The sequence below is a fragment of the Ornithorhynchus anatinus genome, chromosome 11, assembly GCF_004115215.2.
Source record: "Ornithorhynchus anatinus isolate Pmale09 chromosome 11, mOrnAna1.pri.v4, whole genome shotgun sequence".
NCBI lineage: Eukaryota > Metazoa > Chordata > Mammalia > Monotremata > Ornithorhynchidae > Ornithorhynchus > Ornithorhynchus anatinus.
In genome coordinates this window covers 47,182,836-47,254,694 of record NC_041738.1, presented here as the reverse complement: position 1 = coordinate 47,254,694, position 71,859 = coordinate 47,182,836, and the positions used below count along the sequence as shown (strand labels likewise).

The 71,859-nt window shown below is 44.1% G+C and overlaps 1 protein-coding gene across 1 annotated transcript; it reads left to right on the top strand.

Annotated features, from left to right (window-relative positions):
- The first annotated feature begins 22,287 nt into the window (after positions 1-22,287).
- On the top strand, positions 22,288-70,852 carry CRISPLD2 (cysteine rich secretory protein LCCL domain containing 2). Its single transcript, XM_001509865.5, has 15 exons — positions 22,288-22,460; positions 29,586-29,910; positions 34,702-34,820; positions 36,349-36,481; positions 36,823-36,938; positions 39,619-39,719; positions 43,697-43,840; positions 45,873-45,933; positions 46,502-46,568; positions 47,100-47,230; positions 48,251-48,294; positions 50,179-50,251; positions 51,008-51,083; positions 59,038-59,171; positions 67,119-70,852. Exons 2-15 carry the CDS (start codon positions 29,671-29,673, stop codon positions 67,171-67,173), a joined length of 1,494 nt encoding a protein of 497 aa, XP_001509915.1. The 5' UTR covers positions 22,288-22,460; positions 29,586-29,670; the 3' UTR covers positions 67,174-70,852.
- Positions 70,853-71,859: the final 1,007 nt, after the last annotated feature.

Below are 71,859 nucleotides of genomic sequence, written 5' to 3'. Positions count from 1 at the left end.
GAACGTTTAGTAGATATTTTAAGTCTTTCTGCAGGACAGGCCTTACAGATGTCTAATATGCCTTATATAAATGACTACAAGCTTGGTGAATAAATATGATACAATTCAAGCGTCCTGATGTTAATCAGTGAGGAAACTATGATGATATCAAGTGGTTTAAGTGCATTTCCTTAGTTTACAAGAAGTTCTGGATTGTTTCCACACTTGGCTGAAATTGCATTTATTGCAGAGCACAAACTGGAAATTCATACTTCAAGAAGTTGACTTACTGGATCTTGGCAGCAACTTGGGTGAATTTTTGATTTATTTGTGATAAATTTGACTATGAAATTGTGGAAAATTGTGGGCAAACCAGATTTTTAATATTTCTGCAAAAAATGTGGCCTTCCCTGAATCATGGAACTGAGAGTAGCAAAATCAAATTTAGTGGAGTCCCGAGATGTTCTGTCTTGGAAATGCTTGCTTGCTTACAGTTCTGGTAGTGGTTTGGAAAATTATATTTGTATTTATTGGAATGGTACACCCAGGGAAGTGCATATGCTTTATAATTAATTTGAAATACACAGAAACCCCCAACCCCTTATTTCACAGGATAACATTTACTAAAATGTTTTGTTCAACTTAAATGAGAGAGGCAACAAGAAAGGTGATGTAATCAAAGCCCTGAACGATAGTCTGGCTTTGAAAGAAATGTTGTTCTTGAATTCCGACTATTACAGTGTCAAGATGCCAGTGGTTGGACTTAACATGGACAGTATAAGATTTTAACTTCATTGTGAGGGGATGCTTCTCTCTTTCTATTAGCTAAGAAAAACTGCTATTATTTGCTCTAGTAATAGTAATTATTATTACGGTATTTGTTAAGCACTTAATATGTTCCAGGTACTGTTCCAAGCGCTGGGGTAGATACAAGATAATTGGGTTGGACACAGTCCCTGTCCTACTTGGGGCTCACAGTTTTAATTCCCGTTTTACAGATGAGGGAATAATAATAATAATAATAATAATGGCATATGTTAAGCACTTATTATGTGTCAAGCAGTAAATGCTCGGAGGGGATACAGTGTAATCAGGTTGTCCCATGTAGGGCTCCCAGTTTTAATCCCCATTTTACAGATGAGGTAACTGAGGCCCAGAGAAGTTAGGTGACTTGCCCAAAGTCACACAGAGGACAAGTGGCAGTGCGGGGATTAGAACCCACGACCTCTGACTCCCAAGTCCACGCTGCTCTAGCCACTAGTCCATGCTGCTTCTCTAAATAGTAAGTCAACTCATCTGTGCTGAGCAGCAGCGTCATGGAAAAGAGTCCAAGGTGGGTGATCAAGTGATCGAAACGTTGATCAAAGACGGTAGCAGAGACTCACTTTTATACTGTGGAAGAAGGCAGTGGTAAACCACTTTAGTAACCTTACCAAGAAAAACCTAAGGATATGAATACCAGAACGACCTTATGACAGAAAGTTCTGAGTGGGTGTGTCCATAGAATCGCCGTGGGTCAGAAACAACTCGACAGCATTTGAGGAAGAAGAAATAGTAAGTTAGAGAAATCCAGTATATTCAAAGGTAAACTTTGAATAAAGTTATGCAGGCACAATTGCTGATGTTACTTTGGTAATAGGGGATAGGAAATATTTAAGAGTTTATAGTAATTGAAATATAGGGGGAATTTTTTCTTTGAAAAAGTCTCTTTGCAGCTAGTGTTCTGATGCCTTCGATTTCATTACAGAAGGGAAGAATGATAGTCATAACTGAAAATTTCCTTTGGTTTTTGCTCTAACTGAAAGGTCATAGCTCCATCACAATAAAGAATGTTAGTTTCTAATTGTGAAATAGTAATGGACAGGATTTTCCCCTACTTACTGTTCTGTGGTTTAATGCATTGTTCCGTGTGTCCTGAATCAGTTTCCATTTGCCACTCCCCTTTTCATTTTTAGATTGTGAGATTCCTGAGGGACAAGGACTGTGTCTAATCCCCACCTGTGCATTCCCTTCCAGTGCTTAGAAGAGGGCTCTGCACATACTAAGGGCTTAATAATACTACTACTATTCTGAAGTTTGGGTAAATTCACACAGGTGGAGGATGTGTGGGGCCAAAGTAGTATAAAGGAGGATGAATTGAGAGAGTAAGGGTGATGCAGTGATTAATTGAGGGTGCTTAATGACACCATTTCCTTGGACAATCCCACAGAGCTGAATTTACACGTTTTTTCCCCAAAAGGGAAGAGTCAAATTTATTACCCATCATGACAGCGATACATTGCAGTTCTAAGTTAATGGCAGCATCACAGTGACCAAGAACAGGATGGAAAACAGATGCTGTAAGTTGGTCCTGGAACAAAGCTATGTTAACAGGGCAATGAAACAGTTCACAGGCCAGTTTGTTTCCCATTTAATAAGCTTTTAAAATAAAAGTTGATTTGTCCTTTGATGAGAAGACGATGCTACGGATGGCAAGACTGAATCCATGACTGTTGTACACTTGGAGGCTTTGTGCATGAAAATACAGTAGTGCTCCTTTTCTGGTCTCATCATTCAGGATGAAAGTTGCTGAGCAGCATTAATAATAATAGTAATAATAATACTGTATGTATTAATTATACGTAGCGGATAAAGCACATGCCTCGGAGTCAGAAGGATCTGGGTTCTAATCCCAGCTCTGCCACTTGTCTGCTTTGTGATCTTGGGCAAGTCACTTCTCTGGGCCTCAGTTCCCTTATCTGGAAAATGAGGATTAAGACTTTGAGCCCCTTGTGGGACAGGAACTGTGTCCAACCCAATTTGCTTGTATCCACCCCAGCACTTAGTACAGTGCCTGGCACATAGTAAGCACTTCATAAATACTAATCTTCTTCTTATTATGCACCATGCTATACACTGGGGTAAAGACAATAGTAAGCCTGAGATACAATATATAAATCAGTGTAATTAGATTGAACCCAGTCTCTGCCTCTCAGGAGACTCACGATCCAAAAGAAAGGTGTTTTATCCCCATTTTCCAGATGTAGAAACTGAGGCACAGAGAGGTTAAGTGACTAGCCCAAGATCATACACTAGGCAAATGGCCCATCTGGGACTAGAACCCCAGCTCTTGGTTCCCAGTTTCCTGACTCCCATCCCCTGCTCTCTCCATTAGGCAATAATGCCTCCCATCGATTAAGAGGATAACGTGTACCCACACAAGAATGTCAATCAGGGCTACTTATCAAGTGCCTACCCTGTGTAGAACAATTTATAAGGTACTTTGAAAAGTGCAGTGAAGATAAAAGACATAATCCCTGACTTCAAGGATCTTCTATAAGGGAGATGCAAACTTTATGTAGAGTCATGACAAAAAAAATGGAAATATGAGCAACAATAAATAAATGCTTAAGTAATAGCGTGTAAAACAATATTAATTCCTTCAATAGTATTTATTGAGCGCTTACTATGTGTAGAGCACTATACTAAACGTTTGGAATGTACAATTCAGCAACAGATAGAGATAATCCCTGCACAGTGACGGGCTCACAGTCTAAACGGGGGAGACAGACAGCAAAGCAAAACAGAACAAAACAAGAACAAGACAAGATCATCAAGATAAATAGAATCAAGGGGATGTACACCTAATTAACAAAATAAGCAGGGTAATAAATAATATATGGAAATGAGCACAGTGCTGAGGGGAAGAGAAGGGGGAGGAACAGAGGATGGGGGGAGGGGAGGGGGAGCAGAGGGAAAGGGGGGCTCAGTCTGGGAAGGCCTCTTGGAGGAGGTGAGCTCTCAGTAGGGTTATTAATAAACAATATGTTCATTAAAGATTCAGGTGACTGTGAATGCAAACTGGCTGGGAGAAGACTATTACTCTGCCTCAGTTTCCTCATCTGTAAAGTGGAGATGAAGACCCTGAGTCCCACGTGGGACATAGACTGTGGTCCAAACCTGATTAACTTGTATCTACCCCGGTGCTTAGTACAGTGCCTGGCACATGTTGAGTGCTTATAAATACCAAGAAAAAAAAGCAGTAGTCTGGTTTTAGTAGCCTGCACTTTGCCAGGATGCACTGGAAACAGAATAGTGTCTGTCAGAGGGCAGAACTGTTACTGCTCCCCTGTGGCCACCTCTCCCTGCTCCATCCTGAGAGCCAAACCACGGAGGATGGTCCAGTCTGGGCAGAGTTATAACGTCGGGGTTCAGGCCAACTGTGGCATGCCTCCCCTCCCCAGAAAACCCTCCTCCTGGGCACTGTGGCCTAATGGAAAGACCCCAGGCCTGGGAGGCAGTGGCTTCACCACTTACCTTGCTGGCGACCTTGGGCAAGTCCTTTTTTTTACAGTAATGTTAAGCACTTTCTATGTGCCACGCTCTGAACTAAGCATTGGGCAACAAGGTGATCAGGTTGGACGCAGTCCGTGCCCATATGGGGCTCACAGTCCTAATCCCCATTTTACGGTTGAGGTAACAGGCCCAGAGAAGTGAAGTGATTTGCGCTAGATCTACAGCAGACGAGTGGTGGAGCCGGGATTAGAACCCAGATTGTTTTGACGGCCAGACCCGGGTGCTTTCCACTAGCCAACACTACTTCTCCCTTAACTTCTCTTTGCCTCATTAGCAGCGTGGCTCAGTGGAAAGAGCACGGGCTTGGGAGTCAGAGGTCAAGGGTTTGAATCCCGGCTCGGCCACTTGTCAGCTGTGTGACTGTGGGCAAATCACTTAACTTCTCTGTGCCTCAGTTACCTCATCTGTAAAATGGGGATTAACTGTGACCCCCACAGGGGACAACCTGATTATCTGCATCCACCCCAGCCCTTAGAACAGTGCTCTGCACATAGTAAGCGCTTAACAAATACCAACATTATTAAAATGGGGATTAGGACTATGAGCCCCACATGGGACACTGACTGTGTCCAAAGTGATTAGGTTGTGTGTATCCTAGCATTTAGTACAGTGCCTGGCACATAGTAAGTGCTTAACAAATACCTTTTTTTAATGGAAGGATGCCCCTGATGCCCACTGCTGCTGTAGAATTAACTTTACTGCAACCGATCCAACCCACGCTGCACCTGCTTCCATCTTTGTTGAGTGCCCCAGAGCGGATATGGGGCAAGGATGAAGGTATTTGGTAGGTGCCCTGCTCTCCTGGATGTCAAGCGCTTAGCATAGTGCTTTGCACACAGTGAGCGCTCAGTAAATATGATTGAATGATGTGGGAGGAATCAGGGTTTGATTAGCAGGCTACCCAGCCCATGTTCCTGGAAACTAATTCTCGATGTAGACACCTCTTGACTCTTTTTCCGTAATGGTTCTTGCACAGCCACAAGCACATGAAACCCTATCAGTTAAATACCGATCAGAACCAGGATTGATCTCCCAACCCTGACTGAGTTTGGGGCTTGGCAAGACCAGTTCGGGTCGTTTCCCAACTGTTTTGGGGTTTTGAAACCCAAAACACATTTTCCCAGGCACATTTCTTCTGGAGTTTAAAACTCATATATATTTAAAGGAAAACTTAATCCTTATGTTTGGGATTCGTTTATGCTTAACTCATCAAGATGGAGTTTTGTAAGAGTAGTTTGATGCCTGAAGTCTCTTATGTCTTTTTTCCCCTCCTTTGAACTTGAAAATTGCATTTTGCCCACACGAAACAGCACTGCAGTTTAATTTGAATGTCATAAGTCACAGAACCGGTGGATCCAAGCTTGCCAGATCACTCTTCCAGGGAGTCATCGGTAAAATCAATATAAACCTTCACCCTCTCTCTGCAGCCAGGACAAACCCAAAAGCCTTATTATCTGGTGCTTAGGTAAAACCAGGGAAAGTGAGGAGAAGCAGCAATCTCCACGTCTTTAACCCACAGTAGCCCTGAGGCCGAGCTGAAGGAACTTGATAGTAGTAACTGGCTAAGTTATCCTCACCTTTCAAGAAGGAGTTAAGCCCAGAGGACCGAGAGCTATGCAGTCACACCAGCCCAATCTTGGGAAGATGATGGTGTGGGGAACTTATTAAGCCCTTGCTATGCTGTAATGGGTGGGGTAGATAGTCGATACAAGATAATCAAATCAGACCCAATCCCTGTTCCAGGTGGCAATAGGAGAGGAAGGGAGAACAAGGTTTAATCCGTTTGCAGGTGACAAAAGTGAGACAGAGATCATTTCAGTGACTTATTCCAAGTCACACAGCAGTCAAGTAGCAGAGCCAGGACCAGAACCCATGCCTCTTCACTCCCCAGCCTGTGGTTGTTTTTTAATGACATTTTTAAGTGCTTACTATGTGTCAGGAACTGTGCTAAGCACTGAGGTAGCTACAAGATAATCACGTTGGGTACAGTCCATGTACCACATGGGGTTTACAGCTTTAATCTCCATTTTACAGATGAGGTAACTGAATTTCTAATTTGGGGAAGCAGCATGGCTCAGTGGAAGGAGCCCGGGCTTGGGAGTCAGAGGTCATGGGTTCGATCCCTGGCTCTGCCACTTGTTAGCTGTGTGACTGTGGGCAAGTCACTTCACTTCTCTGGGCCTCAGTTACCTCATCTGTAAAATGGGGATTAACTGTGAGCCTCACGTGGGACAATCTGATTACCCTGTATCTACCCCATCGCTTAGAATAGTGCTCGGCACATAGTAAGCGCTTAACAAATACCAACATTATTATTATTAATTTCTAATCCCAGCTCTGCCATTTTCAAGGGTATGACCTTGGTCAAGTCACTTACTTCTCTGGACCTCAGTTACTTCATCTGTAAAGTGGGCTTTAAAGCTGTGAGCCCCATGTGGAACATGGTCTGTGCCCAACTTGATTGTCTTGTATCTACTCCAGCATTTAGTATAGTGCCTGGCACACGGTAAGGGATTGTCACTTTTTATTGCTGTTTTGCAGTTTCCCAAGTGCTTAGTGCAGTGGTCTGCATACTGTAAGTGCTTAATAAGTACGATGGAATGACTGGATAATTGAATGAATAGTAAGCACTTAATGCTATTAAAAAAAATTAGAGCAAACTATCAGTAGTGATCTGATCAGGAGAGGGGTCTGGGAATGTGGGATTCTGCATTTAAGAATGCTGCTTCCAGGGCTGAGACAAGCAAGCTGATCTGATTCAGCATTGATTCACTTTCAGGAAGCATGTTAGGCTGAGAATTCATTTCTGGCCCTCCAAGTCACCAGTTTGGCTCCCTTGCCTCTACCGTGTGACTTGGGAGAACTACCTGAGGATCTTGTTGGTCCACACTGCCAAGAGGAGCTGTTCATTTCCTCGTGAGAGGAGGACCTGGATGACAGGTGTGGTGAAATGCAGACATCCCCCCCAGGCAACTCAGCAGACAAAGGTTCCCTAAACACTGGGGCTCAACCAACCACCAGGCAACCCTGCCGGCTTCTCCAGACTTGGCTGGCATGAGCTTGGAGGGTCCTGACCTCCCCTCGGTTGCCCCGATAGGCTTGAGAGGACCCTGAGGAATTTAGACCGAATCAAGATCCCTTTGGAACGCTTACAGGAGAGGGATTTCCAAGGCTGCCCTAGCCTGCTGGCATTATCAGGGAACCCCTAAACCGATAAGGGGTTCACAGCTTCCCTATGGCCGACAAATGTAACTGCTTTTGGGGACTGAGGAGTTCAGCAAGTTGGTACCTACTTAAATGATCCCACCTGAGGGTGTGAAAGTCACCTAGGCTGATCTCTTTGGATTAACTCCGGCGTTATTTCAGGTCAAATACAGACCAGGGCAAGTCAGCTCACTTCTCCATACCTAGTTCTTGTGTTCTTGGCCAAGGGGACACTGTGACCTGGTGGATGAGGACAGATAAGTGTTCAGACTTGTCTGATAAAGATATTATGAGTTGACTGGGTGGGGAAAGGGGTTGAGTCTCTCCAAAGCAGAGTGAAAGAGAGATGTGTGTGAGTGTGTTTGTGTTGTGGGGCGGTGGGAGGGGAACGTGGGAAGAGAAAGAGAAAAAAAGAGAACAAAAACACCTTCATTCAATTCCCTGTCATATCCACCTTACAGTGAATCTACTTCAGCTTCTAGAACAGTGCTTGGCAGACAGTAAACACTTAACACCACATTTATTATTATACTTGTGAGACAACTTTACACCCTTTAGAGGGAAACTCCCTATGGCCAGGGAATGTGTCGCTCCTTTCTCTTGCACTTTCGCAAGTGCTTAGTACAGTAAATATCATTACTACTACCTAGGTGTAGGATCCCCATTTCATAGTTGATGGGGAAACTTTCCCAAGTTCCCAAATGGGAGTAATGCTCATTATATTCCAGTAATTGTGGTGGAAGATGTTTGACATTGTGAGATGCAGAATATTTCTCCTACTATTACTTTTTGTGGTATTTGTTAAGTGCTTACTATGTGTCAGGCACTGTACTAAGCGCTGCGATAGATACAAGCTGATCAACTTGGATTCAGTCCATGTCCCATGTGTGGCTCACAGTCTTAATCTTCATTTTACAGATGAGGTAACTGAGGCACAGGGAAGTTTAGTGACATGCCCATGGACGCACAGCAGACAAGGGGTGGAGCCAGGATTAGAATCCAGATCCTTGTGAGTCCCAGGACCATTCTCTATCCACTAGGCCACACTACTTCTCACTTGGGCTTTGGAATTGCCAGCTCCATCCAGTTTGGTGGAAACATCACGGTTCCCATGTGTGGATCTGTATCCCAGGCACGCCCTTGTCTGATTCAGGATTTAGGATCATTTCAGCAAAGGGACTCCTGGGAACTAGGTCCTCCAGAGTCCAGTCAGCCCAGGTGCTAGGCACAGGCAAAGCTTCTTCCTTCATCAGAAAGAGACATTTCCCCGGGGCTTTGCAAAGTCTGGGAATTGCCAGTGTCAAATCTGCGGATCTGGAAATTGTTACTTGATCTCTGCAATAGTATTCAAGATGAAATAACATTTCTGGTAAAAGAGCACTAATGAGGTACCTTTTTGCAGCCAGATGACTCAGTGTTTCGCCTGAGTGGTGTGTGGTCTTGAGCAGAGGGACTGTTTTTGCTCTGGCAAATGGCAGGCTGCTTGGGAACTAATCTTGCTCCAACTCTGCCTCATCGTGGTTGTCCTTCTGAGTGCTAAAAGGAAAGCCAGGGGCCCTATGTTATCTTGTAGGGTCAGCAAAAACCATCAGTCATTAGCCAGAGTAGCCAGAATGGCTTTGAAAGAGTAGGAAAAAAAAAATGGGTCTTGGTCTTGCCCTCCACGCCCTTCACTGAGTTTTCCTACGGGTGCTCGCCAATCTGGGGGTGGAGGAGGGGAGGGGAGGAGGGACGGACCAGAGGGGAAAGGCTTTATGTCATGGCTAGATAAGACGTTGCTCTCTTTGTACGACTATTCGGTGTATTTTCCTTCTTCGGGAGGGACTGAAAGTCAAACTGACGTGAAGCGGTGCTGAGTTATCCCGTAGACAAAACTGAACCGGAGCCAACGTGAGGAAGCCCTAAGGGCTATGCTCGTCTCGGGATCAGAGCCACGAGTTAGGGTTGGCTGGTTACGCAGATATGAAGACTCACATTCCCATGAGCAGAAGCGGATCCCAGGAGTGTTCCGGGATGTCCGCCCAGAGTCAACAGAGGCTATCTCCTGGGCTTGATTTGTGTGTCTGGATCAGCCCTGCCATCCCCTCAGCTCCATCTTCATTCAACCAGTTTTGTCGAGGGAAAAGGCCTAGCTGATGGGTTCCCTTGAATGGCTAAGTAGCAATAAGTCGCTTTTACAGCTGCCATGAGAATGGGGGAGGCCTGCTCCTCAGCCTGCTGATTAGAAATAAGATGTGCTGACGACTGGATCGCTCTGTCCAAGGTGATGGTTTCCCAGCCTGCCTTCTCTGATGAGGAGGAATCTGAGATTTGCCACTGTTTTGGTCACGATGTCAAAGAGATCGATCGGAATACATTTCTTTTCGAACAGCCCAGGATTGATTGGGGTCCAGCTCCTCGTAAGGAACAGTGTTCTTGTCCCAGAAAACCCAAAGGGCCGCACAGTAATTTATTGGTCTTTGGGACTTCCAGGTGAGTTAATCAGGCTGCCAGAGGAAGGTACTTTATTGAGCAGGAGACTTCAGTGAGCAAAAGACAAATTTGGGAATAAAAAGTAGAAGCCCTAAAACCTTGGAATCCCAGGACTTGAAATCCAGATTCCCCTTCCTATCAATCAATCATATTTATTGAGCCCTTACTGTATGTAGAGCACTGTACTAAGCACTTGGGAGAGTACAATTTAAGAGGGTTGGTGGACACTTTCCCTGCCCCACAGTAAGCTTACAGCCTAGCAGGGGAGACAGACATTAATATAAATAAATAAATTCCATATAGGTACATAAGTGTTGTGGGGCTGATGGAGGGGTGAATAAAGGGTGAAAATCCAAGTATAAGGGTAATGCAAAAGGGAGTGGAAGAAGAGGAAATGAGGGCCTATTGGGGAAGACCTCTTTGAGGAGATGTGCCTTCAATGAGGCTTTGAAGGTGAGGAGAGTGATGGTCGAATATGAAGAGGGAGGGCCTTCCAGGCCAGAGGCAGGACGTGGGCTAGAGCTCAGCAGCGAGGTAGATGAGATCAAAATACAGTGAGTAGGTTGCCATTAGGGGAGCCAAGTGTGTGAGCTGGGTTGTAGTAGGAAATCAAGGAGGTAAGATTGGAGGGAACAAGGTGACTGAGGGCTTTAAAGCAGATGGAAAGGCGTTTTTGTTTGATGTGGAGGTGCACGGACAACTATTGGAGGTTCTTGAAGAGTGGGGAAACCTGAACTGAACTATTTTGTGGAAAAATGATCCAGGCTGCAGAGTGAAGTAGAGACTGGAGTTGGGAGAGACAGGAGGCAGGGAGGTCAGCAAGGAGGCTGAAGCCGTAGTCCAGGTGGATAAGGTAAGGGCTCAGATTAAGAAGGTAGCAGTTTGGATGGAGAAGAAAGGGTGAATTTTAGTGATGTTGTGAAGATTGAACAAACAGGATTTGGTGACAGATTGAAAATATGGGTTGGATGAGAGAGATGAGTTGACCTCACCTAACTTCTCTCCCAAACACCGCCTCCCACAGATCTGTCCTGTTCCCCACAGAGATCTCCAATGATTTTTCCCCCATCCAATTTTCTCAAGTCTTCATTCCCCATTTAGTCTCCATTTCCAAACTACCTTCTCCTGGAGACCAAACCGACACTGACACCATAATGCTACGCCCCCAACTCTCATCCCTTTCCTGTTCCCCTTTGTCCTTATTATTATTATGGTTACTATTACGGTATATTTTAAGCACCTGACTATGTGTCAAGCACTGTTCTAAGAACTGGAGTAGATACAAGTTAATCAGGTTGGATGCAGTCCCTGTTCCACATGAGGTTCACAATCTAAGAAAGAGGGAAAACAGGTATTTAATCCCCATTTTATAAACTACGGAAACTGAGGCACAGAGAAGTTAAATGATTTGCCCTAGGTCATACAGCAAGTGATTGGCAGAACAAGGATTAGAACCCAGACCCTCTGACTCCCAGACCAATGCTCTTTCCATTTGGTCATGATGCCCCCTCCATACACACACACACACACACACACACAAACACACACACACACTCTTTTTCTCTATGCCTCCCTCTCCCCATCCCATTGATCCTATTCACATCCAGGGCATTCTGTGATGCATATAAATTTGGAAGAAATCCTGAAAAATAGCTGGGTCAAAGGAACTGCCTGACAAGTCGCAGCACGAAGGGACAATGCTGTGGTTGCTTCAGCCAAAAATGGGTCCCACATATAATAGACCTCTGAGGAAGACATTGGCGATATGCTGTCCCTCTACCTCTCTACTTTTTCCTGGCACTCTCTGTCCCAGGAGGAACTCAACCGGAGGAACTCAACCGGCAGGGGCAAGAAAGTGCAAGCGGTACCAGGGAAACAGCTGTCATGGTAAACAATTCCTGACATGTTTTAACTGTTTTCCGGCTGCAAATGTAGAGAACAAACTCTGAGGTAATGTTCACCTGATGAGTGGAGCTTTTAAATTCCTTATTATGGAATTCCCATCCTAGAGTAACCCCTTCATTTTCTGACCAATGAGGTTCTTGCCCGAAACAAGACAGGACATAAACTCTATAACTCTATAATGATTTCACTCTAGTTAGGCGAGCAGAAATAGAGAAAATGGGCATGAGTGAATCATTCTAAAACAATGCCAAGCAAGGAGCTTCAAAACCTTTTTGAAATCAATTCCCATTCTTTTTTATTTTGAAGTTTTAGGACAAATGCATTCTTTTTTACACTCTGTTTCTCTGAGGATCTCTCATGAGAAATGAAGAAAATCCAGGTAAACTAAGAAGAAAACACTGTCTGCATTTTTGAGTCTGTTTCATATTTTATGCCGAATCAGCTGCTTGAACCAAGTGACATGGAGATTTTACTATTTAATTACCATCATTGGCTAAGTCATTTCCTGCTTCCTCTTCTTCCCATAAATATGTCCTCCAGATGAAAATCTGATGTTACAACAACTTGGATGTAGCTATCGATGTCATTTTGCTGAACCGATAAACCAAGGCTGCTCTATACAGAGAGGGCCTCTGAGGCCGCTGAGAGAAGTAGACCTGCTCCACCCCTGTGGAGTAGTATACCAGAGGCCACCTCCCAGGTCTTCCTCCTCTGCGGGAAACTGTGTTGAGAAGCAACTGCCAGTTGCCAGGGTGGCACATGGAAGAGCCAGGTACCACACCTGCAGCCAGAGACATGCTAGCCCCAAGGCCATGATGAGTGCTGAGATGATTTCATTTTTAATCAGAAAAAAAGATGAGAAGAGAAAAGACCAACAGCACCCTCTTCTTATTTGCCCTTGCCTCACCCTTATTGGCTAAGTTAGGGGGTATGGTATAAAGCTTAAATTACGGTGTGTCAGAAGGAGAGGAAACTAAGATGGCAGGTGCTAGTCATAAGGGCAGAGCAGAGCAGTCCTGCGAGTGGGCTTATTTGGGGGAAAAGTTATCTCATGTATGGGCTTGGGTGAAGAATTAAAAATACATTCTTAATTTATTCTAAAACTGATGAAGCGACGGCTCATTAAAATCAACACATTCACAGAAAAAAACAGCATAAAGCAAAACCATTCTGCCCCGGACAGCGATGGTATAGTCTAACACAGCAGTTATGTACGTATCCATAAATTATTTACTTATATTAACATCTGTCTCCCCCCAGACTGTAAGCTTGTGTGGACAAGGAATGTGCTTACCAACTCTATTGTAGTGCACTCTCCCCAGCTCTTAGTATAGTGTTCTGCACACAGTAGGTGCTCAATAAATACCACGGATCGAGCAAGCAATTGGGATACCAGATTCACTCACTAATTGCCTGCCCTCCTGTATAATTTCCCCCTTCCCCGGTTTGGAGGAGGAAAGACAATATTATTTTTTTTTAAGCAATGATAGCACACATCAAGGCAGGAAGAAAAGCGGAATCAGAACGATCTAAAGCTACAGAGACAGGCTCACGGGGGTGAGCAAACTCCAGGACAGAAAGAGAAGAAGGGGTAGGAGTTGCCATAATTAATTGAGTGCCTTTGCGATAAATATCAAGTGCCCTCTTACCTTCTCCTTCTTTCTATCCTCCTTTCCTCCTTTTTTTTCTCTCGCTCCTTTTGTGGGTAGAAATAATCCCTCCCCTATTTGGCAGTTGCAAAAATTATTCCCAGAGTGGGACAATTATGTGAGTAAATGCAATATTTGATCCACTCACATTGGTCAGAGCCTCCTCATGAGCCTCCTCATGACAGTCTTGCTTTCTCAGGACCGTCAGCCGTCCGCACTGCCCTTGAGAAAGTCTTCATCCCAGGGGCTGAAATGGATCTATCCATCAGAGTTCTGTAGTGAAGATCCGAATGGTGATCACCTCAAAGGCATCATTTGGCCCAGCTGGCCAGCAGGGAGTTCTCCAGATCTAGGAGGGTGATTCCCCCCAGATTTTTCGAGGAGACCGTCTCCAGCCAACTAATTCCCGAGTCACCATTTTGGCTGCTGACTGAAAGCCCTGGGGTTGGAGAGGGACAGGGATCTGACAATACTCTCTGGGGTTTCAGAGCATGAGTCACTGCTGAGCTAAGGAAACAGACACTGGGCAAGTCACTATTTAATGCTAGTCAGGGCACCCATTTCTGCAGAACTTAGGGACCGAATTCTGAAGAAGTTGAGGGAAGGAAGAGGGAGAGCAAGTGGAGTGGGCGGAGGGTGAGGTGAGGGATTGAGGAGGTTGCAGTGTTTTCCCAGAAACTGAGGAGAGTGATAATTTAGGGACATAGGCTGGGTCATCTCTGTGAGCGTGGAACTTGGCAGATGTCGTGCACCAGCTTTCTGTTCTAGAATGATGCTCAACTGCTGGGAAAGGTGCATGATGGGTCAGATTTTTCTGGACCAAAACTCTGATAATCATCCCTGGCTCTAAGTCAAGCGGAAACTCTTCCCAATCAGCTCCTTTGCTTTCCTCCAACTCACCCTACTTTACATTATTTTTTAATTATTATTTCTTAAGAATTTATGTGTGCCAGACAGTGTTCTAAGCGCTGGGGTATTCATTCATTCAATAGTATTTATTGAGCGCTTACTATGTGCAGAGCACTGTACTAAGCGCTTGGGATGAACAAGTCGGCAACAGATAGAGACAGTCCCTGCCGTTTGACGGGCTTACGGTCTGATCGGGGGAGACGGACAGACGAGAACGATGGCAATAAACAGCGTCAAGGGGAAGAACATCTCGTAAAAACAATGGCAACTAAATAGAATCGAGGCGATGTACAATTCATTAACAAAATAAATAGGGTGACGAAAATATATACAGTTGAGCGGACGAGTACAGTGCTGTGGGGATGGGAAGGGAGAGGTGGAGGAGCAGAGGGAAAAGGGGAAAAAGAGGCTTTAGCTGCGGAGAGGTAAAGGGGGGATGGCAGAGGGAGTAGAGGGAGAAGAGAAGCTCAGTCTGGGAATGCCTCTTGGAGGAGGTGATTTTTAAGTAGGGTTTTGAAGAGGGAAAGAGAATCAGTTTGGTGGAGGTGAGGAGGGAGGGCGTTCCAGGACCGCGGGAGGACGTGACCCAGGGGTCGACGGCGGGATAGGCGAGACCGAGGGACGGTGAGGAGGTGGGCGGCGGAGGAGCGGAGCGTGCGGGGTGGGCGGTAGAAAGAGAGAAGGGAGGAGAGGTAGGAAGGGGCAAGGTGATGGAGAGCCTCGAAGCCTAGAGTGAGGAGTTTTTGTTTGGAGTGGAGGTCGATAGGCAACCACTGGAGTTGTTTAAGAAGGGGAGTGACATGCCCAGATCGTTTCTGCGGGAAGATGAGCCGGGCAGCGGAGTGAAGAATAGACCGGAGCGGGGCGAGAGAGGAGGAAGGGAGGTCAGAGAGAAGGCTGACACAGTAGTCTAGCCGGGATATAACGAGAGCCCGTAATAGTAAGGTAGCCGTTTGGGTGGAGAGGAAAGGGCGGATCTTGGCGATATTGTAGAGGTGAAACCGGCAGGTCTCGGTAACGGATAGGATGTGTGGGGTGAACGAGAGGGGCGAGTCAAGGATGACACCGAGATTGCGGGCCTGAGGGACGGGAAGGATGGTCGTGCCATCCACGGTGATAGAGAAGTCTGGGAGAGGACCGGGTTTGGGAGGGAAGATGAGGAGCTCAACCTAATCAGGTTGGACACAGTCCATGTCCCACATGTGTCTCACAGTCCTAATCCTCATTTACAGATGAGAGAACTGAAACATAGAGGAAGAACAATGACTTGCCCAAGGTCACACAGACGAGTGGAAGAGTTGGGACTAGAACTCAGCTCCTTCTGACTCCCAGGCCCTTACTCTATCCACTAGGCCACGTTTCACCGACTAGTCACACAACTCTTACCCCCTCTCTTAATTCCTCCCAAACCAGCCTTCTAACTGTATCTTGCTCTTGACTCTACCTCCTACTTGCAACTCCTTCCTTCTCTAAATCCAATAGGTAGAGTCTGTTCCAAATTCAAAACCCTCCTGAAATTCCACCTCTCCCAACAAGTCTTCTCCAGTTAATTCTCAGCATCCCTAATTAAGTAAACCTACCAGCCATCTGTAGCTCTTATGTATTTATTTGTACCCCTTCAGCTCTTATGCATATGCTTAGTCTATTGTACATTCAAATATTTATTTAGATTACTCTGTAAATATTTTTCTCTGTCTCCCTCCCAGCCCCTTAGTTTCTTGTGGACAGGAAATATGTCAGGCTAATTCAATCTTGATATTTATTAAGCATTTACTGAATGCAGAGCACTGTACTAAGCACTTGGGCATATTCAATACAATAGAGCAATAGAGTAGGTAAACATGACCTCTGCCCACAAGGAGCTTATAGACTAGAGGTGGGAGACAGATATTAAGCCAGCCTTAATGTCACAGATGGATACGTACATAAGTGCCATGGGGCTGAATATCAAAGTGCTTAAGAGGTTACTTAAACTGCAAGCACCATGTGGGACAGCGATTGGATCAAACCTGATTCATTTTAATCTATCTCAATGTCTAGAACAGTGCTTGACACACAGTAAACATTTAACAACAGTAATAAATATAATAAGAATAAGAAGACCCAAGGGCATATGCCAGAGGTTCTTCTATGGGTTACCTGTTGAAGAAGCAGAATCCATTCATTGCCTTGGTGAGTGTTATAATTTGATCTTTTTGTGAAGGATTTCAAGTTCTAGCTAACCCATTCTGGTGTATACCCCTTCTGTACCTCTGATCTGCAAAAACTCCTGCCCCTGGCCCATGTCCTACTTCTGGCCTGGAATGCCCCCCTCCTCAAATCCGCCAAACAATATCACACTTCCCCCCTTCAAAACCCTACTGAAGGCTCACTTCCTCCAAGGGGCCATCCCAGGCTAAGCCCCCTTTTTCCTCAGCTTCTGCTTCCCTCAACATCACTCTGACTCGCTCTCTTTGCTTTCCCCTCCCAGCCCCACAGCCCCTGTCTATATCTGTACATATTTATAATTCTATTTATTTACATGCATGTCTGTTTACTTGGTTTGATGTGTATATATCTATATTTATATTTATTTATATTGATGCCTGATTACTTGTTTTGATGCCCATCTCTGGCCTTCTAGACTGTAAGCCCGTTGTGGGCAGGGATTGTCTCTATTGCTGAATTGTACTTTCCAAGTGCTAAATACAGACCTCTGCACACAGTAAGCGCTTACTAAATGCAATTGAATGAATGAATGATGCAGAAGGGAGGGTGTAATTAAGGAAGTGAGGCTAAGCGAGGGAAGGCCTCTTGGAAGAGAGATGATTTCAGGAGGGCTTTGAAAAGTGGTGATCCGTAAGAGGGAAGAGAGTTTCACACCAGAGGGCGGGTGAGGACACGGGGTTGGCTGTGAGATAGACAAGATGGAGGAACCGTGAGTAGGTTGGCGTTAGAGGAGCAAAATGTATAGGCTTGAGTTGCAGTACATCACTGAGGTAAGATAGGAGGAGGAGAACTCACTGAATGCTTTAAAGCTGATGGTAAGGAGTTTCTGTTTGATGCAGAGATGGATGGGCAACCATCGGAGGTTTTTGAGGAGAGGGGAGATGTGGACTGAGCAGGTTGTTTTATTAAGTAAAATGATCCAGGTAGCAGAGTGAAGTAAGAACTTGGAATATCAGCTTTAAATTGTAGCAGAGGGCAGGTCTGTCAGCAAACAGCCTCCCCTCTACCCCCTCAGGGTTGGCTGGCTGACGGGGTGTTGGGAGATTAAGGTGGAAAATTGTAATGCGGCCTAATGTGTCTGATCAAAGAGCTGAAAGAGGAAGCCATCGATCGATCGATATTCATTCAGTTCATTCAATCGTATTTATTGAGCGCTTACTGTGTGCAAAGCACTGTACTAAGCGCTTCAGTGGTAGGTATCGAGGGCTTATTGTATGCAGAGTACTGTATTAAATGTTTGGGACATAGCGACGATTACAGAGTTAGGGGCAGGGGGAATCAGCCGGGGGCTGACTGGGCTGAGGAAGAGGCCCCTGTGTCCAGGTACCTCAGTGGGTGAAGAGCCAGCTTTGCCAGGGAGCTCAGTAAGAGTGAAAGAAAAAGAAGCAAGAGCAAAATTATTCAAGGTGCAGGATCACAGTCATCTGCTTGAACAAATCTAGGAAATGATGCTGTGAAGTCCAGTAAGGAGAAACTCTGGGCCTCAATCTTCCCGACTGTAAAACAGGGATACCCATCCCTGCTTCTGCCCTAGTGCGGTGCCAGGACAAATGTGATGCTTTTGGAAAGAGCCTGGGCTTGGGACTCAGAGGTTGTGAGTTCTAATCCTGCCTCTGCTGCTTGCCAGCTCTGTGACTTCGGGCAAGTCACTTAACTTCTCTGTGCCTCAGTTACCTCAACTGTAAAATAGGGATTAAAAACTGTGAACCCCATGTGGGACAACCTGATCACCTTGTATCCCCCCAGTGCTTAGAACAGTGCTTTGCGCATAGTAAGCGCTTAACGAATACCACCATTATTATTATTATTATGTCATTGCTCAGGGGTACAGCAGCTTTGGGGGGTCTGGGAACTCCAGTAGGAGGTTTTCTCTCGCTCATGGGCGGCCTTACAAGAAATAGGCAGAGGGTCGATCGTGCCACCTTTCCCCCCACCTCTGAGAAGCAGCGTTTCTCAGTGAAAAGAGCCCGGGCTTGGGAGTGAGAGGTCATGGGTTCGAATCCCAGCTCTGCCACTTGTCAGCTCTGTGGCTGTGGGCAAGTCACTTAACTTTTCGTTGCCTCAGTTCCCTCATCTGGAAAATGAGGATTAAAACTGTGAGCCCCACGTGGGACAACCTGATCACCTTGTACCCCCCAGCGCTTAGAACAGTGCTTTGCACATAGTGAGCGCTTAACAAATACCGCCATTTATTTATTTTTATTTTTAAGCCCACAGGCCCCAGTGTCCCGGGCCCAACCCCGAGGCGCGAAGGGCTTCGCTAACCCAGCCTAGAGGCGCGCCCCCTCGTGGCGCTCGGCGGAGACGCCGGCTAAAAGTCCCGGAGCGCAGAGCAGGCGGGGACCCCGCCACGGAGGCACTCATTCAATAGTATTGATTGGGCGCTTACTATGTGCGCAGCACTGGACTAAGCGCTTGGAATGGACAATTCGGCAACAGATAGAGACCATCCCTGCCCAATGACGGGCTTACTCTGTGCAGAGCACTGGACTAAGCGCTTGGAATGCACAATTCGGCAACAGAGACCTTCCCTGCCCAATGATGGGCTTACTCTGTGCAGAGCACTGGACTAAGCGCTTGGAATGGGCAATTCGGCAACAGCTAGGGACCATCCCTGCCCAGTAACCTAAGTCTAATTACAGTCTTACGTTACACTCTCCCAAGCGCTTAATCCAGAGCTCCTCACCTAGTCAGAGCTCAAAACAGACGACCGACTGATTGACAGATGGTCCAAACTGCCTCTCCACCGCTCCCATCCCAGGGTGCTCGGCCACCCGTTTCTGCCGCCCACCTCCTCACCGTCCCCCCTTCTCGCCTATGCCGCCGTCGACCCCCGGGCCACGTCCTCCCGCCGTCTCGGAACGCCCTCCCTCCTCACCTCCGCCAAACTCATTCTCTTCCCCTCTTCAAAGCCCTACTGAGAGCTCACCTCCTCCAAGAGGCCTTCCCAGACTGAGCTTCCCCTTTTCCCTCTGCTCCCTCTCTACCCCCTCTTTCACCTCCCCTCAGCTAAGCCCCCTTTCTCCCCCTTTCCCTCTGCCCCTCCCCCTCTCCCTTCCCCTCCCCTCTGCACTGTGCTCGTCCTCTCATTTGTATATATTTTCACTACCCTATTTATTCTGTTAATGAGATGTACCTCCCCTTGATTCTATTTATTACTATTGTTTTAATGAGATGTACCTCCCCTTGCTTCTATTTATTGTTATTGTTTTTGTCTGACCGTCTCCCCCCCCCCGTCAAAGGGCAGGTACTGTCTCTGTTGCCGATTTGTCCATTCCAAACGCTTAGTACAGTGCTCTGCACATAATAAGCGCTCAATAAATACTATTGAATGAATGAATGAATGTCGAGGTTGGTCAGGCCTCGCCCGCTCCTGTGCTTTGGGGGGAGAGGGGAAGGCCTCCCCTTTCCCCCTCTTCCCTCCCCTCTGGCATCTCCCGCAACTCGGCCGTGGGCCTCAGAGTGGCTGGAACATCTGGTCCTGCTCCCTTTCCCTTTCCCGGGTTCAGTCCCCACCCCTTCTCCCAGCTCCCACTCCCCTAAAGAGAGTCCTGCCTGGAACTAAAACAGCAACAGATTCCTCCCCAACCCTGAGAGTGGGGAATGAAGGTTGGTTTGGGGAAATAATAATAATGTTGGTATTTGTTAAGCGCTTACTATGTGCAGAGCACTGTTTTAAGCGCTGGGGGAGATACAGGGTAATCAGGTTGTCCCACGTGAGGCTCACAGTCTTCATCCCCATTTTACAGATGAGGTCACAGAGAAGTGAAGTGACTTGCCCACAGTCACACAGCTGACAAGTGGCAGAGCTGGGATTCGAACCCATGACCTTTGACTCCCAAGCCCAAGCTCTTTCCACTGAGTCACGGGAGATGCATGCCGGCTAGAAGCAAAATACACCGGCTTTCAAGTCTGACCTCATTCATCCGTTCAGTCAATCGCATTTATTGAGCGCTTACTGTGTGCAGAGCACTGTATTAAACGGTTGGGAAAGTACAGGACGGCAATAGAAACAATCCCAACTGTAGATTGTTAAACTGGATTGTAATTCGTGCCCCTCCCCTGAATTTCAACTCCAACATCATTCACCTGCAGAGCACTGTACTATGCGCTTGGGAGAGTGAAATACAGCGATAGAAGCAGCGTGGCTTTGTGGAAAGAGCATGGGCTTGGGTGTCAGAGGTCATGAGTTCGAATCCCGGCTCTGCCACTTGTCAGCTGTGTGACTGGGGGCAAGTCACTTCACTTCTCTGGGCCTCAGTTACCTCATCTGTAAAATGGGGATTAACTGTGAGCCTCACTTGGGACAATCTTATGACCCTGTATCTACCCCAGCGCTTAGAACAGTGCTCGGCACATAGTAAGCGCTTAACAAATACCAACATTATTATTAAAATGGGGATTAAAACTGGGAGCTCCACGTGCGACAAACTGATTACCTTGCATCTACCCCAGCGCTCAGACTAGTGCTCAGCACGTAGTAAGCGACTAACAATTACCATAATAATAGAGACACAATCCCCTCAGCGATGGGTTGGGAAATTGGACTGTACTTCGTACCCCTCCCCTGACTTTCAACTCCAACAGCATTCACGTGCAGAGCACTGTACTAAGCGCTTGGGAGAGTACAATAGAGCAGTAAATAAATAAATAATAAATAATAATGATATCTGTTAAGCGCTTACTACGTGCCAAGCATTGTTCTAAACCCTGCGGTAGATACAAGGTAAAGAGAGACAATCCCCTCAACTGCGGGTTGTTAAATTAGACTGCGATCGGTGCCCCTCCCCTGACTTTCAACTCCAGCATCATTCAGGGACAGAACACTGTACTAATCGTTTGGGAGGGTACAATACAGCAGTAAAGAGAGACAATCCCGTCACCGGCGGGTTGCGAATTGGACTGCGATTGGTGTCCCTTCCCTGAGTTTCAACTCCAGCATCCTTCAGGTGCAGCGCATTGTAGTAAGCGCTTGGGAGAGTACAATACAGCAGTAAAGGGAGACAATCCCATCAGCGGCGGGTTGGGAATTGGATTGCGATCGTTGCTCTTCCCCTCACTTTCAACTCCAGCATCCTTCAGGTGCAGAGCACTGTACTAAGCGTTTGGGAGGGTGCAATACAGCAGTAAAGGGAGACAATCCCATCACCGGCGGGTTGGGAATTGGACTGCGAGCGGTGCCCCTCCCTTGCGTTTCAACTCCAGCATCCTTCAGGTGCAGAGCACTGTACTAAGCGCTTGGGAGAGAACAATACAGCAGTAAAGGGAGACAATCCCATCAGCGATGGGTTGGGAATTGGACTGCGATCGGCGCCCCTCCCCTGAGTTTCAACTCCAGCATCCTCCAGGTGCAGAGCACTGTACTAAACGTTTGGGAGGGTACAATACAGCAGGAAAGGGAGACAATCCCATCAGAGGCGGGTTGGGAAATTGGATTGCGATCGGTGCCCCTCCCTCCTCGGTCCTAACCGCTGAGAGGGGAGGGTCCCCCCGGGGGTCCTCCGGGGTCCCTCCCCTCCGTCCCCCCGCCCCCGTCCAACCCACCCTGTCGTCAGAAGAAGCCGCGCCAGCCAAGGACGCTAATTAGCGCCGGGGCAGGATCAAACGGCGCTCCTCCACCGCCCGACACTATAAATGAGGCAGGACCGGCCAGCGCAAAGCCCAGTCCCGGCCAGACGCCCGCAGCGCTGCCTTGCACTTGCTCGCAGAGGAGGAGGTGGAGGAGGAAGGGGCTCAGCCTCACCCAGCGGCTTCGGCCTGGGAGGAGTTAAACCTGCGGAGGGGGTCGACCCTGGGGAGGTGAGTCTCGTCGTCGATCGGCTCCCATTTTCCGTCGGGAAAAACATAAAAAAAAATCACCTTCGCCGCACGTTTCAATCGAAGACGCGCGAACCCTTGCTCACTTCTCCTTGACCGTTTTCTCTAAGAGCTGACCGCGTCCTGGAGGTACGGACCCTCGAGAGCGTAAACTTCCCACGAAAACGTTTACGGTCGTGCGTGTGAATCTTTCTTAAAAAAAAACTTTGGGGGGGATTTATTTCTTTTTCTGGCCCCCGCGAATGTAGGAGGGTTGGGGTGGGGAAGGATGCGGAGCGTACAGATGGGTCCTTGTTCTGGGGCCTTAAGCGCCCGCGTGTTATCGGCGTTGGGGAGAGTTGGAATTATCAGCTTCCTGGGAACATTCATTCAATCGTACACAAGCAGCGTGTTGTTTAAACTGATTGGGAGCCGAGCCTGGAGCTTGTCGATCCCCTGGGACCTCTCTCTGGGCGAATCTGTCCAAGTTATTTTAAACCGAGGCGACTTGAAATATTTATCCTTCGGCTGAAAGCTGAGGGGGGTGGGGGACATTTGAGGATTTCTTTGCCTAAAACATGCTCATTGGCGCGCACTGCAACCTTAACTCAACAACCCGGAGCTGATTTTGGAGTTGAAACTCAGTGTATTTTTTGCCTCTCCCCAGACTAACCTTCATTCCCCGCTCTCAGGGTGGGGATCAAATCTCTTGCTGTTTTAGGTCCTCGCAGAACTTGCCTCAGGGGGGTGGGAGCTGGAAGAAGGGGTGGGGACTGAGCCTGGATAAAGGAAAAGGAACAGGAGAAGGCCAGGACCGGGATGAGAATGTTGTACAGCCGTGCAACCCGGTGTGTGGGGGGCTTCTTCAGCCCTTAGGGAAAATGGGGGGGCAGCCTTGACTGTATGCTCATCAGGGGGGCTGAAGAGGAGGCCACTGCCTTGGGTGGAGCCGCTAGGAGTGAGTTTTGAGGTGTGTGAGGTTGCTGCCCGGAGCTTCACATTCATTCCCATTCTCTCCGCGGCTCAGAAGCTTTTTACTTACCCACGATGTTCCTCCTCAGCTTGCGAGCCACATTTGAGAACCGCTCTTGAGAAATTCACTTAGCCCTGACCTCCCTTGAGCCTTCTGGTCTCGAAAATACCTTCCCTTTGTCCCCAGTTGTAATTTATTATATTTGTGAGGTGCCTCCGTGTCTGTTCCAGACACAGGCTCTTCCTGCCGACTCATTGGTTTCTGATCGGATCCAGATGTGCTGACATGGCAGCACTACCCCGGGGCTGGTGGATTTTTTTTTTTTTTAATGAAAGAAAAATATCGCCCGGGTCCTAGAGGAGAGGGGCTTGCTCCATTTAGCGAAGTAGCCGTTCCCAACTTCGGGGACAGGAATACAAGAGAATCTGTCAAACTTCTCAACTGAGGGCATCCAGTAGTTAAAGGGTGGAGAAACCTTAAAAGGAGAGAGACGTTTGAGCCCTTTTTCAACCAGAGAGATCTAATATGAACAAGGAGATTCCTTGCCTTTCTGCGAGTCCTTCTTTGTAGCTTTGGCCATGTCTTCTGGCCTTCCTTAGAACAGATTCTTCTTTCAGTAAAGGATATGTCGATAACCAATGGAAGAAAGCATAATCACTTAGACTCTCTTGAGAAGATTGACTTTTTTTTGGCCTATGAATCACTTGGAGAGGGTTCTGTATTGTATAAGCACAGCTGTATATTTGTGCTGCCCTATGACTTCAAGAAGTATCCTTTAATCAGGATTAGGCAATATCACAACAATTAATTTTGAAATAGTTTAGCATATTCTGGAAGTCAAGGGAGCAGCACATTTTGAATACATCTCTGAGAAGCCTCCCTGATTGAGGACAGAAAAGTTACATTGCAAAAATTCAACTTTTTATTCTGCACATTTTAGGAAATTGGGTCAGTTTTCATAGCAAAATGAATGGAAAAATATTGCTTTGCTGCTGCTTAGTGGATTCAGGATTTCCCTAGCTTTTAGCCAGAAATTATCATCCAAGAAATCCCAGTGAGCTTGGGTAGAAGGCATCACACATCTCAGTGATATCCTTAGGCTTTGTTTATCAAAAGTGATGATAAAAGTCTAAACTTGCACTGTGAGCTGTGCAAACAATCTTTTCCATCCTACCAAAGGAATAGGGAAAAATCAAGACAAAAAGAGGCTTGAAACTTGGATACGGCTCCAACCCGGTTATTTCTCTCATCAGCATTTAACTTTTTGGGTGTTGGTTTTAAGGCATTTTCATCAGAGTACCCTGAGACCAAATTGGATTGGAGGCACTCCCCTCTCAAACAATCCTACCAATCCCTTCATCATACATTCTGGACTAACAGATTTCTTAGAAAAAGAATTGATCCCTGTGCAGGACAAGGGTGGTGTCTGATTTAATTATCTTGGTTGCCAGCACTTAGCACAGTGCTTGACAAAGTACAAGGTGAGTAAATACCACCATCATTTATTATATCTAATACAGCCATCAATAATCTCCATTGCTCCACCCACTGAAAGTGTTTTGAGATGATGAAGCTGGAACTAAGATCCTCATCTTCCCTCCCAAGCCCAGTCCTCTCCCAGACTTCCCTATCACCGTGGATGGTACGACCATCCTTCCCGTCTCTCAGGCCCGCAAGCTCAGTGTCAACTTTGACTCGTCTCTATCGTTCACCCCACACATCCGATCCGTTACCGAGACCTGCCGGTCTCACCTTTACAATATTGCCAAGATCCTCCCTTTCCTCTCCACCCAAATAGCTACCTTACCACTACGGGCTCTCGTTATATCCCAGCTAGACTACTGTGTCAGCCTTCTCTCGGATCTCCCTTCCTCCTCTCTCGCCCCGCTCCAGTCTATTCTTCACTCCGCTGCCCGGCTCATCTTCCTGCAGAAATGCTCTGGGCATGTCACTCCCCTTCTTAAACACCTCCAGTGGTTGTCTATCAACCTCCGCTCAAAACAAAAACTCCTCACTCTAGGCTTCGAGGCTCTCCATCACCTTGCCCCTTCCTACCTCTCCTCCCTTCTCTCTTTCTACCGCCCACCCCGCACGCTCCGCTCCTCCGCCGCCCACCTCCTCACCGTCCCTCGGTCTCACCCATCCCGCCATCGACCCCTGGGCCACGTCCTCCCGCGGTCCTCGAATGCCCTCCCTTCTCACCTCCGACAATCTAATTCTCTTCCCCTCTTCAAATCCCTACTTAAAGCTCACCTCTTCCGAGAGGCCTTCCCAGACTGAGCTCCCCCCTTTTTTTCCCTCTGCTCCCTCTACCCCCCCTTCACCTCTCCGCAACTAAACCCTCTTCTCCCCCCTTTCCCTCTCCTCCTCCCCCTCTCCCGTCCCACCCCCTCAGCACTGTACTCATCCGCTCGACTGTATATATCTTCATCGCCCTATTTATTTTGTTTATTTTGTTTAATGAGATGTACATTAGCCTGATTCTATTTATTTGCCATTGTTTTTATGAAATGTTCTTCCCCTTGACTCTATTGCCATTGTTCTTGTCTGTCTGTCTCCCCTGATTAGACTGTAATCCCGCCAAAGGGCAGGGACTGTCTCTATCTGTTGCCAACTTGTACATTCCAAGTGCTTAGTACAGTGCTCTGCACATAGTCAGTGCTCAATAAATACTATTGAATGAATGAATGAATATTATCCAGTGTTGACCCATCGAACCTAAACCTGAAAATCCAAATATCAATCCAATTGTCTGGGAGGGACATTTGAATATTTGAGAATATGGCAGTTAGAATGTTCCAGCACATGGAAATCTACCCCAAATCCCCTTCTAGTAATAACTAATAAGCAGAACTCTGCTTTCCAGGAGTTCCTAGAAGTAAAGGGAATTGTGGTGAATAGATTTGAACTAAGTAGATTTTGTCTTCATTTGCATAGTATTGTGCTATTGTCCTGCCCTAATGAAGCTTACCTTCTTAGAAGAGACAACTCAGATGAAGATCAAACCCTTATATTTAGGAATATTTCAAACTTGGTAGTTGGAACATACACACTTGTTTGAAAGTTAATCATTTTCGTTGAATGTTGTCCTTTCTCACAGTGTTCCTTAAGAAGGCAAAAGCAGGGAAAAAGGAAGTAGAGTAGGATTAGAAATTGATTTGAGGAAATGAAACCATTTTGACTGGAGCCAACATTCACACATTCCTTGGTTTCCTTTGAGGGAAGCCTCTGTGAACAGACAGTGTGAAATGACCAGCTGAATATAGAGCCAGAACTAAAGACAGTTCTTATTTCCCTTAGTCTTAGAGGTATCATCCTGGCAGGGGCCCTTGAGTCTCCTTAGCATGAATATTTGATTTCAGATGGGGAAAAAACCTTCAGTTGTCAAGTGGTCTTTGGGCTCTTCAGCTTTTCTACAGCAATTCAAGACCTGGACCGTCTCTGTTTTTACGTCAAAGAGTGGTATTTGAAGTACTCCAGTGCGTCATCTCCGGATGACCAATTTGATTGTTTCACTATAATGATGACATTTCACCTCGATATCCCCAAATTTGGAAAGCTGGCAGTGGTTTCCCTCTGTCTTTTGGCAACCCTAGGCCTGGAACTGGTTTCTCATTTTGGACCCCTGAACCTGGATATTTGGCAAAGATTTTCCCTTTTACAGGGGCTGGTTGGCTTGCATAACATTTTTGAAAGGGTGGATATGTTTTCATTGTTCAACACACTGAATTGCTTCAGGAAATAAAACTAGAAAGAGTAGGAGCTTCCTGGAATTTGTCTTTGTGGTCTTTTGTAAGAGAATATTCTGTAATCTGAAGTTTGATAATATCAAATAGTTTGCAAGCTATAAAATCGACCAGAGTTCATAGAAAACAGACAAGTGCCCTAATAAGAAAGGTAAGAGGGACTGACTGGTGAAGAAGATGTGGATAGGGTGTCCAGGGATGTGATCAAAGGTCAACACTCTGAGGTCAACGGTGGGGTGGAGCTGCAAAAAGAAAAAGACTCTTTCTCTTTGGAGGAACATCTTTCCTCTTCTAAAATCTCTGAAGGGGAAGATTCTGATTGAGGGGGATGAAAGTGGCTTGAGAGGGCAGAATTCAATTTTTGGAAAGAGTCCATTTACATCTAACTTTGGCTGGAAGATAAAGTCAAGAAGGGGTTATTGAAATGTACCAAGATGGTTTTCATTAGTATGACAGTAAATTGTTCAAAATGAAATTAATCTTTTATAATGACATATTTCATTCAGGTGTATTTATTGAGCACTTACAGTGTGCAGAGCACTATACTAAGTGCTTGGAAAGTACAATTCGGCAACAGAGACAATTCCTAGCCTATGGGCTCACAGTTTAGAAGAGGGGAGACAGACAAGAAGACAAGATGTCACTGGCAGTCCTTTCTTGAAAAATTTCCCCCAATTTTATATTTATAGTATACTTTCATGTATAGTCTATTGCCTTCATGTAGATTATATTCTGAATCTCCTGCCTTATCAGCTGGGCCCCCCGAATGTCTTGAGAAGGATCAGGCTTTCACGTTGTTCTCAGAAATGTCAATTCTAAAGGTTATACTTGTGGAAAAAAACTCCCCAATGTTAAATGAGGGAATCTACACATATTTCCTCTTGGAAGCCTTTATTTACTTCTAGGTAGCTGTTGCCAAGGGTGTGAACTCGATGAAGGTGCTTGAGGTGATGGCCCCTAGAGCTTTGCAAATCCCAGGTTTCTGACAAGAGCAGATATTTTCCATTCAGGATTGAAAGGGCTAATGGGTAACTTTCCAGACTGGAAGTTTTTTTTGTTGGTTTTTTTTTTTTTTGAAGCCTGTCCCTTTCCAGCCTCCTCTCCCCACACTACCACCATCACTAAAATCTCTGTACCCTTTTCACCTCTGCAAGTGAAAAGTCAGCCATATAGCTGTAATCATGGTGTATGTATGCGCAGTGTCTGCTTAGGAATAAAAATGAACTTGATCCTCTCCCCAGCAAGATGAAATGGAAAGTTGCCCCAGAAATGGACCATTGTAAGGATGTTTAGTTCTGAAAGGGTCCGAGATGTAGCCAAGGGATGGGAAGACAAAACTGGGATGGTTATATTGGGGATATTTTCTCTAGAGAAAAAATCTACAGTCATTTGAAATTAGTAAATACTTTATCTGCCACAGTAGCCCATTGGGTGACTGTTCTGGTATTCTCCACTCCAACCAGGCATAACATGACAGGAGGGGAGAATTGGTGGGGAGTACAGAAGACAAGGGCATAGCTAGTGGCCACCTAAATCCAGAAGAGAAAACATATTCCAGTGTGTTAGAATGCTATTTTCCTCACAAATCTCGAAGTCTTGGTGTTGGACTTCATTGTTTCGGATTTTGTATCATTATTTGTTCTTTTAAATCAAATATGAGCATCATTGGACTGAACTCTTGGCCAAACCCAATTACTCCTAGCTAAGTTCTTTGCTGTTAGCTGTAGATGCAAATTCAAATGGGCCATTTCAGTATTGTGGTTATTTAACATAATAATAATTATAGCACTTGTCTGCTAAGCCCTGTTCTAAGCACTGGATACAAGTTAGGTTGGACACAGTCACTGTCCCAGATAGGGTTTACAGTCTTAATCCCCATTTTACAGGTGAGATAATTGAGGCCCAGGGAAGTGAAATGACTTGCCCAAGGTCACAAAGCAGTCATGTGGTAGAGCTGGAATTAGAACCCATGACCTTCTAACCCCCAGGCCTATGCTCTATCCACTAAGCCATGTTGCTTTTCCAACATTTATTCTTAACATTTATTAAGGGTCCCAAAGGTGGGCAGGGAGATACAGAACATAGACCACCTGCTTGAAAGTCATTTGCCTCCTGGGAGTGGTATAAGCTGGATTTTTCAATGCAGGCCTCTTGGAGGTAAATACATGATTGGTATATGTAAGTATCAGGTGTTATCACACTTATCTGATAGGAGAATTCTGGAATTCAATAGTACCTAGCAGGGATAAGAATTTGGGATTATAGGGGAAGTTGGGTTGGATTGTTACACTGTATTTCCTGATTGGAATCTCTTACCTCTCTGGGAACTCTTCACTGCATGGGCGAATACCATATCTGGTTTAATGCTAAGGTTGAGTTACTGTTTGTTTCCCTTCTACTTAATTCCAGATCTGTTAAGAGCCCTGCAGCTGCCTTCGAGGAAAATACTAAGTGCTGCCTCTCTGTCCAGATTCTCATCAAGTAGAGAGAAACCATGAGTGCTGCCATGTCTTGGATCCTTCCTTTGGGATTAGTGCTTCTCCTAAGTGAAACCCAGGGGTTTTTCTTACCCAATGCCACTCATCTGGAGAAGCTTCTGAGCAAATATCAGAATGATCAGCCTCATTCCAGAGTCAGGAGAGCAATCTCCCGGTCAGACAAAGAAGAGATACTGATGCTCCACAACAAGCTGAGAGGCCAGGTCTACCCGCCGGCCTCAAATATGGAATACATGGTAAGTCTGTCTCTGGAAGCAAGTGTTCAGAGGACAAGGTCTGGGTTAATTCACTTTCTCTTAGGAAGACTGGGTTAGAGTCCAGGCCCCTGTCTAGTAAGGGGACTATATTCTAACCCACTATCTTATTTTTTCCTGGGGAAAATGTCTGATTTCCTGGAGTCGTTTCATTCCACAGTAAATAGAAGATTAGATCACAAGCTAATATGGATTGGAAATAATAATGGTAGTAGGAGTTTTTGAACTCCCACTGTGTGCAGTGCGCTGTCCTAGGCACTTGAGAAGTACAGGAAAAAGAAGTGACGTGTTCCCGGCCCATAATGGGCTTTCATGCTAGTGGAAGAATCCATGTCTTTTGGATTATCTGCTCCATCTCTCTGCCCCTGGCATTTCTAAATCATTTCTAATAGGCAAGTGTCTAGCCTAGTCCTTTCAATAGTGTAATGACCATTACACCATCTCCCTTGGCAGATTTTCCCACCATTTAACTGCTCTAAGCTTTATAAAATTGTTTCCTAGCAGTCAATCTAAATTTTCCATGAATATTATGACAGTAATATTATGTAAGGCCCCATTACCACTGAACCAGTCCTGAACCAGCCCAGGGAGAAGACTATTCATGATAGCTCTCTTACCACTTTGGCCTGAGAATGCCTTGTGCTCTGGATGGTATGTTATCACATTCTTTCAACCTTGTAAGTCTCTTCAAACTTAAGGTAGTGAAAGGTTACTTCCATTTTACGAGGTGAAGCAAGGCCAATGTTTCCTTTAAGAATAGTCACTTTCTTCTTCCAGAGATCTGTAGAATAAGCATATTTTCTTTCCTTGAGAAAATTCCCCAGGCTTGGAATTGGACCCCAATGGAGCTCCGTAGTTGTGAAAGTATTTTCCACCTCCACCTTTAAAAACATTAAAATTGTTCCTATACTATTGGCAGGGTGGATAGCCTCCTTGCTTGGGTTGTGCTTTTCGAAAAGTCACGTGATTATCAATAAATGATCCATACTGGGATAAAATTGAAAAATAGTGGATGGTGATACCAGAGGCATTTGAGCCAACTATGCCCTTGTCAACCTGGTCATGAAGTGACTGGAGTAAAGACAGAATATCTTTCTCTCATTTGAAAGCTTGTGCTAACCAACCCCCACCCCTGCTTTTTGCCATGTGTGTCCTCCCCGCTTTTATTTTCACATCATCCTATCAGCCATCTTAGCACATGTCTATTTCTTTTGTTATTCAAATTTCTTTCTTTTTTGATTATTCTTTGCATCCATGATCTTTTTTTTTTAACCTTTTCTATGTTTGGCAACTTGTGCCTATTTCTTTCTCTTATTAGTTTATAAGTTCTTCAAAGGCAGGAACACTGTCTTCCTCTTCTGTATTTTATATTTCCCAAAGGTCTGTGCTCTGCCCACTGTGGGTGCTCAAGTAGTGCTGTGGATAACGATGATTCTGTTATGACTAAATAGCATAGACACACTGATGATCCAAAGGGAAATGGCAGGTGGGTAAAAGCAATTAGTATTTTCAGAAGGCATAAGATAGGCTCCTTCCAAGGAGCTTGTTAAAGGAAAAAAACTAGGCTCGCTTAGGTCCAAGGGAGTTTCCGAACAATTCTCTCCAGAAGTGGATGTTTGGGACAGGACGACTCTGGAAATCCTTTTCAGAATTACAATTTTATTTTTTTTTTGGAACCCAGAGTTCTTTGGGCATATGTTAGGTCTCACTATAAAAGTCTGCAGGAAATCAATTTTCATGAAATCAAGAGGGAGAAGGAAAAATAAAGAAAAGCAGAAAAGTAAAGACAGTTCTGTTATTGCACTGACTGTTCACCTTCTGGTGCCAACTTCTTAGCTATTAAACATTCTGACTTTGTCAGCAAGAAAGAATAATTGTCTCTTAGAATTGCTATTTCAAATCCATATTATTTCATCTGGGGGCTTAAAAACAACTAGCAAATGGAAACATTCAGCTGTCCGTGGCATACTGGGGAGGATGGATCTTAAAAAAAAAAAAAGTGAATGCAAGATTCTGCAAGGCAGCCAAATGTATTTTCATTGGCAGGGGAGTTTAACTCTGTTGCAGTTGCAGAGTATTCACTGGCTGGATTCTGTTTACTTGTCAAGCATGGTCATGTTTGTCTTTGCTTAATGTGCTTTTCTAGTGGTTTAATGGGAGATTTAGCACAAATGAAAGAACCCTATATGCTGTGAAGAAAGGAGTTGGGTATAGAATGGTGACACTTGGAAAAACCATAATCAGTCTTTCATGTATTCCTATTTAGTTAACATTATCTAGAGGATGTTTCAACACGTGAGTTCACCTTGAATCCTTTGTTTTAACTGTGCCCTCACTTGGCTAGAAAAGCTGAATATAGTAGGCCACCTTAAGGGTGAGGAGCCCAGAGGAAATAGTGATGGGGAATGGGGTCAACATTCTTTGGGCAGAAATCCCTTCATTCCATAAAAAGAAAAGGACCAATGCTAATTTGTGACAGAGTAGTTCAAACGTCTTTCTGACCTACTGCCCACACGGCTGGCTGGGGGAATGTCAGAGTTTATATCTGATGGACTTCAATGACTGATCGGCCTGGGCCCTAGTTTCAGTTGGAGGGGTGGAGCAGACGGGGGGAAAAGATGACTCCAATTTAGTCAGAAGGTGAGGAAAGAAGGGAGAGCCAACAGAGATGAGCGGAAAGTACATCCGAAGCCCGTACTAAGATCAACGTATTCTCTGACTTGCCTATGTAAGGAAAGAGGAATCTAAGATTCGTAGCAGAGTGCCTCTGTTTTAATGGAAACTGATTTCCCAGGTTCCATTTTGACAAGGTTTTGCATGTACCAGATGTGCACTTTTGTGTACATTCTTTGGGGAGAAGCTGGCCAAAAATTCTATTACCTTAACAAAACCCTGCAGGGCTGGTGGGCCTTCTCTCCTTAAGAAGGATTTCTATTTATTTATTTCTTTTTGAAAGAACAGTAGTACGGGCAGTGGCCTTCAGCCAAAACAAAGCGCTCTCCATGTTGATAATGAACTGGAATACAAAATAAACAATGATTTCTAAGAAGCCAGTGACCCTGAAGGTTGGTTCAGCCAGCTGCGAAGGAGCTTAGACTTCACCCTGCCTCTGGGAACTGGAAGATGGACTCAAATTGCCTGTTGGAAATGGATTTCCATCTTCAGATGGGTTGCCAATCCCTTGGGCGGAGGGGTCAGAGAAGGTTTCGTGGCATGGGATTAGGGGGCGGATTTTCACCCGTTGGCCAAATGTTTTTAATGCGTGTCATTGACAGGCATTGCAATGGATTGCATTGCCAGGATTGGCCTCAATAAGCAGGCATCTACAGCCTCCAGGAGGGTTGGATAGCCTCTCTGTGCTTCAGTTCACCCCAGCTGACACCGCTAACCGCCTCCAGATATTTCTCCCTGGGCTTTCACCCACTGGGGTTGCAGTGGGTGAATATGCTGAGTAGGGAGCGTGGCTCAGTGGAAAGAGCCTGGGCTTCGGAGTCAGAGGTCATGGGTTCAACTCCCGGCTCTGCCATTTGTCAGCTGTGTGACTGTGGGCGAGTCACTGCACTTCTCTGTCCCTCAGTTACCTCATCTGTAAAATGGGGATTAACTGTGAGCCTCACGTGGGACAACCTGATTACCCTAGATCTACCCCAGCGCTTAGAACAGTGCTCTGCACATAGTAAGTGCTTAACAAATACCAACATTATTATTAGGGAGAGATGTAATCCACCTTTGCTGGCCATGGATTACCTACCGACAGAGGTTTAAGACAGGTCTAACATTAATACCTCACCATAGCAAAGTCTTCAGGAAGTGAATCCTGTCATCAGTACTTATAAAGGCTTTTAAAATTTCAACAGCCAGTCAGTTGGGAAACAACATTTCACACCCACTAGATACAAAAGACTTTGGGGGGGTGGGGGTGTTATCAAGGAAGCAGAAGAAATAGTTTTGGCCTTGGAGGAGTTTGTCCTCTAAAGGAGGAGCCCAGATTTCACTCATTCATTCATCCACGAAGAGTAATAGTAGTCGTAGTAATAATAATAGTGGTATTTGTTAATCTCTTAATTTGCACACTGTATGAAGTGCTGGGTTAGATACAAGATAATCAGATTGCACGCAGTCCCTGTCCCAGAAGGGTCTCACAGAGAGAAGGATGACAGGTATTCAATGCCCATTTTTCCAATGAGGAAACTGAGGCACAGAGAGGTTAGGTGATTTGCCCAAAGGTATCCAGCAGGCAAGTGGCAGAGCTAGGATTAGAACTCAGGTCCTTTTGACTACCAGTCCAGGATCTTTCCACTAGGCTACATAGCTTCTCTACTTCATTAATTCACTCAGTAGCATTTAGTGAATACCTTCTGTGTTCAGATTATTGCACTGTGAATTTAGGAGTTTACATTAAAGGTAAAAGCCAGGTCCCCTCTATTCAAGGAACTTATTATCTAAATCACACAAATGAACACAGTTGGTAGCATCTTAGTTTGAGCTCCTCAGCCTCACACATTATAAGGACAGTGACCTTGCTTAGGTCTGTCCTGCTTGAGTTTATACTTCTGATAGTCTTGGGTAGAAAGTGGTCCTGTGCCATTCCTATTTCTGTCTTTTTTTCATATCTAGTCTGCTCATTCAGAAAGCCAAGGGGTAGTTCCCGCCAATACCATGATGCCGCTCTGCTTTAGTTCTTGTCAATAGGACCACCCAGAGACCATACTCTACTCACTGACTCTTGGTTTCTAAATTGCTCCACTTTGCCTACATTTCACTCTTCCACAGACCTGGGATGATGAGTTGGAGAAGTCGGCAGAAGCCTGGGCCCATGAATGCATCTGGGAACACGGACCCACTACTCTACTGATGTCCATTGGACAGAATCTAGCAGTTCACTGGGGCAGGTAAGAACCCAGAAGCCTCTTTGGCCTGGCCCCTGCGATCTCTCATTACAGTTGTGGAGTTTTCAGATGTTGTTTTCTTATTTCATATATACCAAGAGATCTCAGTCTTTTTATACAGCTGGGTTTTGAAATGCACCCATCAATCAACAATAAGTATTGAGTGCTTACTGTGTGCAGAGCATTGCAGTAAGCACTTGGGAGAGTACAATGGAGTTGGTAGACAGGATCCCTACTCTCCAGAACTACTGGTCATCTCTTCTTTATAATCTTAAATTTGCTTTTATTCAAAGTTCAAATGTTATCTTCCAGTGTTTTTGAAGTTGGGAATTGAACATTTTTGGGTTAGGTGTATTGATATGTGAAAAATACATTTTAATGACATATCCGACTGCATGCCAGTCAATCTATTACTATTTATTGAGCACTTACTATGTGCAGAACACCGTACTAAGTGCTTGGGAGAATACAACAGAGTTGATGGACACATTTCCTGTCTACAATAAGCTTACTATCTAATTCTGGGATTGCAACATTCTGTTAGGGGACCGATCAAGTGATTGACTATCAGGAGGTAAGGGAGCCATTTTAAGAAAGATAAGATCTCGAAAGCACCTCTGAAGACAGCACTGCCTTCCAGCTGAGCTGACTGTCCGAAGAGAAGTTTCTCTAAAATTGTCACTGACCACCACCGTACTGCTCTTGCGTCCAGACAGTAATTGTTACAAGGCCTCTAACCGCCTTGTTCACCACATTGCTCTTTAATGGTCATTTCTCTTCCTAATTTTTCTGTATTGAAACCACTCTGTTTACACTTGCGGGTTACAGCACAATCCTGGGTTAGCAAAAAGTTTATTTTCTTTCCTGGTAAATTTTAAGCCCCGATCCAGCAGGCCGGGAAGAAATGACTGTTTTTCACCGCAAAACAAATGGTCTTGCCAGCTCCTGGTGAGAATCAATCTGCTGGTGCTTTTACCTGATACCCGTTGCACTCCTTGCTGGTCTGGGTATCATTAATCGTTCCTTAAGAACTAGGCTTCAAATGGCACAACTCCAAAACATCCTTCAGAACTGTCAGATACTGCTAGGCTGGCTTCCTTCTGAGGCTTCGTTTCTCACGCTACCCCATACCAGATATGAACTTTCTCAAGAGAAAAAAAATAATCAATCTATCTCACACATCAGTTTATTTTTGATCATAATCACTTGGGTGATAAAAGTGGGGTTTTGGAGGTTCAAGGGTTGTCGCCTATAGTTATCTGAGTAGAATGCCAAGTGCAGAATGGTTGAAAGTTGCAACCTCTCGTTTTAACTATGCCCTACTTTCACGTAAGCCTTTTCTCCAAATCAATCAATCAATCGGCATTTATTGAGCACTTACTATGTGCAGAGCACTGTACTGAGTGCTTGGGAGGATCCAAAGAACCCAGAATACTGGAAGTAGTCGATCTCCATGAGGGCATTGCAGTATAATGGGATTTTGTGGTTCACAATGATTGGCCCCAGTTATAAAATGATTCTTTTCTTGCAGGTACCGTTCTCCTGCCTTCCATGTCCAGTCTTGGTACGATGAAGTTAAAGATTATACCTACCCATACCCCCATGAGTGTAATCCCTGGTGTCCAGAGAGATGCTCTGGGCCCATGTGCACTCATTATACCCAGGTAAGGAGAGAGGCAGATGCCCAGAAGCATTGGAAAAAGCCCCTTTTCAATGTATAGGGGCTGTTGGGAGAAATCAAGGGTAGTGGTATCCTCTCTTCAAGGAGTTTGAAGACTGAAAAGCGGTGGAGGAGTTGGAAAAGCACTTACTTTTAAAAGTGAGATCTTGATATCAGCCCCTTAGTTGACATTTAAGAAAAATGCAAGTGTTAACCTGATTTATGGATAGCAGAGGTATCTCAGAGAAGCGTGGAAAGGCATTGAATCTGAAAAGAGGCCAAAGGGGATGGACCCAAGGCTGATTTGTTTGACTTTGCTTTAACACGCATGCCTTGTCTTTCCAGATAGTTTGGGCCACTACCAACAAGGTTGGCTGTGCCGTGAACACCTGCAGGAGGATGAATGTGTGGGGAGAAGTGTGGGAGAATGCTGTCTACCTCGTCTGCAATTATTCTCCAAAGTAAGAGAGATGATTATGCTTATATTTGTGTGCTCTCTCTCTCTCTCTCTCTCTCTCTCTCTCTCGCTTTCTCTCCTACTCCCTCTTTTCTTTCTGCCCTCCTCCCCCCCCCCTTTTCCCCACCCTCTCTCCTTTCTCCACCCTCCTTTCCCTCTCTCTTCATTTTCCATCTCTTTCCCTCTCCCAATCTCTCATCTTTTTCTCTTTCTCTTTCTCACATTAAGATCACAATCTAGTTAGTTTAGTCCAAAGAAATATCTGGAGATTGAAATCAAGTAAGGAACACAGGCCCTGTTTACACATGACATTGTTTTCAAAGGACTGGCTGAAACTAAGATGTCCACATGGTTTTTAGCAGACTTGGCCCATTTGGGGTTGAGCGGAAAAGTAAGGCTCTGGAAAGAATACCAGGCATGTCTGTGGTAACATTTCAGCAGCTTGCTCAGCTAAAGGCAGATTGGCTTAGGTCATTTTTCATGAAGCTTAGCTATCTCCTAAAAGGGCTCCAAGTTAGAAGCCTTGGTGGGATTGAGGCTACCCTAGTTTTTGGGTTTGTTTTTTATTTCTGTGGTTGCAGGATTGGAGGGTCTATTCCACATCTCCTTTCCTCACACAAACTACCTTCACCCATTCTCAAATCATCAGAAATAACTGCAGAACATTACTTGAAAGAGGAGACCCAATCTATTTAATGTGAAAGGAGATGGCTTGGAGTCCTAATCAAATTCTGCCCCAAATGTGTTGGATACCACAAAGAAGGCTTTCCTCCCTGGTTATTGTGACCCAGTTGCCAGGCTGAATCAGGTGGAGTGAGAGAGGAGCTAAACTCTTTGGGTTAGCACTGTAAATTGTCAATCTGAACACACAAATGTACCCAGACGAGTCTTTGGGTTTGACGTTCATTCTGATTTTTTTTTTTCTTTACATTAGTAAGTATGCTCATTTGTCTTGTTTTAATGGTACTTGTTAAGGGTTTATTATGTGCCAGGCACTGTACTAAGTGAGGCATATACAAGATAAAAATAATAATAATGATAATAATGGTATTAAGGGCTTACTTTGTGCTTCACATTGTACTAAGCGCTGGAGTGGATACAGGCAAATCGGGTTGGGCAGAGTCCCTGTACCACATGGGCTTCACAGTCTCAATCCCAGCTGGAAGATGGAGAAGTGAAGTGACTTGCCCAAGGTCACACAGCAAATAAGTGGCAGAGCCAGGATTAGAACCCATGACCTTCTGACTCCCAGGCCCATGCTCTAACTACTACATTATGCTGCTTCTCAGATTATCAGGTTGGACACAGCCCTTGTCCCACATAGGGCTCTCAGTCTAATTCAGAGGAAAGAGGATTAAATTGCCATTTAATAGATGTGGTAACTGAGGCACAGAAAATTTAGGTGTCTTGCCCAGGGTCACACAGCAGACAAGCGGCAGAGGCAGTATTAGAATCCAGATTCTCTGACTTCCAGGTCTGTACTCCTTCCACTAAACCTCGCTGCTTCCCATTCTAATGGCTACATTATATTCTATGAAGAAGAAAATTTCAATTTTACTGTAAAGGGGCAGCCAAGTGATAAGAAGGTATTTACAGTGGCAGTTAGACTGAGGCCTCCCCCTTTGCCCTCTGCTCCTCCTCCCCTCCCCATTTCCCCCCCTCCCGCCCTCTGCTCTTCCCCCTTCCCTTCCCTTCAGCACTGTGCATATTTGTATATACTATTTATTACTCTATTTTGTGTGTATATATTTGTACATATTACTCTATTTTATATATGTGTATATATCTATGATTCTATTTATCTTGATGATGTCTGCGCCAGACTGTGTGTTTTTTGTTTTGTTTTGTTCTGTTTTGCTTTGCTGTCTGTCTCCCCGGTTTAGACTGTGAGCCCGTTATTGGGCAGGGATTGTCTCTCTCTGTTGCCGAATTGTACTTTCCAAGCTCTCAGTACAGTGCTCTGCACATAGTAAGCGCTCAATAAATACTATTGAATGAATCATCATTTCATATTATGTTCTGAAAAGTCTGAGTCTTTTTATGAGGAAGCAGAACTCATTTTATATGTGGCGCAATTTTGACAATTGCACACTTCCACCTCATATTTTTGAGACTGTTATATTGTCCTGACAGTTTCAACTCCGCCTCTTCCAAGCAAGGGTTTGCAGGATGAGCGTTAGGGTTGAGAGTCAGTCTTTTGCCTCAGAAATGGCTCTCTGGGGTGGAGAGTGCTGCCCATTTTTAGATGGACAAGCTCCGCATTTCAGATCAGCCGCCACACGATTCAAGGAACACTGGTCGACTTGTGGCTGCAGCGGTATTGCAAGGGCCATCTGAAAGAGCCAAATGCAAATACTAGCTCGTGTCTAAACAGTTGTGAAGTGAAAAGGGGGCCTACTGTGCGTTGTCAGTTTACTTACTTGTCGCTAGAAAGCTACAGACTATAAGTTCATGGAAAGAGCAGCCTTTTTCCATCTTTGCTGCAATCTGCCAGCTTGCAAGTACAGTAGGAACATTCATTTTCCCACTGACCACTTTGGTGCCACTGTTTTGAGACCGCAAAGACAGGAACCAGGTACAGAGCCTCCAAGAGTACGGTAGGCAAGTGTGTGCTTGTGTATGCTGTACTGTGTATCGATCCAGCAGACAAGTACATCTCATGCTGTCCCTCTGCCTGTCTTTAGGGGGAACTGGATTGGAGAAGCTCCTTACAAAAACGGCCGTCCTTGCTCAGCCTGCCCACCCAGCTACGGAGGCAGCTGCAAGAACAACCTGTGTTATCGAGGTACAGAATCTTCTCTCCCCATTGCTCAGCACTCTGCTCTGGAGGGAAGAGTAGAGGCAGACAGGGATGTCTTTCATCGAGAGAAGATCAACTGGTTCTCCGTATTGGCCTCATTTAGGGGAATGGCTGGAAACAGAAATGTTATTTGTGTTCGGTGGAACCTTTTTAATTTAGAGACTCTTAAAGTACCTTACCAGTTTTTTCTCAAACATCTTTGGCACATTCCAGTTAAGTGACTAAGGGGCAGGCATCAAATCTGAAGAAATTGGAGGTCAATTATCCCCACTGGTCTCAAAATCATGGGATAGAAGCAGGAAAGAGAACGAAGCCCATCCTGTATCTCAGGACAGTGCACTATCCACTGAGTTAATACTTCCTAGACACTTTAATATAGTTATTAAGCATTTACTATTTGCTAAAGGGCACCAGAATAGATTCAAAGGTATGAAATTGAACTCAGTCCCTGTCCCGTACAAGGTTCACAGTCGATCTTATCCCAATTTTGCAAATGAAGAAACTAGGTCCTGGAGAGGTTAGGTGATGTGCCTAGACTGTAAGCTTACTCTAGACTCTAATTTTCTTGTGGGCAGGGAATGTCTTCCAATCCTGTTGTAGTGTACTTTCCCAAATGCTTAGTACATGGTCAGCACTCAATAAGTACCACTGATTGATTGCCCAACTTCACAAAACAAGCCCATGATGGATCTGGGATTTGAACCCAGGTCTCCTGACTCCCAGACCTGTGCTTTCTAATTTAGTACAGTGCCTGGTACATAATAAGTGCTTAACAGATGGCATTATTACTATTATTATCATCATTATTAAGAATCCACTCTGCCTCCCTCTTTGATTTTGTCAGCATGATTTTTGCATCTGCTAAAATGGGAGCACACCCTTTCCATAAGCTCTAGGTGCATGTAGCCTGCAGATACCTAGAGCAAGTAAGTGGAGGGGTGTGAGGTTACATGAAGCACATTTTGTGATTCTCTGGCCCCCTCCTTCTATCCCTGCAACTGCCCAAGCCCACAGCCATGTATGTAGCACCGTGGCCTAGCACTCAGGGCAGATGTGCACCTCTCCTATATGAGCTGCTCTGGGACATTTCTGAAAAGTCTCAGTTGACTCAGACACACAAGTTCTCCTAGACCCCTTTGGAGATGGCCATGCCCACTCAACCACATTGCCTCTCTTTACATTAAAGTCCATCATTGATTCATGGTAGGGAAATTTAATCTTTAAATGCTTAAAAATTAAAAATGAATTGAGAAGCAGCTTGACATAATCAGAAGAGCACAGGCCTGGGAGTCAGGAAACTTAAGTTTTCATCCCAACTCCTCCATTTTCTTTCTGTGTGACTTTGAGCAAGTCAACTTCTCTTGGCCTCAGTTTCCTCATTTATAAAATGGCAATTAAATACCTGTTTTCCTTCCCCCTTACACTGTGAGCCACAAGTGGGTAGGGACTGCCTCCAATCTGATTATCCTGAATCTACCCCAGTGTTGAGTGCTTGGCTCTTAATAAGCATTTAGCAAATACGGCAATAATTAGAAGGGACTTTGGGTCCACTGATTGGCAAGTCTGGATGCTACGTTTTGGTTGCGAGATGATCCCATGCAACCTCCTTGACCATACACCCTGTGTGATTCAAGATGACCAACGTTTTTGGTTTGTTTCCTTAAGGAGGCTAATTTTCTACATTGGTACAGAGACCTTCATCAGAGGTGAATCTAAAGATAGTTCTGTATCCAACAGGATAGTGAAACTGCATATACAGAACCTATTGATCAGTGGAATTGATTTAGAAAATGAAAGAAAGAACCATTCACACATCAGAGACAGTCAAAATCCAGATATTGAGCAAACTTTCTCATCCGATTTCTACTTTCCGAAGTCCTCGTGGGTCGGAGATTGGGTCTGTACTAACATCCACCCAATGCTTATTATATTCAATAGATGTTTTTGATTAGTCCCTCTCTATATTTCCATGGTTTTATTCATTCATTCAATTGTATTGATTGAGTGCTTACTGTGTGCAGAGCACTGTATTAAGTGCTTGGAAAGCACAATTTGGCAACAAATAGACAATCCCTACCCAACAATGGGCTCGCAGTCTAGAAGGGGAGAATCAGACAACAAAACAAAATAAGTAGAGAGGCATCAATAGAAAGAAATAGAATTATATAATTCTATTTCATTAATAGAATCATTAATCATCATCATTAATAAAATAGAATAATCTGTCCTATATATATATATAATATATTATTATATATACACAAGTGGTGAGGGGCAGGGATGGGGATAGAACAGACAAAGGGAGTTGAGGCAATGGGGAAGGGAGGAGGAAAAGAGGAACTCAGGCTGGAAAGGCCTCTTGGAGGAGGTGAACTTTCAGTAGGGCTTTGAAGGGGGGAAGTGGTTTTATTCAGAGAAGGTAAGCAGTCAGGGTTCTGAGGAACAATGGAAGGTAGTAACTTCTCTCCCAGAATCCTTTCCTGAGAATTTGAGACATAGGGAGAATAAAGAAGAATTTTGCATAGTGTACAAAGCAATGAACTCTGTGTTTCCCAGAGCTTCTTTGACTCAGTGGAGGAACTTCACCAGACGGCAAAAATTTGCCTATGGAAGACAAGTAGAAAATGTGACAAGTATTTGGAGATGAGAAGAAATCTTTTTAAATAGAGAACTTTGATTTAGAGTGGGAAGCAAGGTTAATCCACCATATTCTAAGTAAAAGAAGTAGCTAACAAGTGACACCCAATTTAGACAACACTTTTTAAGTAATAATTAGCACTAATAATGGAATGTTGGAATTTAACTCGTCCTTTATAGCCTTCTAGCTGTATATGGTGTAGTTTCCTTTTGAATTATTATGAGAGTTCTTCCAGATATTCAAGGTGTGCTATTGAGTGGGTTGAAGGGGATTTTCAGATTGCCCTTCCTTAATTAATCTTAAAAACCAACACCATTGTCCTCATGAGGCAAATTCAAGCTCTGGGGGGTTGAAGCAGTTCAACTCTTAGGGGCTTCTGGGTGAAAGCTTGTTCCCTCTGCCCTCCCTGGGCAGTGTGTGCCCTCCACCTTTGCCCACTCACCATTCCTCAATAATATTGGAGCTATTTTCCCTTTGGTTGAGGGCCAGGGATAAAGGCTGCTGGGCAAATGGCTGTAGCCCCCCCCAACCCCCCATCCCCAACCCAAGTGGTTGCAAGACTTCCTGAGGTTGATGACCCAGGAGAGCTGCCCCTTTTGCCTAATCATCAAAGTGCCCTGCCTAATATTTTCCTGATAGTGTTCTGATCTTAATTTGTATCAAGTCAGTCTGCCTAGTTCTACACTACCTGGTCTTCCCTTTGTGGAATAAGGCCTGTCCTGTGAAAGCACTTAGGATAGTGTCCTGCAAACAGTAAGCGCTAAGTAAATACCACTGATTGAATTGTAAATGATCATTATATTTGAATAGTCCCTGGGAGAGTGAGGCAGAATCTTTCCTGCTTTTAACGAAGACTTGGTCTGGGCTTTAATGGAGAAGTCAGTATCTTTAGAAACTCTTTGGTGCTGCTTTATTGGGTCAGGTATCCTCCCTTTCACGTGAGTAGCTCCCAGTGGTCAGTGGCGCAGATTATTTCCCTGAACATTTCCATGACGTTGTTCAGCCATGGTATCCCAATGTACACAGGAGAGCTGGACCAGAACCTTGGCGTTCTGACCTTCAGCTAGGGGCCCTAACCTCTGGCCAATCCTTTTCCTTAGGTACAAAGCAAATACTGTGAACACTAGCAAACCACCTTGCCTGGTATAATTCCACCTGGGCACGGTTGATTCTGCATTTGACTTGCATTTGTTGAGCTTCCAAATCTTCAGAAATGAATCTTTGTAAAACAAAACCTCAAGCCAACAAAAAAAGCCATGCCCTTCTAAAGCACAGTTGAGTTTACAGTTAATACCAATATGTTGTTTTTCTCTCCACGAATAAGATGAGACCTATGGTCAAAACCCTGAAACAGACGAGACGAATGAAGTCGAGGTGGCTCAGATTCCCGAGGAAAAACATGTGTGGATCCAAGAGAAGGTAACCAAACCCACGAAGCCCAGGAAAACCACTGTGGACAATTACATGGGTAAGAGAGCATCTTTGTCCTTCAACTCTTGCCCGCTTTGAACCAGTTCTGTAGGAGGGCATCTTATTTTGGGTGGAAATATGAGTGGAGTGGGTGGACTGAGAGGTCTCCAGTAGGCAAACACTGGGCAGCAGGGTGAGATGTTGCTTTCAAAGCTTCCCAGACCCTAGACGTTCTTTTTTAAAAAGGATTTTTTCTTTCTGTCCCTGTAAGTAATTTTTAAAATAAGCATTCTAAGAGCTGCCGGGCCCGAATTACACTTGGGTGGCATTTTATTTCAGTCAGGTATTTTATTTGGCGATTCCTTTTTTTCCCCCATGTGAGGACAGAGTTGAAACTGAGGCCCCGTTCTAAGGAAAGATGGCAAGATTGTTGGCCGCCCACAGAAGATTTCAGTGCTTTCCAGGGTGAAGGCTAACCTTCTGCCCGATGTTGACGAGAGGGAATAATTCTTCTAAATTTCACCTGCCAGATTGGTAGTGGCCTATATTAAAGGTCTCTTGCTTTATCTGACAAACCCCTCTTTGGGGCGGAGATCACAACTCCTGCTCTCAAAGGGAGAAAAGCTAATGAAACAAGTTGCTTCTTAACTAAGAGGACTGGTACAGAAATATTTGTCCCGTGGATTGGTGGTTCCTTTCATGGCATAGTGGATAGAGCACAGACCTGGGAGTCAGAAGGTCAAAGGTTCTAATCCCAGCTCCACCACTTGTCTGATGTGTGGCCTTGGGCAAGTCCCTTCACCTCTCTGAACCTCAGTTAAGTCATCTGTAAAATGGAGATCGAGACTGTGAGCCCCATGTTGGGAGAGGGACTGTGACCAGCCTGACGTGTTTGTATCCACCCCAGTGCTTAGTACAGTGCCTGGCACATAGTAAGTGCTTAACAAATACCACTATTATGATTATATCCACCAAGACAAAAGACATGAGTCAGTTTCTTCCAGCATTTACCGCCCCCCTAGCCTCGTAATAATAAATGTGGTATTTGTTAATCACTTACTATGTGCCAGGCACTGTACTAAACAGTCAGGTGAATACAAGGAAATCATACAACTCCAAGACTGGACCCTAGTGGCCTAAGAGTGTGTGGGACCCGAGGACCAAAAAAATAATGGAGAAATATGGAACCACTTCCTCTACGTCAGACTAGTGGCGGGCAAGTGTAAGCAGCAGCTAGGGACTCTTTTGGAGACCGCCAGTCAAGAGGAGAAGAATCTCTGTGGGTATTTCTCTTGCCAACAAGCAGGAGTGTGTTCCATGAGAAGCCTCTCCTTGTGAAGATGAGCTTAGCCAGAAGGGAGCAGGAGCAGAGGCAACACTGAAGAGCAAACCAGTGGTGATACAAGGAATCTGGCTTACCTACCCTACCCTTCTCCCCCTAAGTTTAACCCTCCCTGAAGCCTTGCCAATGACCTCAACTCATCTGCCCATCCTATTTTCCCCCCGTTTTATGGTATTTATTAAGTGCTTACTCTATGCCACGCACTGTCCTAAGCACTGGGGTAGACACAAACTAATCAGGTTGCACACAGTCCATGTCCCACATGGAACTCACACTCTCATACCCCATTTTACAGGTCAGGTAACTGAGGCATAGTGAAGTGAATTGCCCAAGGTCACACAGCAGATAAGAGACAGAGGGGTTTTAGAACCCAGGTCCTCCTGACTCCCATGCCCGTGCTGTATCCACTAACCCACACTGCTTCCCCTTGCAGTCACTTCAGAATTTCTGTGTCACCTAAGCTCTTGGGTACTCACTTTTCCTAGCCCTTTATGTACTTCTCCTTATCTGTAATATGTATTTGTGTCTGTCTCCCCTTCTAAGTTGTAAATTCCTTGAGGGTGGGGATGGTGTCCATTAACTCTAGTCCAATCCCAAGAGTTCAGTACAGTGCCGTACACAGAATAAGCACTCAGTAAATATGTTTGGTGGATTGCTGAACAGTCTTTTTACAGATGGTCCTGGCTCTGCAAGTTCATTCTGTCTGTTTTTTACCTCTGACATTTACATTTCTTTTTTTTTCTCCTAGCACAAGTCATTAAGTGTGAAACCAAAATGAGGGACAAATGCAAAGGTTCAACTTGCAACAGGTACCATTTCATTGTGTTCACACTTGTGCTGTTGTAGGCCAGTAGGAGTACCAGTGCCATAGGCTTGGCTAATATGGAATACCCATGAGCTACATTCTGTTCATTTTGACTAGAATCAAGTTGCTGTATAATCCTTATGAAAAAGTCTTTCATTGCTTTCAATACAAATTACATGCCAAGTCTAGCGGGAGGGCAACTCCATTTACTTCATGCTAAAAATGATGGATGGCCATGATAACCCACAGTTCCCAATTGGTCACCACCATTTATTAAACGTTTGGCACTGAAATTTTGTTCCCCTCATTCACTGCATTCCTGTCAACCTAGACCATTAAAATCAAGTCTCTTGTCTCCACCCATCCAAACAAGAACTCTGGTTAAGGTTTTACTTAAAATGCAGTCCTCACTTAGAAAATATCTACTCCACAGGAGCTAAAGAATGGATTCTTTCTGAAGAAAAGATTATATGAAAAGACATCTGTGTCAAAAAATAGGTTTGAAAAACCAAATCGATGGAGTTAAGAATTGATTGTAATCTTTCCAATATACATATATTTTTCTTAATCAGGTACCAGTGTCCAGCAGGCTGCCTGAACAACAAGGCAAAGATCTTTGGAACTCTTTTTTATGAAAGTGTAAGTCTTTTTGTTTGTTTTTTGTTTTTGAGCATATGCAAACATTCTGAATGAGGTTTAAGTTGAACTAGTGGAAACTGAAAAGTTTAGTGTTTTTTAATTTGAGTCCTTCCCTAATAAAGGCTTGAAATGGAGGAAAGGTAAGCTCTTGTCTACTAAGTGACAAAACCAGGCCTGAAAAGCTTTCACTTAATGGCCATCAAGGAGAACAGACTTTTCAATAGTTATAAGCACTCTTTGAGGGGGAGCTATATTTGCCAGGATAAGTATAGAAGTTCGAAAGTTACTAATGGGGACTTTTTGAGAATCAAGTTAGCCTCAGGAATAAAGATAATCAATTCTATAATTTAGATTAATGTTAACTGTTTGAAATGGGATGACAATTATCCTATGACTGAGCCTTCTAGTAGACTCTGATCAAATTGGCTTTTTGGTCTAACTTTTAACATTCGTTTGGAACTGTTGCTTTCTTGGCTGAAAAAGATTTTCAGGAAAGACTTGTTGAATTTCTCTCTCTTCTGTTCTCTGCAGTCATCCAGCATTTGCCGGGCAGCAATTCATTACGGGGTCATAGACGACAAAGGAGGTCTGGTAGATATCACCCGAAGGGGCAGAGTCCCCTTTTTTGTGAAGTCCGAAAGGAATGGAATTGAATCTTCAAGGTAATTCCTGATTTAGGCCTTATCTCCAGATTTTTGTAGTTCTATGATTTGTTGAGCTTATTTGACATTCACATGAGCTACCATTCCACTTGTGGTATTTATTGAGTGTTTACTGTGTGCAGAGCACTGTACTTAGCACTTGGGAATAATGATGATAATTGTAATTATTATGGTATTTATTAAGCAGTTGCTCTGTACACTGGGATAGAAACAAGGTATTCAGGTTGGAGACGGTCCCTGCTCCAACCAGTGTTCACACTGAACAGAGAGTGAACAGATATGACTCTCCATTTTACAGATGAGAAGACTGTCCCTGTCCCAGATAGGGCTCACAGGCTTAATTCTCATTTTACAGTTGAGGGAACTGAGACACAGGGTAATAATAATAATGATAATGATGATGGTATTTGTTAAGCGCTTACTATGTGCCAGGCACTGTACTAAGTGCTGGGGAAGATGCAAGGAAATCAGGTTGGACACAGTCCCTGTCCCATGTGGGATTCACAGTCTCAATCCCCATTTTACAGATGAGGTAACTGAAGCACAGAGAAGTGAAATGACTTTCAGGCAAGTGGCGGAGCCGGGATTAGAAACCATGACCTTCTGATTCCCAGGCCCACGCTCTATCCACTAGGCCATGCTGCAAGCGAAGTAACTTGCCCATGTTCACACAGCTGATAAGTGGCAGAGCTGGGATTAGAACTCAGGTCCTCTGACTTCTAGCTCCAAGCTCTTTCCACGAGGCCATGCTTTTTCACCTGGTCAGGCTACTAAATTAAGCAAGATTCATTAAATAAAGTGAGCAAAAAGCTTCTGGATTAACAGTGGGGATGAGAGCAGAAGGCAAACGTAATGCTGATGAGATTTCAGGCTCTTGGAAATATTACATTTCTCTGATACTTGATTCCATTTGAAAACATGTGTCTCTGTTCAGCAAATACTAAGACAGTGAAAGCTGGGTCAAGTTCGGTCTATTTTTAGAAGGTGGTTATATATTCATATTTTTCCTTTGCTTTACAGTAAATACAAGTCTTCCAACTCCTTCATGGTTTCCAAAGTTACAAGTAAGTTAAATGGCCTTTATCAATATGCAAAATACAGATTTGTTTGGATTTCTCCCAGGAGTTCTTTGTACTTATTGATTTCATTTCCTCTTCTGGGACACGTTCATCATGAAAAGGTTTTGAAAAAACGATGTGTCTCTGGGAATCTTTTGGGCACTGTCTAGGTCTTCCAGCTCTACTGCATTGTAGTGTCCAAGGTGCTTAGTACAGTGCTCTGCACATAGTGTCAGCTTAACAAATCCCATTCATTATTTGAAAATTCAGTCATTTTCCTGGTGATGCCTTTCCAGCAATTTGAACATGGGACTTTTTTATCCACCTGGTGAAGGCTTTGGTTATTTACCAAAGGGAGTCAAAACAGATATAGCTGGATGTTTGGGGGAGATTTGACTTGGGGAATCCTCATTCATGAAGCAAAGTCATCTGGGAGATCCAGTGACTCAGAGTTGTCATCAAAGGAGAAAAACCATGATTAATCAATCATATTTATTGAGTGCGTACTGTGTGCCAAGCACTGAACTAAACACTTGGGAGAGTACAATATGACAGAGTTGGCAGAAATGTTTCCTGCCCACAAGGATCAACATAAAAATTTAGGGATGTCCTTTCATTTGCTTTTCCCACCGATTGCTGTACAAACACACATCTGTAGGGTCTTAAAAAGGAAAAAAAAGGATTTTTATCGCTTTCATTTGCACTTCTAGGGAGACGTTTGGGCTGGTAAATTTTTGTGTGTGTGAGCTGGTCTGATTTTTTGGATCTTTGTGTGCACTTGTATTAGCCCAAACAATTTAAATGGCCATAAGGAGGGGATTGTATCTAACTCTAACCCAATCACAATAGATGTTTGTGGTCATTGATGAGGGTGATGATGCTTTGAGTCCAGCAGGGACAAAGCACTTTGTTAAATCATGAAATCCCAAAGCCTTCAGTTCCCTGATCAGAACCATCAGTTTAGGATGCCTGCAAAGGTGAGAATATTTAGTGGCCTACCATCTGTGGTGATGGTGACTGTGGGATTGTGCCTGGACCTAAATTTGATTTTTTTCATCCATGTCTTCATTATTTTGATATTAGATAAGCAAAAAAACTCTCGCCAAATCCTCCACTGTTTTGGTAAGGTTTTGAGTTATGTCTTCCCATCCATTTTTCCTTTTGAAAAGAATCATTCAGTCTTCAAGCCCAGGTATACTGTTTATAGTACATTTATAGTATTTACAGGTCCACTGTTAATACTAAGAAAAAGGTCTCTTTTATATTTTGACCAAAACCAACTCTCAGTTGGCTATTTATTGGGCATTATTCATATGTCTACATGACAGCAGATACATATTTTGGCCAGAAATAAAACAGTGTGCACGTTTGTGGATTCCAGCATCTCAACATCCAAACCTGTACCACCTTTTGTTTACTGATATTTGTTCCTGGTAGTTGAAGGAGGTTTTCAGCATAAAATCCTTTTGTTGGGTGACATTTCACTCCAACCTTCCATAGGAGCATGCAGACAAACAACACTCAAGGGGAATGACTGTTTTGAGCCACAGCTTAGTTTGTGGATGAAACTCTTACCTTTCTTGAACCCAGGCCCAATAAATTCTTAAATACTCACCCCCCCACCTCCACAGTACTTGTGTAGATGTATTTCTAGTCATGGCCTCCTTTATCTGAATTTAATTTCAATGTCTGTTCCCCCCTCTAGATTGTAAACACTTTGAGGGCAGGGATTTGTCTACTTACTCTACTGTATACTCCCAGGAGTTTAGTACAGTGCTCTGCACACAGTAAGCAGTCAATAACTACTTTTGATTTTTCTATAGGCATAAACTTAAGCCCATTGGCTACCAGAGCTCTTTTAAACCTTTCTCGACTCTTTTGTTCCCACAGTGCAGACTCTGGATTGTTACAGTACGGTGGCAGAACTGTGTCAGTTTGAAAAGCCAGGAACCCATTGCCCAAGGTAACACCAAGACAGCAGAACTGAGACAACTGTTAAAGAATCCCTACTCCTGAACCCAAGGGGTGGTCACGGGTAGTCAACCTCCAAGACTGGTGGAGATTCTTCACTGGTGTTAGGGATTTAAAAGGATGATCTGGATCCCAGTAGCCTCCGAGTTAAACTGGAGATGAAGATGGGAAATTTTCTCCTCCATCTTATCAGTTTGACCAAATTCACCACTCAGCTGAGTCCATAGTTCTGTCATTTATGTCTGTTTTTATTACTTAAATATGTAGTCAGCAGAGAACAGGATTTTGACCTTCATCTGCCAAATTCTTATTGTTTTCATTGGAATAAGATGACTCCTGTTCCACTTTCTTAACCTAAGAGAGTTAATTTGAGATGATTCTGAGTGAGTTTTCAGCTACCTAGGTTTCTGTAACTTGAGGGCCAGTAATTTGACTCCCCTAAATAATATACACCCCCTAAACCAGCTTCAGAAATTTGGAAGCCAGGCAGGTGTATTTGCTCTGAAGTATCATAATAGTGCTTCTAAATTTCCCAATTTTTTTGTGCACCAAAAATTAGTGTCTTAATTAACTCCTTTGAGATGTAAAAATACAGCATGCCATTAATCCATCAAATTATCTTCCTAAATAGAAAAAGGGCCTTGTGTGGATCCTGATTTAGGCAGTCAGGTGCTCCAAGAACTCAAAAATTCACCTTGTTTTTCTCTGGTGGTTGGAAGAAAAGAATAATTTTCTATATGTTTTCCAGAATTTACTGTCCAGCTCACTGCAAAAATGAACCATCCTATTGGGCTCCAGTGTACGGCACCAACATTTATGCAGATGTGAGTATGTTTAAACACCTTAATGAGCATTCTTGAAAGCCTCTCATGACCTTGTTTATGAAATGGTGCAATCTAACAGGAAAAGAGGAAGTCTGACACTTGGCATGTTGGGCAGCTCCCCTCTTCCAGTCTGGACCTCAGTTTCCCCATCCTTTATCACTTTATCCTACATAAATCTCTAGGTTTGGTTGAGTATTCATTAGTGAGTTGTCAGCTAAGGACCTTGAGCTCTCTGGGAAACCAGTTTTCTGAATTTCCCACTGGCAAAGATACCGTTCTACTGATAATTTGCCTAAAAAAACTTCTGGTATTTAAGTGCTTTCTATATCTCAAGCACTGAAGTAGATATAAGATAACCAGATCAGATATAGTCCCTCTCTCACATGGGGCTCACAGTATAAGGAGGTTAAGGAGGAACAGGTATTTAACCCTCATTTTACAAATGAGGCACAGAGAAGTGGAAGTGGGTTGCTTCTCTTTTTTAATGGCATTTAAGTGCTTACTATGTTCCAGGCATTGTACTAAGCACTGGTGCAGATACAAGATAATCAGGTTGGACATAGTCCATGTCCCACACGGGACTTATGATCTTATTCACCATTTTATAGATGAGGTAACTGAGGCACAGAGAAGTAAAGTGACTTGCCCGAGGTCACATAGAAGACAAGTGGTGGAACCCATATTAGAACCCAGGTTCTTTGACTTCCAGGTCTGTGCTTCATCCATTAGGTCACAGGGCAGTGGCAACGGGCTTATGGGAGAGAAGGGCTCTGCCTGCAGGGAAGGGTGAGAGGAAGAAGAAGGGGGCTGGTAGATTCTGGGGAAAAGGCCACTGGCTGCAGGAGGATCTGGAGGCTCCAGAAGTAGGGAAAAACTATTTACCTTGGGGAAAGTAAGACAGAGGGGTGGCTTAACCATCTTCACGCCTCAGAAGGGTTTCTCTCCAGGAATGTTAACCAACGACTCTCTTCTTCCACAGTGGGCAGAACAAAAAGAAATGGAATCATTGCAGCACTTTTCAGATCTTTTAAGGATCTTTTTCAGAATTGTAAGCATTAATAGACCTTAGAATGGGTCCTTAAAGGAAATTGCAGAATCCCCTTCCCTAGAGTCCTCTCAGACTGAAATCTATCTCTCTATATTAGTTTAGTGGCAGTATGCCTGGAAGCAGGGGAGTGGGCCTGGGGACCTCTATCTGAATGCTCTGGCAATGAAGGCAAGAACATTCACTCCTTTAGCACAGGGTCATATAAGAAAATCAGCCTCAAGGCCCCTACCATTTCCAGGACCAAGCCCAGCATGACATCTTTTCTCTTCCTGTTGTTCTAAGGAGTCATGAAGAGTCATGAAGTAATTTTTGAACATTCAGAAACAGCTACTAGAGTCCTGTGGGTAGAGCTGGAGGACAAGGGTGTGTTAGCCAGTCAGTGGCCAGGGACCCCCCCCCCCAAAGCAGAGAGTTGTACATTTCTGTTGCTGCCCCCTGCATTCGTTTGCTCTGCCACCCTCCCCCTAGGCCCCGCTCCTCTCCAGCTCTGCCTACAAGCTGAAGGGGTCGACCCACGTTTAAAATAGTAGCGGTTGGGGAGGGAAACTGGAAGAATTGATTCTGGATGTGTTAGAAAACATCAGCTTGAGGAGAAAGTGAATGAGAATCTTCTTGGCCCCATAAGAACAGGATCATGAGGGAAGAGGTAGAAAAGCTTTTTGAATTAGTGATAAACCCCAGGGCCCTGGAGCTGGGACAGAGCAAACAAACAGATGCTCGGTGGGTTGCTGAGTGGGCACCTTGGGCCAAAAGCAGCAATAGGAAGAACAAGCCCAGCTTGGTTTGGAAGAGGCAGATTGTGAAGGGGGTAGGGGAAGTGGAAAGAACCAGGCAGGTTGTTGGATCTCTGGTGGGTGTGCATGGAAGCTCCTTTCTGAACCTCCAACAGGTTAGGAGACCCAGGTCCCAGAGACTCTTCTGGGCCTATTTAAGAAGTAAAATTTCACTGAAAAATGTTCAATGGTGTGTCTCTCTCCTTGGAATCTTTATTGCCTCTTGGAGGTGGTTCCACTTGGTCTTACAATTTATGACACTTTCAGGGAACAGTACTGCATCCACTGTGTGAGAAAGCTGTACTAGGCCCTAAGGAAAGCACAGTTAAAGTAACCAAAGGGGTCTCTACCCTCAAAGATCTCAATCTTATAGGACTTGCAGTATGGTCTGGCAGCCAGATGACTATATAACACCAGCATCCCAACAACTACAGTCTTTGACTAGTAGAAAGATGACAGGCCTGGAAATCCAGAGAAGTGAGTTCTAGGTGAAACTCTTCCACCCCCTTTGCTGTGTGACCTTGGGAAAGTCACTTAAGAACACTCTCCCTCTATAAAGTGGGGATAAATTGCTTGAAAGATAAATTCTTTCACCCTGTTAGACTGTGAGCTCCATGTCAGACAGGAACTTTATCCTATCTCACTATCTTGTATCAGAGAAGCAATGTGGCCTACTGGAAAGAGCACAGGCCTGGGTGTCAGAGAACTTGGGTTCTAAACCCTAGTCTGCCACTTGTCTGCTATGTGAGCTTGGTTAAGTCACTTAACCTCTCTGTGCCTCAGTTCTCTCATCTACAACTTGGAGATACCTGTTCTCCCTCCTACTTAGACTGTGAGCCCCATGTGGGACCTGATTATCTGGTATCTTCCCCAGAACTTTAGTGCAATGCTTGGCATATAGTATGTGGATAAAAAATACAATTGATTGAAATATCTGCATTATTACTGTCATTAGAGAAGCAGCGTGGCTCAGTGGAAAGAACCCGGGCTTGGGAGCCAGAGGTCATGGGTTAGAATCCCGGCTCCACCACCTGTCAGCTGTGTGACCGTGGGCAAGTCACTTCACTTCTCTGTGCCTCAGTTACCTCATCTGTAAAATAGGGATTAACTGTGAGCCTCACGTGGGACAGTCTGATGACCCTGTATCTACCCCAGCACTTAGAACAGTGCTCGGCACATAGTAAACGCTTAACAAATACCAACATTATTATTATTATTATTATTATTATTATTATTATTTCCCCAGCTCAAAGAAAAGTGCTTGACTTACCAGTAAGTGCTTAATAAATAACATTTAGACATCAGCCTTCCAAAGTAGTCGAGATTAAGTTGCTCCAGTGAGGCCAGAGAAAGTTATTTTCTCAAACTCATGATGGAAGGAGAAAGGTCCTTCTTCTCTTAGGTTTCCTGACAGCTGCTGCCCAGAGAACAGGTTCCACATGCTAACATCCCCCACTGGGGGAGAACTAAAGTGTGGAAAGAAGTACAATGGCTTCCTGTGGTTTATTCCTAAATTTAAAGTTCATTCTTGGGGATTTTTCACCAAAGACTGAGGAAGAATGGACTCCACTGAGAGAATCCTGGAGAGTTAACTTTAGATTTAGAAACAACAAGCCAGGAGAAGCCACAATCACTCCTTGCCACCCCTGAAGTCCCCACCAAATGAGAAGGATGGAGAGCCAGCAGGAGTTGAGGGGTCACTGCCCAAAGCCTTTCGAATCCCTGGTTGCTCCTCAGCTTTGAAGACTTCTGTCCTAGCCAACAGCACAGGTCTGTTATGGCTGGTGTTTGCTCACAGAAGTAGAGAAACCATTTCTTGAGAAGTAGAAGGAAGGGGCCTGAGGAGAGAGCATACCTTGGGTCGGGCTCAAAATGCCACTTGCAAAGAAGCAAACGGATTGAGGTGATGAGTAGATCTGTGGAGCCTAAGAGCCAGAGACGAGCTTTTGACTATTGGGATTCTATAGGGTGCTGGGCAACTAAGGGAAGAAATGAAGGAGAAGACAAGAGGAAATCTAAGATTCTCAAGTCCCAGAGTAAGGCTGCCCTAAAAAGGCTATTTCCAGAGCGAAGAAAAATCCTTAGCTTTTGCCCAACTTCTGAGACAGGATGGGTGCTTAAAAATAGACAAATTAAATCCACATTTTGCCCAGAAACTTTGGATATAAAGAATGGGTCTTCTCTGTCTCCAGAAGTGTGCACTGTGTGCTTCATTTGGGACAGAATGCACTATGGCAGGTCATTTAGTTGGCAGGAAAGCTTGGTGACATGGCTGGCCGGACAGAAAGGGATACTGTGCACCGTTGGAGGGGATGTTTTGTGCTATGGGAGAGGGAGGAAGGGGAAAGGATGTGATGTGCTTCAGATGGGTGTTCGTCTGACACATCCTTAAGCATTCCCCAACTGAACACTTAAAAGTAATTCTCAGGAAATTTGAATTCTGCTTTTTTTGGAAACAGTCTTTTTTCTATTGAGGGTGGGGAGGTCAAGGGAGGAGAAACCCTTTTGGCTCAGGCAGAAAATTTCCAACTTGCCCAGGTCCCAAAGGAAGGACGGGCTCTCTACTTGACTGTGGAGGAGTTTGGGGTGTATTTTCATACCCAGATATTTGCCAAATGCTTTGGACTGAGCAAAAACCCAAACCATATTTTACTCAGGACATTTCCCTCTTCATCTGCAGCTCCCTTGTGGTATATTCTGTAAGAAACATCATCTGTTCCTGACTCCTAGAAACTTAACTCTTCACAAAGTCATTTGGCTCAGAGCCTTCTGTTACCCACTGTCCCTTTTGCTGCTTTTCACCTCAGAACTTGGTGGTTGTGTTTTGCCAAGGGCAAGCAGAATACAGGGTGTGAAAGATTTGGAACTGGCTTCTAAAGCCAGAAGGCACTTTGGGGTCCCATCTTGGGTAAACTATGCCCTTTCTTTGGAGGAGCTATCGAAGGGCATTCTTCTCCAATGCAGGTATCTCTTTGCATCTTTCCCTTGATGGACTTGTGAATTCTGGAAAAAGACATTGGCTCTGGCATTTCAGTACAGGGCAAGGAAAAGATGTTTGATGTGGCCTTGTAGGAGAAGTAATAGGAAATGGACTTCCATTACATTGGAAGGTATTGCAAATAGATGGTACTCTCCACAAGGAATAAGTGATAAGGGAATGCTTTACCAAGGGAAGTTGGGCACCCTTCTAATCTGGAGATTTTAGAGGACAAAATTCCTTAGAGGCCCTGGGATTTCTACAGCCCAGAGGTGTGGGAATTAGCAACAAATTGTAGATATTCAGGTTGCATCAGAATTTAGAGGTGCAGAGAGCACAGTCCATACTTCAAAGCTCTGAAAGAGGAAGGGTGGGAAAGGAAGAGAATAAGAGGAAGGGAGAGTTTTTACCGAATCACAAAATATCAGAATACCGTCTCCTATTAGAGGAGCCATATTCTCAATCGACTCATGATGGGATTTATGGAGAGGAAAATTAGTGGCCCATCTTTGTTCAGGAACACTTGGGAGAGGAGAGGACACAATTAAGTGTCTGGGAATGTGAGATAAAGCTTTTGGCTTTTGAGCATTTCTCATTGGAGAGGCAATTAGTTCAAAGGGATTTCCTGAAGAAGGAAGCTTGCATAATGAAGCTGATTTTATCACCAGTGGAAATCACACTCCTCTGACAAACCCCAAGAGTGTATTACAGAGTAAACAACTGTAGAGTTACCCAATAGAAACTACAAAGGCACAACAATTTCTCAAAGCAACTTCCGTCAGATCAGCCCACAGAGAAGAATGACACCTCGTATCCAAAATTGCCAACGTTTTCTCCCCGTCATCTTTCTCTTACCAAATGCACAATTTGAAAATGAATGAAATAAATATTCCCTTCAGTTTTCTTGACACAAAGCATTACCCACTCCCTCTAAAGGAGTGAGGACCTATTTTCAGTGCTGAGCCAAAACCTCCAATTCTCCATAAAGTTATTTTGAAGCTTATTGTAAATTTAGCTGGATTGCAGTGGACAAGAAGCTGTAAACACCCAAATTACAAGTAAATTCTAGTTTGCAATAAATTTGCTTTGCCCAACAGGAGAATTGAGAGTGTTGAAAGTGAACAAACTGCATGAGAACATGTTTAGACTCATTCCTTTGTTTATGCCTTTTTATGTTCTTTTTTTGAGGATTTTTGCATAAAACACCCAAGGTTCCTTGGCATTAGATGTTGCAATTCCTTCATTGTCAAATGAGTAAATGGAGACAGCATAGGGTTGGGCATTATCCAGGGTGATTCAGTGAGTCAGAAGTGGCAGAAGAGGAGGACTTCTGATCATTATCATGATTATTCTTTTTATATTTAAGTGCTTTGTGTGTAGCACTGTTCTAAGTGTTGGAGTAGATATAAGTTAATCAGACTGGACAAAGTCCCTGTCCCACATGGGGCTTACAGTCTAAGAAGGAGGGAGAACAGGTCCTGCATCCCCATTTTACAGTTGAGGAAACTGAGGCCCAGTGAAATGACTTGCCCAAGATCATACAGCAGGCAAATGGCAGAGCTGAGATTAGAACCCAGGTGCTCTGACTCCCAGGCTTTTAATCTTTCTACTAGGCCTTGCAGTTTCTATTCACTGTGACTGAGTCTGCACTCCCGCTAGGCTACAGTACCTCTTAATTAGAAGTTTTAAATCTCAAGGGGAAAGGGAGAGATTCAGCCATTTTTGTAAAACACATTGCTGGGTGGTTAATGCAGCAGTGATAATATTCTTTCCTAAGGTGACTTTCGTAATGACAGGATGCAAGAGTGATAGGGTGCTATGCCAAAGGCTTCCCCAGAAAGAAGGGCAAGGGCAGTTTAATCTAGAGGGGACAACTGCTGTATTTACATAGGCAGGAGAGCATCAGGATGGGGAAAAGAAGAACTAAGAAATTACCTCTTAAACTCTCTTTCTTAGTAGATACCAGAGGGAGGCTTTCTCAGTCCACTTGTGCAGTTTCATTTTCTGAGCCAACTTTAGATTGATTAATTACCCAATACAATCTAGAACAAATTCAGAGCATCTCTTTTAGACAAACTGTTCCCTTGCTGGGTTTACCATAAATAGAAGCAAAATCAAACAGTGAAAAGCTGCCAGGAGATAGGTTATCCAAAATAATAAATATATAGGGATTAAGGAAATCTACCTTTTATGGACAGGGAGGAAATTGTGTAAACTATAGGATTCCAAGGCAATTTAAACAAATTCTTTTGAGATTTGTAAAATTGCACCCACATTTGACCCTGAGGATGGATCTGGAAAGTAGATTTTTTTTTCTACATTTCAATATTCTTAAAAATATTTTTGAGAGACTATTGTTCTTTTTTAATTAGCTGCATATAAATCCTGGTACCCTAAATTATTATCAAGTGCTGGCATTCAGTGTTGCTTTTGGTTTTCTGTGTAAGTATCTGTCATATCAATCTGCTGGTAATAATGCATGTTCCAACGAAAACCTAATGAAAATATAATGAAGAGGAAAAATTGGTAAAAAGAAATTTTTGTTGCTTAGGCTATGCTTCTTGAAGGCAGGGAAAATGTCTCTTAATCAGTGGAATTTATGGAGTGCTTACTCTGTGTAGTGAACTGTACTAAGTGCTTAGGAGAGTACAGTCTGAGAGAATTGGAAGACACATTCTTTGCCTGCAAGGAACTTGCAGTAAAGAGGGGGTGACAGACATTAATAAAAGTACTTCTTACTTCTGATATACTTTCCTAAGTGCTTAATGCAGTGCACCGCACCCAGTTGATCCTCAATAAATACCACTGCTACCACCACTCACTGTTGTGACATTGCATTTTTGGACATCAGCATTTATTTCGGGAAGAGTAAAAAGCTTCTCACAATGTTTAACCTCAAAGGATTGTGAAAAGCAACTCTCTTCATTCATGGCCCTCGGTTGACATTCAAAGAGGCGCATGTCCTTCAGCACAGTACTGATGTTACGATGACGCGGGTACTCTGAAACGCCAAAAGATGAAAATAATGTGGGAGTGGTTCCATATTTTGGACTCTGAAGCTGGGGAAGTCCCCTTGTGTCCACCTTAAAATCCTTTCCTGATTTTGCCAAATATGATTGAATCTCTAGGTTAATCAATTCTATTTCACTCTTCCAGAATTCTAGTGTCTGCAAGACAGCAGTACACGCTGGAGTCATTAAAGATGAAACCGGAGGGTACGTCGACGTGATGCCCGTAGATAAGAAGAAGATTTATGTCGGTTCAATGAGGAATGGAATTCAGTCTGAAAGGTAGGGCCACATCTTTTCTACTCTTGGAACACTTGGACTGTTAATATCCACCTGGGCTCTGGAGAAGCCAGAAGATGTAAATTAAAGGGCAATGGGTGATACCTGAGCTAACTCAAATATTTAAATTTCATTCCTAACTCAAATATCTTAATTTCATTCCTATCTTGTGCAAACTCTTGACCCTCTTTGAGTTAAGAATGTGGATGTTTTGTAAGACTTCCACAAACTGAGTCTTTATGGAGCAGTTGTTTGGCTGACCATCCTGCACTGTAGGTCAATCCTAGAGCATTTTAAAACATGCAAAATTGTTTGTCACTTAGAGTTTCCCCTTGGATTTTCCATTCAAGTCATTGCTAATGGATGTCAGCAAACCAGATTCCCACAACCCATAGCTTTGGCCTGATTGTCCTGGCATATTAACTCCATTCTGCAGATAAATACATGGCCTGTTACAAATTATTCTTTCTCTCCCATCTTTTGGAAACACGGCAGACTTTAGGAAAGGAAATGCCATTGGCTCAATGGAAGGGAAATTGAGATGCTGATTAGGTGGAATTTTTGGCCTACAGAGGAAGAAAATCCCAAGGGATAAACAAATGGGCTTTTAAAAAGGAAATAACACCCTTGAGAGAGAGATTGAGCTCAAGCTGGCTTGGTGCTAGAATGTGAGCATTTTTCCATGACTGCTCTTGGCACCGAGGAACTGGGATTTGAAGAAAGAATACTGAGCAGGTTTCTTGCCCCCTGGATATCATATCATTTTCTTTAGATGGAGATCTTGATAATAAGGGAATTATTCATTAGATTAATCTCCATAATTTAATGGAACCACGAAGATCCCAAACATAAAAGTATGCACAGAATTCAAAGGTCCTTAGATCAGATAACCTTGGCCCTAGTTCTGGAACCATTTAGTTACACCTGAAAAAAGGAGCTCATCTACAAAAAACTAGGGAAGAAAAGGAGATTACTGACCCTGTTTCATCCTAGGGTTGTTATTGAGGTCTACTGAAAGGGCTTTATGGTAGAAAGATTTAAAGTGCTGGATTCCTGCCTCCCCCTCAGTGCATCAATCAAGCAATCAATAATATTTATTGAGCACCGACAGAGTGCAGAACACTGGTATCCTCCTTTGTCCTGGAGTTCCCCAAAACCGTCAGAGATCCCGTGACTTCACAGTCAAGCTGAAAATCAGGCAAATGGAACAGACAAAAGTCTGTGTGTTAACTTCTTTTTTGTCATTTAACTTGACTCAAAGCACCAGGCCTCAGAGCAGTTTCCACAACCCTTTACTACCCACCCTTTGCTTCTCCAGATTCCTAAATCCAAAACCAAATGAAAAGTCCAGCATTTGCTTTCCAAAATATGGTACAGGGTTTCGTGACTGAACCAAGTGAAATGATGATGATGATGACAATGATGATATTTAAGTGCTATGTGCCAAGCACTGTTCTAAGCACTGGGGTAGATAGAAGGTTATCAGGTTGTCCCACGTGGGGCTCACAGAATTCATCCTCATTTTACAGATGAAGTAACTGAGGTACTGAGAAGTAAAGTGGCTTGCCCAAAGTCACACAGCCGACAAGTAGGGGAGCCGGGATTAGAACCTCTGACTTCCAAGCCCGTGCTCTTTCCACTAAGCCTTGCTGCTGCTCTAGAAACTGTCCCTGTGGCAGTGCAGATTTCTAGTGTGTTGGCTCATATTAGTGCACCATCCTCTTCAGCCCCCCAGAAACCCCTCATCATGTATGTCAGTTTGGGAAATATCTGTGAAGATAAGGAGGGGGCTGTGAACTGTGGCGGTGGACAAGTGGGAAGAATAGTCTGTTTTTCCAAACAGGATTAAGGACCATCCAAGATAAAACTAGGGTTTGGGAGTAGAGGTGACAAGATGGGGCCATAGAACAAAGTGTGAAAGTGCTCTTCACACAATAAATGCTCAATTAATAATAATAATAATAATAATGGTATTTAAGGGCTTACATGCACTAAGCACTGGTGGCGGGGGCGGATAGAAGGACATCAGATTTGACACAGTCCCTGTCCCATGTGGGGCTCACAGTCTCAATCCCCATTTTACAGATGTGGTAACTGAGGCACAGAAAAGTGAAGTGACTTGCCCAAGGTCACACAGCAGACAAGTGGCAGAGTTGGGATTAGAACCCATGACCTCCTGACTCCCAGGCCTATGCTCTATCCACTACGTCATGTTCCTTCTCAGTCAATCGATTGATTGAAAGAGTCCTGCTGGTGTCAGCAGTCTGCTGGGGAAGGCACGGCTACCTGACTCCTTGAATGCTAGTTCCTTCCCCTTGTGCTTGTCCTGGGGGTGGAACTTAGGGGTCGGCTGCCCCATCACGTCAGTTCCCATGCACAGACGCCATCCAGGGCCCAGGGTTCACTCGGAGGAGTCCCAAATATATGAGGTTGAATGAATGGACTGTGAGAAAAGCCAAGGGCTTAATCCCCCAGCACAGCAGGAAGGGCGTCTCCTAGGACTGACGGCAGAAAAGACCGAGAGAGATCTGTGCAGGACTCACTTCGCTCCTCCTCTTTTTTTTTAAATGAACCTTCCCTTCACCCTCTTGCCCTGGGAGCAACTGGTTGAGAAATATTCCCAGAGACAGCTCCCATCGGGCGGCTGTGGGAACAGGAGCCCCGGGACCTACTCCAGAAACGGAGTGACGGGGTTTTTTCGGGAATTTCGGGAACGGATGTAAAGTACCCAAGAGGTGTATGGGCTTGTGGATATAAAGTGAAAAAGGATTTTTGTCATTTAGATAAATATGTAAAGCTGGCCAGATTGGCTAAAATGCAATAGGTTTGGAAAGGGACAATGCTAAGGAAACTTGTCCTTTGAAGGATTGACTCTTTAGAAGCTTCGTAACCCAGCTTGCGCATTTGAGAGTGAACTAAACTGACAGGTGATGCTATTGCCCCCTGCTCCACCTCCACTTTGAGCTGGCTAGACATGAGGTGTTTGGGACTTTGGTTTTGATTCAGCAAGAGCAGAGGGACGAGGGGTGTGGGAGGGAGGGGGCTGGAAATGGAGGGAGCATGCATGACTTGAAGTCCTGAGATTTGCAGCCTTGAGGTATGAACCAGACAGACTACTGTGCGTAAGCAGATTTAGAGTATGGAAGCCTGGAGCTTTTCCAACCCAGACTGGAAACCAGAGACTCCACTCTTAATTTTGGAGCTTGGTCAAAATATGTCTTTTGCAACTAGGTCTGCCCCGTCTCCAAAGATGGCAAGAGAGGTTTCATCCTCCCATTAACCTGTGTCTGTCTGCCTCTGTGGGCCCCTCTCCCCATTTCTCCCTCTGTCTTTCTTCAACTTGGTCTCTCTTTGACTCTTTCTTTTCTACTCTCTTTTTCTTGACTGTCTCTCTCAATCACTCTCCGATTCTGTCTCTCTCTGACTGTCTCTGACAATTTCTCTGACTGTGACTGTCTCTGACTCTCCCCAGCCCCCGCCCGGATGACTGTCTCTGACGCTGTCTTCGACTCTTTTGATGACTGTATCTTTCCTTCTCTGTTTCTCTCTGACTCCATTTCTCTCTCTGCCTTTCTCTGTTTCCCTCTCTCTTTCCCCACTGCTTATAGCCCAGTATTTCACTCTGAACAACTCTGCACTGGGTTGTGGGTTTTGGCATCAGTAAAATTGGTTCATCAGCCATGAAAGGGTATAAATTGGACAGGATCCCAGCTTTGGGATTATTTTTTAGAGTGTCCCATTTTTAGCAGACATATGGAGAAGAAGCTGGAAAATGTTACTGTCAGCTACCAGGAGGGACAGAGGCTCTGGAACCTTTCACCTCACCACTTAAATCTATGGCTAGAAAAGCCCCATTGGGCAGTGAACATTGTGAGAAACAGGGACAATTCTTCTGCATTATTTATCTTTTTGATCTTAATGACAGATAACTGGAATTTGGTTGTGTTTTCTGTACATTCATCCCATTTTTGTGTGTGTGTGTGTGTGAGGGGAGATTTCCAGAGACAGAAACTCTAAGGCTGTCCACTCCAGATCTAATTGGCTCTGTAGTTTAACCAAATTGAGACAGTCCTTCATTCTCCAAGATCCCGAGGAATCTGAGCTGTAGACTTCCTGTCTCCTCTGCCAGTCTCCTTCTCTGTCTCCTTGGTGGGCAACTCCACAACCACCATAAATGACAGTTGAAACAGCTGTTCCATTATAAAACGCATGTTTTTTACTCCCTCCAAACTTCCTCAAACTGTTTGCCTCTGGGGATTGAATTTCAAATGTGGATTCCCTGCCTAAATGTGATTTTTTTTCTTTTTATAACTTTAAACGGTGCCAAGTGAGTGTGTCAAGTATGCAAGTTCACATCCCTGCTTCAAAACCACCACACTGCTTGGCAGAAAGGGCAGGCTTGAGTCAGTCAGTTGGTTAATGGTTAGTTCCACACCTCCTGCCTGACAGAGGGAGGAAAGATGGGAGGAGGGGGCTGGGGAGACAGTTTTTCTAGACAGTGGTTGCCTGCAGGATACCTGACCTAGGATCAGCAGAAGATGCACACAGGGTCATTCATTATTATTAAGGTATTTAAGTGCTTACTATGTGTCAGAGACTGTTCTAAGCATTAGGGTAGGTACAGGTCAGATGCAGCCCCTGTGCCACATGGAGCTCACAGTGTAAATAGAGGGAGAACAGGTGTTTAATCTCCATTTGACAGGAAACTGAAGCACAGAGAAGTTAAATGACTTGCCCAAGGTCACACATCAAATAAATGGCAGAGTCACCTAGAACCTATGTCCTCTGACTCACAAGCCCGTGTTCTTTCCACTGAGCCCTGCTGTTTCTCATCCAAAGAAATCAATGTCTCTGGGACGTACAACAGGATTGAACCTGTGGAGTTGTTGTTCTGGAACAGAGACAGAAGCAGGGTGATCTTTATGAATGGGCCTCTGCCCCTCAAGATGTAAACAAGAAAGAGACATCCATTTATGTCTTTTCTTCTGGATATTTCCAAACCGATGATCACTTCCCAGCAGATTTTTGCAGTTTAGCTTGCACTGCCAGGAGCGGCGGGTGTGGAAAGGCATGAAAAGACCCCTAGAAAAGCTATCTCATATCTCTAAAAAGGGAGAAAGCTATTCTTCACTAAAGGGGCCCCCTCCCTTTCCCTAAAGCCAGGGATACCAGGAAACTAGAGCAGAGGTTTGGTGCCTGCTAATTAAGGGGACTCAATCTGCACTGTTTTGCCTAAATCCTAGAAGGACCACTTCTCCTTCCACAATAGCCCCAGCCATCCTACTTTGCAACCCTTCTATGAAACAGAATTATATCAATTTTTCATCATGGAGCTCATAAGTGCATTCCTTTCTGGGTCATTTTCAATGCAGCTGGAGGGGAAGAGAAAAATAGAAACCCTCCCCTCTCTTGGCATTGTGTTGCTGGGCATTTTGGGCAGCACTGAGTCACTGAAGCAGGGTGTAACACTGAGCTCTCATTTGCTGTTTAAGTATAAAGTGGTCCTTATAGTGCACAAGGACAGACCAGTAATGTGAGCAAGCCGAGAACTCCCCTTCCCTTAATCCCTTCCCACATGTATGTACCTTCTCAAGAGGACCTCTATTTGAGAAGACTTCCTTTAGTCTCTCCTCTGTCTCTTTAGAGTCTGTCCTGAGGAGCAGGTGGGAGACACTCATTCAATCATATTTACTGAGTGATTACTATATGCAGAGCACTGTACTAAGCTCTTGGAAAGTACAGTCCAGAAACAGAGAGTCAATCCCTGCCCATACCAGGCTTACAGTCCAGAAGGGGGAAGACAGACATCAAAACACTCCAGTTAACCTCAACAGGTTTCATATTTCTTCCAGGCTGACTCAAAATGGCTGCCCTTTGGGAATGGCAGTGTTTGCCAACCAACCTGGTTTGATGTGTATCCCAGTGTCCTACTTCTAGTCTGTTGGGAACATTTTAAGGAGGTGGAGAGATTTCCACAGCTAGCTTTTCAATTCATTTTTCTTCCATTCCTCTCCTTCACATTAGTTCCAGAGTCACATATAAACCACCCAGGGCAGATGCTCATCTAGCTGATTTATAGAGCTTTCCAGGGAGAAGATCCCTCCATCACACTTGGTGACCATATCTGGCTTCCTTTAATTTTTCTGGGCTTTTTTAGGGTAATAGCCTCTTCTTTCAAGGTCAGAGCCTTTCACCCTCTAAGAATCGCCTTCACCTTTCACTCCACAATCCAAAATCTGCTTTTGCTGTTGGCATTTTGCAGTGGAGACTTTGTTCTATTATTAAACAAAATAGTTGGCAGCAGTTTAAAGCTCCCAGCTGCTGCCCGTCTCACTGCCCTGCCAGCCAGTTAGATACTTCAGAAGAGCACTGGTGATTTTTTCCCTTACATTCCAAAAGGACAAGAAAGCCGCCTTTGGTGGCTGTCAAACTGAGATTTCCCTGCTGCAGAGAGTTAGAAAGATGTCCCAGTCTGATTACTGGCTCTTAAACCTGAATAGTGAAGGGGAAAGCTGTGAGTTCTGGAAATCAGCCTGTGAGAGACCAGGAGAAGGTTGGTGACTGAGAGGAAACCAGGGAGGATGATAGGAGATAACTGGGGTCTGAGAGCTTCTGTGAGTCACATGAACTTCTGGGTCCCGCTGAGCTTGGTCCAAGAATCTTCCAAATGTAGAGCTGAGTCTTTAAGCTTCTGAAAGCCCAATTTTTAGCCAACAAGTTCTTGGTTGGTAGCACATTGTTGATTTGGGTGTGGAGTCCCAAGGAAGGTCTGGAAAGAAAGAAATATGGGAGCATATTAGTTTGGGAGATGTCTCAGATTTTCACTGGAGCCAACTTCAGCCAGCATTTACTGCAACATTAGAAATCCAGGCCCTCAGGGAGGGCTAGGTCCCTGTGTGCTCAAGAAGGGGAAATTTGTTAATCTGGAAAGAGAAACTTGGGGAAATTTGCTTTCCATAAAAGTAGGGGAAGACTCTGAGTAGTGTTTCTCATAAATCATCCCCACAGTCACTGGATAATAACTGTCCTCATGTGAGGGACCCTTGCAGGAGTGTTACCATCATTCACTTTCCTTGCTGGCATCGGTTCTAAAGAGCTAGCTACAAAATAAGCACGTCAGAGGATTCCTGTGTCATGTCTTGGCTCCTCTTTATGCCTTTATCACAAGATATGCTCCGTTCTGCTTCATATTCCAAAAGGGCACCTCAAGGGTAGCCAAATGTATGAGGCTGTCCAGAAAATATGAAAATTGGCAATAGAAAACTTTGTTATTGAACTCTTTTTTGTCCCCCGAATGTCTGGTTGCATTTCAAATTGCATGCTCATCTTCTAGACTGTAAGCCTGGTGTGACCTGGGGTTGTCTCTCTCTATTGCTGAATTGTACTTTCCAAGTGCTCTGCACACAGTAAGCACTCAATAAATACGACTGAATGAAAGAATGAATGCCTTCGTCATCCTCACCGTTACCAACAGTGTTTACTGAGCATCATGGAAAGACAAAGGTCAGACATGAGGAGAGTAGCAGCTGTTAGAGCCAACATTAATATGGCAGTAATCTAGGCAGGCTGACACTGTTTGACCTCACACTGCCATGATAAGAAGCAGGTAAAGGAACTTGATCAAAAACTGGAATAAATCAGAGGATGAGACCACTGGGCAAGTATGAGTTGCTTATGGCCACCAAATTTATTTTCAGTTTTGAGATAAAGGGAAGTGTCATGTCAAAAAGAGAGTGCCCTAATGACTTAACCTAGGTTCAAACAGAAATTTTTCAAAGCAAATGGATTTGCCACAGACTGACTTTTCTGTGCAGAACTTCAGTGGGATAATGTCAGTGACTGGGTTCCTATGGTGTGTTGTGCAGAGTTCCCCGGCTCTCTGTCTGAAAAAGCTGATGGCGGGTGGAAGACGCTTCTTGATTCAGGCTCATGATTCTTTTTCTCTTCCAGCTTGAGGACTCCTCGTGATGGGAAGGCTTTCCGAATCTTCGCTGTGAAGCAGTAGACTGCCAGGGCTGGCAGAGTGCGCTTCTTCAGGAGACTGATTTTCTTAAAACTCTTTTTGTTTTTGTTTTTGCAAATTGGAGAGGCAGGAAACTTATCAAATGGCATTGGCTATTGCATCCAGTCTGAGCAAACCCGCCCCATCTCCTTCAGGGAGAACCACCTAGGTTTTAGCAGCTGCCCACATCTCCTCTCCACCAGTTCAGCATCTCTGTTTCTCCCCGGGACACCTGGCATTCAGAGGGAAGGTGCCTAACCCAAGGCATCATCACATCGGGACGTGGGCGCCCCTTGGTGACACCCTGGGACTGGTGCCAATGCTCAGGTGGCCCATTATTAGGAGGCAACCTCAAATCTCTGGCAAGCCAACCACCCCCGATATGGAAGTCAGGAACCTCAGAAACAGAGGAATTTTTTCACAGATGCGTGTGTGTTGGGGGATGAGGGTGGGAAATGGGGATAGGGCAGAGGGATGGTTTTGTAGAATATAGTTTGGGATTAAGTGGTTTATTGTTTAGTTCAGGCCAGCTTAGCTGGTGAGTTCAGGTTGACATGGTAGGTTATATTGTGGGTGAGAGGGTTTGAGTCAGGCAGGATGAAGAATGCGGTGTGTAGAATCATAAACACAGGATCCCTACCAATGGAGAAATGTGGGATTAATTGTTTGCTGGTCAAACAATCTGTAGGGAATAAGAGGCCTGAGTTACCTGTGGGAAAATGAAGGAATAAGGTTCCTGTCCTGGCACATCTCCATGGTTCAGCACACAACCGGTTGTTGTTTTTAACAACCAAATGCAGTTTATTCTATACAGCAGTGCTGGTTTTATCTAGAGTTAAGCAATGATCCAAAAGATTGATGTTATTTTGTCATTCATTTCAATCATGTGAAGTATGTTCATTTTTCTCTTATGTCTTTTTGTTGAGGGTTGGGGCTGATGGACTTCTTTAGAGTTCAAACTTCATTTGCCAGACCCTGATTTCCAACATCTGTGCATCTGTGAGTGGTATCCAAGGTTGACCTTTTTTAAGATGTATGGGATTTGAAATGGATTTTTTTATAATCCTCAGTATCTTAGGCTCTACTTGGATCTTTAAGATCTTCATAAACATGATTTTTTTTTGGTGGGTTGGATTTAATTACAATCAGGCAAGAAACACTTGAGATCTATCTAAATGCCCTTTTAGAGGATATGCACATTTTGTTAATTGTAGCTGGAATGAATCTCCTTACTCCAAGTCTAGTAACCCTTTCTCTCTGGTGAGCAGTATTAAAAGAGGAGCAGTCACAGATGACTGCTCACAAAGCCATCCTTGGGTTTAATAGCTGAGTTATAGAAGGTAACCCATGTGAATTAATTCCTCCCTGGCTAGATCTGGCTTCAAGAAACAGCATTTGCCAAAGTTTCAAGGCTCAGTAGAACCCTGGGTAACATTAGTTTCTGTATCATGTTTGGAGGTCTGATCCCTATTGGAGAACCTTACTGAAGTTCCGTTCTGTGAGGTGAATGAGATTTATCTGAGAGGGTGAAATCCCATGAAATCTAAAGCAAATCACTTTTGCAGAAGTTTGTGTCTCAAATTAGAGACTTTGTTTTCCATGGAATGAATTCTTAGGACTTAGCAGCAAGTTAAAACCTAAGATGGTTTGTACATTCTCAAGAAGTTTTGCCCAGGAAAACTGTTTGGGAGACAAGGCCAAATATTTTATTGCATATGACATTTACTGAATGTGACATTTGAAGGTATGTAGCAAGAAAACAGTTAAAGTTTTATTTTTGCTAAACAGATGTTAAACAGCTGCAAGGTTTTTGGGTTTTTTTGCTTTCTAAAGTGACCACTTGGAATAACTCATAGTGCAAGGTAAATCAGGTGACTTGATTTTAAATCTTGGTGATAATAGGAGAATCATAAAGAGGAATCTCAGAAGTTCATCTGATCAAGAAGCCTCCTGCAAAAATCAGGAATGGAAAAAACTCAGAGTTGTGCTCCATTTGATGTGTACATTTAATTTTCAAATAAAATGTCCCTGCCCTCATTTCTAATAGTGGAGAGACCCCTTAATTCCCATATTATCTGTCTCATTTTTCCTTTCATTCATCATCAATGTATCTTTGAAACAGGAGCAGAAGAGAGAAAAAAAAACTTAGACTCCATGTTGTAATTAAAACATAACCTAGAACTAGTCTGAATCTTGGCCCGGGCTTAGAGGTTCGACTCCTTGAGGAACTGTAATTTGAGGTCACACATCCAAAAAGCCCTATTAAATGCTTATTTGTTGCCAGAATTGTGATTGGGTATAAATTTAGTTATGGCCTTGTTAAGCAAGTATCGTTGGAGGACTAGCTATGGGCCAAAACTTCTGGTCTTCCCATGAAGGTGACTGGGAATTCAACACCTATAAATGGAATTCAATGACCAAGGCAGTGGGAATGTAATGCTTTTTTTAATCAGTGAGAAGACTTATCCAGCTGTGTTCAATAGTCATCGCTTCATGGAAAAATCCATGCCACCTAGTTTGAAAGGCAAATCAGTATCATATAATGAGATTGTTTAGAGAGGAGCCAGAGTGGTGGAGTTGGGGTGGGAATGCTAGGCCTGGTGGTTAGGCCCTTATCCCTCCCTTTCCATCACTTCTTAGATCTGAAGTTTCAACCAGTAGGAGAATTTCTATGGGCAGAATCTATCAGGGAAGGATGGAGGGAGTTTGTCATTGGAAGCGACCAAAATAATCAACCAACCTTTGCTGGGTGTCCCTGGGTGAAGGGCATGTAAATACTATGAAATGAAGTGGCCCTGTCTAATGAGAAGGCTCTATAATATGACTGTTTTCATTTGAGCATGTCTAAAGAGGAAAGATGTGGGGGGCTCTGGGTGATTGTGGCTGGTCCTTTTCAGAAGATCTAACTGGGGTCCACTGACCTCTTATGGCTCATGACTGAAGTTCTTGAAATTCTGCTGGATTTCTCATTGCTGCTTAATTTAAAGCATTCTTTTTTATTTCCTACCATGGAGAAATTAAAACAGGAGAGGGTGAGCATTTAAAATGGAGATAGTCTTTTTTTTTTCCCTGTGTACATCATAAGGAGTGGAGTGGACCACAGATAGAGGCACTGAAGGAGATTCCAGTTCTGGGATCACTGGCTCCACTAGAATGTAAAACGATGTCACAGAATTACAGTGAAGTTCTCAGAGTCAAGCCTTTTAATTCTCCCAAATGGACTTGAAATTTTCAATCAGGTCATTAAGAAGTTGGAAGCTTATTGGTCAGGATCTATTCCTCATTGTGGGTGCTACACAGTGCCTAGCGCATTACTGGAATTTCAAGTGTAAATTAATAAGGTCAATAACATTGGGATGGAGTTGTTTCACCTCTCTTCTCTCCTAAAATATGTGGTTTAGATTTTTCTTGGATTGTTGACTTCGTTCTAAAATCTGAATTTATTTTTAATAGTATTTTCTGTAGGCTATCTCAGCCTGCAGTTTATGTATGTGCTTTTTTCTGTGAAAAATGATGTATTTTACTATTTCCTATGTACAAAATTTTATTGTAAATTGTTTTGCTTTGCATGATCTTCCAGGGGCCATATTTTGTTTTTGAAACTGTCAGTTTTCTAAAATATTTCTGTAAAATACCTTTGTGATTTTGATTCATTTGTGAAATAAAATTCAAAATAACCCAATTTGCTCTCTCAGTTTCTATTATGTCTTTCTAACCCTAAGTCTTTAAGTTAATCTTGGCTTTTTATAGGAAGATTAATGGGTGTTACCTAAGGCTGTTTTGTCCAAGTTTAACAGTGCTGATGGGAGTCAGATTTATTTCATTTTTTTTTTTTTTGGAAATAAAAGAATTCCCCCATTCATCACATTTTCCATTTAGGAGTTCTATAAGATTTCCAAGGAAAAATTCAGAACCTCCTACATGAATTTTTAAAGCATACTCCAACCCACTCATATTTTCACAGCACTGAGAACAGTTGGATAAAGACAAATGCTAGAGCAAGTGTTTTAAGACCATGATCAAAGACCAGGCCTAGATACAGCATGGCAGTTACCTTTAGAGCAGTAGAGTTTATTTGCCTGTAAACTAGTTTCATAGTTCACCATTAATGTAGACTTGCCCCCAATGGATGATGAGATGGAGCAGGTGAGGGAAGTTTAATACTTTAATAAAGTTAATGAAATGAAAGCCCATATTAAGCACAGAATAAAGTTAGGCTTTGTCCTGGCCCTAGGAGCCCATCCAATCTGAAATATAGAGCATGCAAACATGGATTTAAATTTTTAAGAAGGAGTATATCCAGCACTTAAAATAAACTTGGTAAGTTTTCCATTTCCCCGCCCCTACAGTCAATAGTCTAGGCTCAGTGGGAAGAGTTGTGGAGAGGGGGAAGGATTGGGTAAAAGCAGTGCTTAATTTATGTTATGACACTGGGCCCTGGCCTATCTGGAATTGAGCCCTGTGGAGAATTATAATGACTAGTGGATGTCAACTCTTCATCCAACAGCTTAAGGTCTGGCACCTCTTTCCTTAAGCCCTGGGTGAAAGCTGGCATTTATAAAACTCAAAGCACGTTGTTCATTTTCTCATTTGTAACAGGAATACAGGGAGATGGGTTTGCCCAGGGCAAGGGGAAAAGCAGTGTAAGTTTTGCCTCTTGTGCTCTGTCCTCATTCTACGGGACAGCGA

What these genes read in the sequence shown, in the direction of transcription:
- CRISPLD2 (XM_001509865.5), top strand. Translation starts at nt 29,671, where the DNA reads ATGAGTGCTGCCATGTCTTGGATCCTTCCTTTGGGATTAGTGCTTCTC. An exon ending in AAAGGTTCAACTTGCAACAG is followed by an intron (nt 45,934 to 46,501) that starts GTACCATTTCAT and finishes TTTCTTAATCAG; the next exon opens with GTACCAGTGTCCAGCAGGCT. An exon ending in AATGGAATTGAATCTTCAAG is followed by an intron (nt 47,231 to 48,250) that starts GTAATTCCTGAT and finishes TTTGCTTTACAG; the next exon opens with TAAATACAAGTCTTCCAACT.